At 42.5% G+C, this 72089-nt stretch overlaps 2 protein-coding genes and 1 long non-coding RNA gene across 33 annotated transcripts; 1 reads left to right on the top strand and 2 right to left on the bottom strand.

Moving 5' to 3' along the window:
• Positions 1-9957: 9957 nt before the first annotated feature.
• On the bottom strand, positions 9958-29133 carry Mgat1 (alpha-1,3-mannosyl-glycoprotein 2-beta-N-acetylglucosaminyltransferase). 13 transcript variants are annotated; one of them, XM_087574609.1, is made up of 5 exons: positions 28560-28666; positions 27604-27666; positions 27239-27411; positions 18725-18831; positions 9958-12474 (listed from the first exon to the last, which is right to left on the bottom strand). In XM_087574609.1, the coding sequence occupies exon 5, from the start codon at positions 12348-12350 to the stop codon at positions 11007-11009; it is 1344 nt and encodes a 447-aa protein (XP_087430735.1). In that variant the 5' UTR covers positions 12351-12474; positions 18725-18831; positions 27239-27411; positions 27604-27666; positions 28560-28666; the 3' UTR covers positions 9958-11006.
• A 20135-nt stretch (positions 29134-49268) lies between these two features.
• Positions 49269-54777, top strand: LOC148002841 (uncharacterized). Its single transcript, XR_015631554.1, has 2 exons — positions 49269-50125; positions 52249-54777. It is a non-coding gene; the product is annotated as an uncharacterized LOC148002841 (long non-coding RNA).
• Zfp62 (zinc finger protein 62) lies at positions 53088-69710 on the bottom strand. Of its 19 annotated transcripts, none has more exons than XM_087573578.1 (4): positions 69016-69710; positions 64625-64651; positions 58327-58379; positions 53088-56918 (listed from the first exon to the last, which is right to left on the bottom strand). In XM_087573578.1, coding segments are annotated over exons 3-4 (2775 nt in total). In that variant the 5' UTR covers positions 58328-58379; positions 64625-64651; positions 69016-69710; the 3' UTR covers positions 53088-54144.
• Positions 69711-72089: the final 2379 nt, after the last annotated feature.

Below are 72089 nucleotides of genomic sequence, written 5' to 3'. Positions count from 1 at the left end.
GCCGGTCCCCATCAACTCGTTTAGAAGTGGCACATTCCGCTGACCCAGCATGTGCTAGGTCAAAATATTGTTTTTCTCTGTCTGACAGCTTGACATGGATTTGCTTCTGCAAAGGCGAAGTTTGCTAAGGACTTAGTGAGCAGTCTGAATGTGCTTATAGACACTGGCACTTTTGTGCCTGATGTGGGAATTACATAAGCCATGATTTGGGGGATGGGGGTTGGTTTTGAGACTCTCACTATGTAGCCCTGGCTGGCCTGAACCTTTCTACACAGATCAGGCTGGCTTCAAACTCACAGATATCTTCCTGCTTCCTTCTCCCTCCTGCCTTCTGCTTCCTGCTTCCTCCTACTTCCTCCTGCTTCCTCCTGTTTCCCCTGCCTCCTGCCTCCTGCTTCCCCATTCCTGATGACTCCTGATGACTCCTGACTCCTGACTGCTGACTCCTCCTGCCTCCTCCTGCCTCTGCAGTTCTGGGATTGAAGGCACACACCTCCATATTCCAGCACTGAGCTGTTTCCTATCTCTTCTTACTAGTTATGCCTGTGTCCCTAAGAATTCCCATTCTAATTCATCAACACTGAATCAGCCTCCTTGAATCCAAGCCAAAATAAGACCGTTCTCAAAAACCCAGAGTAAATAGAGTGACTCTTAGAAAATAACTTTTCTTTTGTCTGATTTATTCCTTGTGGAGAAAAGGGAAATGAATTGAGAAAAAAATATATGTATATGTATATATATATATATATATATGAATATTTACCAAATATATATATACACCATTTTTACCATATACTATATTACTTATACACTATTTACCATATATATACTAGTTTGATTTCTCTATGGAATCTTGGTTGTCCTGGAACGCATTCTGTAGGCCAGGCTGGCCTTGAACTCTAAGATCCACCAGCCTCTCAAGCTCTGGGATTAAAGACCTGTGCCACCACCACCCATTGATGTATTTTTTAAATTTCATGTGGCTTCTCCCCATCTCGCATCTGTATCAGTTTCTGACTTACATTTGTAAAAATGTTTTAGTGTTCATTGCAGCTTCTTTTCTCACAAGGAGAAGAACCATATAATTAACTCCGCAACAATAACTGTATTCATTTAAGATTTCAATTTTGATTATGTGCTTCTGTGTCTGTGCACGGCATGGGCGTGTAGCTGACTACAGGGTTCATGGAGTCCAGAAAAGAACATTGGATCCCCTGGAGCTGGAGTTGCCAGCAGTTGTGAGCCAATCAATGAGATGCTGAGAAGGGAACTTGGTCCTCTGCAAGGTCAGGACATGCTCTGAACCACTGAGCCAACTTTCCAGTCCCCAAGACATCTTAAAATTCTTCAGAGAAGTGGTGAAAGACAAAAAATGTTACCGATGGTTAAAGTGGGTGACCTTTTACAAATCTTTACCACGTTGTCTCTAATGTGCAAACCTTTTGTTATGATTGAGATGCAGGGGAGAAAGCAGGTTGTTCCTCTCTAGACTTTGAAGGTACTAAAAACCTCCTGATACCATGGTTAAAAATCAAAGCTGCTGGGTACCTGAACCTCAAGGATCCGGCATAAGCCTGCTGGTAATAAACCTTTGAGGGCAGTCAAGAGTCGGTGGTTAAATTAATGTTACCTTACCTTGAATTGTGTGCATTTCTTGCCCCCAAGGGGAACCCACATTCCACTTGAATGATAGGATTCCATCAATACGGTTCTCAACCTCCGCTCTGATCGATTTTTACACTATGTGTTGATAAAGGGTGGGAGGCAGAAATTGTTTCCAGGCAAACTCAGCAGGGACATTGACCTCCCAGCCCCACAGTGGGGTAGCCTGTGCTTCCAACAAGAGACATGCTTTCCCTCTCTGTTCTGAGCTGACGACAGGATTTGGGGGAGAGAGAGTACAAAGAAAAGCATAAACCAGTGAAGGGAACCGGGTGGACGCTGGTGTTCTCCCCTGTGTGAATGGAGACTAGACACGTAGGTGGCCCTCTTACCACCAGATCGCAGACTATTCTTCCTGCTGGCTCACTGTGTCAGCACGGCGACAAACAATTCCCTCTTACTTCCTCCTGACAGGTTTGTCACAATAACTACAATAACTTTATTCATTTATCCCCAGAGAAAGAATTGCTCCTATTCTTGTATACCAACAAATGGAGGGGCATGACAGAACAACTCAGCGTCTGTGAAGTACGGTTGCTGTTTGAACTGCCTGGGAAGGCATTGAGCATCCTGCCTGCAGAAAGTGTGTAGCATCCTGCCTGCGTCTTCCCAATCAATAGCTTCTAAGTGATGTGGCCAGGGTCTTTTTTTATCTCTCTTTGTGAGAAAAAGAAAATATTTTTTTAAGTATTTTAGAATATCAGTCGTAGAGACCTATAAATAAACGGGGATGCTTGACTGTGCTAATTTGCAATAGGGCCAAAGTTGATAGGTTGAAAAATATCAAGAGTGACTTGTATCAGAAGTCCTAGAAGGTATGACGTGTATATAAGACAAGATGTAATGGAGGGAGGGGCAAGAAGGACTAACTGAAGGAGGAGGGAAAAGTAGGTACCTGTGCTAGGGAAGAAAGGTACTGCCTTCAATGTGTGGCCCATCTGACTGAGTTGTAGAGCTGCCAGACCAGGAGGGGAGACAGGCAGCCATTATAATGAATAGAAGTCCTGGGGCGTGGGTCATCAGTATCTTCAGCATTTTCAGAAATTCTTGAGTCTGCTCAATTCAACTAAACCTCAGGAGAGACTTGGCAAAGAATTCCCGTCTGGTGTAATTCTACAAATCACCACTAGAGGGCACTCCTGCCTAATGAAGACCAAAGTCGGACTACGTACTTGTATACTTAGGTTAAAACTTAATCTAGTAAGTGAAATCATGAATGAGTTCCATTTACTTCTAATTTTCTACACTTTACAATGGTATCGAAGTTAACACATTACTTATATGATTACTAAAATATTTATAAGTAAAGAACTATAGCGCCCCAGCATCATCTAATCAATAAATGGGGTGTTGATCTGGATAGACACTACCCCAAGGAAGACTCAAATGACCAGCAGATACTCCAAAATGTTTGAAATGTCAACATCCTTAGACAGCAGGAAATGCAAAGTAGAATTCAGCTGTGCCACTCCTGCATAGAGACCTGAAGGATTCTGGGTCTACATACCTCAGAGACACCAGTACATCCATATCTACAGTAGCTGAGAAATGAGGCAGCCTGGAAGCCCGTCAGAAAGACGGGAGATGTGGTGTGCGCATACAATGGAATTTCATTTAGCTGTAAGAAAAACAATTTAAAGCATAACACTCAAGGTGAAGTAAACAGAGCTGGAGAGTGTTGTGATACACAAAATGAGCCAGGCTCAGAAAGACAAATACTGTCTTTCCTCTTGTGTGGAACATTGACTTAAGTGCGCGCATGCGTGTGTTGAAAGTAAAGAAGACCATGACCTGAGAAAGGAGGAGGAGACCTTAAGGGGAGGGATAGTGAGGGTAATGGAATAGGGCAGCCTTCCTAACGCTGCGACGACCCTTTAACACCGTTTCTCATGTTGTGGAGACCCCCAACCATTAAATTATTTTTCGTTGCTACTTTATAGCTGTAACTTTGCTACTGCTATGAATCGTGATGTAAATATCTGATCTGTGGGATATCGGATATGTGACCCCTGTGAAAAGACCGTTTTCCCCTTCCCTGGGGGTCATGACCCAGAGGTTGAGAATCGCTGAGCTCAGGGCCCATGAAAGCTGAAAAGAGGGCGATTTGAAAGGGGGCAGAGGGGTGGGTGAGTGAAGCAGAGAAGGGGGAAGAGTAAGACCAACAAATGTCATGCACGACGTGTGAGAATGCCACAGAGAAAACCAGGGCCCCATGTGTGAATTAATTTTAAAAGTTATTTTTAAAAGGCTTGTCCTGTAACCTCCTATTTGATGGGACAGATAGAGGAGCGCGGGTATAAAGTGCACGTAGCTGGCATATGACAAAGTATTGATTCTTATATTATCTCAGTGGAAGAAATGTGGGTCACTAATCTTTCCATTTCCCTATGAGTTTAAAGTCTCATAACAAAAGCTTGAAAAAATAGTTCAAATATAAAATTGGAAAAAGTTGGGGGTGAATGAAATCATATCCATATCCATTAATCTAAAGATAACTTCTACCTTCGTAAGAGAGTGAACATCACTGAGAACACCCTTGGGATTCTAATGGGTAAATGTCTGGAAATTCTTATCCTCGAAATATTTATTTAAGCATTCCATTCTGGTTGCAGAGACTTCTCCATTTCAAGGACAGAACACAAAAGCCAAGGACTCCAACCAGCTACTATCTCAACTTATCAAATACTTTCAAACATTAGCAGCTAAAAATAGCCATGACTTTTGCTAGTCGTGGGTTAAGAATCGAGGAAGGGCTGGCCGGCTAACTGTTGCTTCACACCAAGTTGTAGTAGATATTGGACCGGGCTTGGAGTTTCAAAAGGCTTCACAGGACTAAATATGGAAGATGGTTCATTTACACAGCAGCAGATGGCTCCTGCCCACCAGTCATCCCATCTGGCCTCTCTAGTGAGGTGGTCTCAGAGCAATGAGATTTCTTACAAGCATAGCTTTCAGCCCAAGGTTCTAAGCCAACGGTTCTCAACCAGTGGTCACAACCCTTTGGGGCTTGCATACCAGATATCCTGTGTATCAGATATTTACATTACGATTCCTAACAATAGCAAAACTAGTTATGAAGTAGCATTGAAATAATTTTATGGTTGGGGGTCAGCACCACACGAAGAATGGCATTAAAGGGTCGCAGCTTTACGAAGGTTAAGAACCACTGTTCGGAGCAAACCAGGCAGAAATCACATGAGCCTCTTCGCTTTTGTTGCTGGACATCGGGCACCCTCCAGAAGTCATAGGTAAAAGGCTTGGTCCCCAGAGTGGTGTGCTGGGCAGTGAGGGAGCCTGTGGAGATCTACGGTCACAAGGAGTTGTGCTCCCCAAAGGGAGCTATAGGACCCTGGACCGTCTCATCCATCTGCCTCCTGGCTGGAGATGCGAGCCCTCACACTGACCTGCATCCTACCTCCAGGCAACAGAATGGGCCAGCTGAGACTTGAACCTTCCAAATCACGAGCCAAAATAGACCTCTACTTCCTAGATGGTCTGTGTCTACTGTTTCGCTATGGCGGCCTAAAGGGACTAACGCACCGTCAATAGCCTACGTGTATACACAACTTAACTTCTGTTGCAGCCTTGGGTAGGAGGGAAGCAGCTACCCCCAGTGTGTGCTTCTTTTCTTCTGGGAAGGAATGGAGGGTTATGGTGAGGTCTTGCCACTCACCCCAAGGCCTGCGTGCTTCCTTTTTCCTAAGTGGCAACTTTGAAATATAATTATATTCCCAAGAGGTATCTGGCCGTCTCTCCATACTCACAAATACTGCCTGCCTGCTATCCTCCCCCTCTTCCGCATTAACCGAACACACCAGGGTCATGCTGAGACTCTGTTCCCCACTTTGCCTGCAACTATGAGACTCGAGCTAAATTCTAGTGAATGGAATGTGTGCATGTGCGCATGCGTGCGCATACATGCGCATGTGGCAGGGGTCATATGGGCACTGGTGTCAGTCTGTGAAGAGCTGCTTGGCCTCCATTCCCCTTTTCTCCTTCGTGATGCCTAGCTCCATCTTGGAAGGCGAGCCTAGAGCCGTATGTTGAAGATGATTCCTTGGTCCATCTGTCTGCCTGTCAGCCAACATTTCTGTAGATGTTGGCCTTTAAGAATACTACTCTTGTGTGAAACTGAGAAAGGCTCGCCACCATGACAGACAGAAGCACAGAAGCCAGTACTGGCTGCAGGAAGTTTAATTTTGCCTTTTCCAGGTCCGGCAGGATTCTTAATGTATAACCTTCACTCCCTTTCTCCCTAATGGTAAAGTTTAACTAAAAATCAATTTAGCTGGCAATTTCTTCTGCAATCTCTCCCGCTGATAGCATGCCCGTGTGATGTTAGTGCCCATGAACCTTTGATCGGGCACTGACTGCAGGCCCTCCTCTGGCCTGCCTTCCTTTCTCTTAGCCTAATGTGTGCGGCAGCTGGAACTCTTGCAGCCAAGGAATGGAGGCCTCGAGCTAAGGAGGGTGAGACAGACATAGAAGGTACCCGAGGCCCTCACGACAGAAGCCCTACGCCAGGCCTACATCACCCCCTTCTCCTTTGTTTTTTAAGATTTATTTTAGTTGTATGTGTGTGTGTCTAAGTGTTGTGTATGTGTGTACCACACGCATGTAGGTCTCCTGGGGAAGCGTGAGAGGTCAAATCCCTTGAAACTGGACTCACAGGTAAGTTTCCTGCTTTTTAGGTGCTAGGAACTGAACTGGCTTGGGCAGTAATTTCTCTTAACTGATCAATCAGCCATCTTTCCAGCCCCTAACTTTCATTTCTTTAGATCTGTATTTCTTGCCGTGGGCAGCTCAAGCCAGTTCTTAGTCACTTCCAGTTTTAGTAGAAAGAGCCTCACTTCAAATGAGCAAAGGGTGGCGGTGGGGCAAACCAGACCTACCTCAGTGCCATGTGGTCCCTCGCACAGCCTCAAGGCTACCGCTCACTTCCTTTAGCCTTATGTGAAGGCGTGAGGCCTACAAGTGGGGGAACCAAGATGACCACTGGGAAAAGGAAGGAACAGATTTCCACAGGACTCTCTTCGTGTCACTTCCACATATTAGATCACCTTCATAAGCTTCCAGAAGATACTCCTGACCTCGTAGACAAAGTGTTGGCAGGACCACTGTGTAATCCACAGTGAGACACCCAGTGCGCCTGATGCAAACTCCATCACATCTGTCTGATCTGTGCCACCGGGCTTGGTCTCTGAGCCTCAGGAAGGAGAACTTGATCCCTCAGCTGAAAAGGCCTCTAACCTCTGCTTCCAAATACAAATTCCCTGCAGTTTGTCCAGGCTTGGCAAATGTGCTGGGTGGAAAACAGGGCCAAGGACTCCTGGGCAGCAAACCACTTGCCCCTGCTATACAATTCCCACCTGGAAGACTGAAACCCGTATTTCTTTAAAATGAGGCTAATACTATGTTGCATAAATTAGTTATATAAACTTATATAAGCTAAGCATTTGCAGGACTTTATGGATTTGTTGATAAATAAGTGCCCTATTTGTGGGAGAAGGAAGTCTGGAAGGATTCCGCACCACAGTGTAAATCTGGTAAAGAACTGGGCTGCCTTGCCTGGCCTCAGTGGGAGGATGTACTTAGTCTTGTAGTGATTTGTCAGAGGGGATGGGGAGGGAGAAACGGGGGGAGGCTCTATATGAGGGCATACTGGGAGGAGAGGGGTCATTGATATCTGGATGTAAAGTGAGTGAATAAATTTTTTAAAGTCCAGTAAAAAAATAAGAGTATAGCTGTTATTACAATCTGTCTTATCTTCATAAAACAAGTATGTAATACGGGGAGAAGACATTCTTGGTAAGAGTTTTCAACCGAACATGGAAGTTACTCTCTTAACTCCTTCCTCTCAGCCTTCCCTAAGAGCATCAGCTCTCCTGGCAACTCACCCAGCAGGGATCAGATGGGGAAGTCTATCAGAAGCCTTGCCAGAGGCCTGTAGACAGACCACCTTGTGTCTATATGGATGTGGCACCAGTCAATAATAAATCTGATGGCCTATAGCTTAGGCAGGAAATAGGAGGTGGGACATCCAGGAGGCAGAAAGGGTTCTGGGATAGCGCCAGGCTCGCTTGAGATTCGCCCAGGAATGAGTGATGAGTCAGATGTGTGATGCCTACGCTCAGGTAATCAGCCATGTGGCAGAATGTAGATCAGAATAAATGGCTTAAGTTATGAGCTAATCAGAGAAGCGCCTAGGCATATGGCCAAGTTATCTGTAAATGTATATTGAGCCTAAGCCTTACTTCTGGAAGCATTGAGCTGGGAGAAAGAACACCTAACTTCTACAAAGGCCACAGCCAATACATCTGTCTATGCTGAGGCGAGTCAGTCCACAAAGACGACGTCAATGGGACCTAGATAAGAGGCAAGGGCATACGGAAGGCAGATTTAGCAGTTCTGAAGCCCCCGGGGTCACGAATGGGCATAAGAACCTCAGAGTGACCGTAGAATCTCTAATGTGAAAGGCAGCAGAACTCGATGGTATTTATCAGCTTGCACGGTCTTTTGCAGCGGGCATGCCCACTTGATTTCCACAGAGCATTGGGGTTCCTAGTCAACTATGCACACATGAACTTCAAGAGCATCTTAACAAGCAGCTAGCAGACCCTTTGGGGGCATACTTCAAAAGCAGACAGAATATGAAGAGACCTCCAATTTCAAGGAAAAAAATGAGAAGCCCAGGCTGTTTTTAAGTATCTATGCAGCCTCAAGTTATCCCCTGCCTCCTTGTCTATTTCCTGGGCTCACTCTAACCCAACCAGCATCCAGGGCAGACCACCGCTGCAGAGTCTGGAGTCTGGTATCCCCTGCTGCCTTAGGGTCAGATGAGGCTGGGAGGGGTGTTGAGGAAGGCACTAAAGGACAGAATAGTATCTATCCCTTATAGAACCAGTATCTTGGCTGTTTACAGAATGCATCCCATTCTAATCCTGGGTCTGCCCAACCGTCCCTATGTGCCTGATCAAGCTCACCTCCACTGTACCTGCCTCTCCTTCGGTGAGACCGCAGCAGCACGCTACCGGCAGTGCTCAGAACAAAGCATTTGGCCAGTGACTGCTAAATACATTAAGTGCTGAGACCATGAAGTCCGGACAAACTACTTCCCACCCCATGGTCAGGGATGATGCGCCTTCTCCAATCGGTGTGTTTGTAGCTACAAACAATGGGCCATCTCTTTTTAAAATCAAAATACATGTTAAATAATCCACCTTAGAGCAACAAGGGGAGACAAAACCAAGGCCTCAAAGTGGGAAATGAATTCCACTCTACACTCTGTATCCCTAAGCTCCCAAACAAGGCCACTAGCTCCCACTTCTTCCCTTCTGGATAGAGCTACCACCAGTGGCAAGATCCAAATTTGATTTCATGTCGGTGCCTTGGTTTTCAAGAATCAATGTGTTTAAAATAAGGGGGTCAGGGGAGGGAGGTAGCCCAGATAACAGAGTTCTTTCAATGCAAGCAGGAGAACCTAAGTTCAACTCAGAACCTATGTAAAGACGCCAGTTGTGGCAACACCAGGAAGATGGGAGACTGGTGGGTCGGTCCCTGGGTGGATCATTGGCCAGGCAGCCTAGTAATAACGGGTAAGCTCTCTGCCAGCGGGCGACGTCTCAATAAGGAACATGACGGTATTCTGAGGAATGTTCTAACTCCCATAAAAAGGCATACATTTGTACACACAGACTCACACACACACACACACACACAGAATAAAACTTCCCAGAGAGATTTCTGCCTATGATATGAGTGAAGCTGCAGTAAACGCCAAGAGTGGGACAGACATGCTCCAGTTGTCAGTATAAATGGTCTTCTCACTATCACAACCGGGAGCCTTAAGAGCCGCCACACAGCCTGGCGCGAATCTACTGCAAACCCTGGATTCACGGGCAGCCTGTGGACTTGCCTGTGCCAGCGAAGGGTGTGTGGCATAACTTGGAGGGTTAAGATGCTGGAGTTTTGTTACTTTGGTTTTGCAGACCACGTCCCAGACCTACTTGCCAACTGAGGACTCTGTGGGCAGGTTGAGATTAACAGCAGGCCTGCAACCTAGGACCCTCCGCACAAGCTAGCCTTGCTACCTCATCTGCCCCTGCCCCCTCGGCCCAACCCCATCCTATTTTTCTTGTCATTCTCTTTCCTTGAGGTCTCCACTTGCTTTCCCACCTGTCTAGCTCTTTCCTGTAGACTTTACTCTCTCTCTTCTCCTCTCCCACCCCACCCCCTTTTACCTCCTTTCCTAGGACACACACACACACACACACACACACACACACACACACACACTTTTCAGACAATTCAGCCTTTACTTTATTTTTGAAAATAATTCTGTAGATTCCATTTTCTTCCATGAAACTAAGATCAGGCAACAAACAAAACACACAAATTTCTTTCTCTCTAGCCTGCCACCTGCCCCTCGGCCTGGGAAGATGTGGGAATGCTTAGGAAGGGCCACAGGTGTCCTGGTCTCAGCTGCTGGTGACTTTGCTGAGATGGCCACCAGGAACAAGCCCTGTGGGAGGAGGCTGTACCAACCCCAGGGGAAAGAGGCGTGGAGCCCACTGTCCCCCACTAGGCTGCCACTGAATCCCCCTAAAGAATGCAAAGGGAACTAACTTTCAGAAGTGGGGGGCCATGGGCAAGAAGAGGGGTGCCCAAGTGTAGGCTTTCCGCCTGTCATTGTTCCTGACAACTGCTCCACCACGGGAGAGGTCTTGCTTTAGCTCCTACTTTCCATCTCACAACACACTGCTCCACTGCAGGACAAGAAGAGCACTGGCAAAGTCGGCAGGAAGAGAAGCCAGGAGGCAGTGACCCCGGCAACCCGGCCATGCAATCTAACTCTGACAGTGAATCCCTTTGGTTAGTCTCAGTTGGCCACAAATCTATTCCTTCTTCCATAATCCGGCCCCACCCTGGGGAAGGTGGAGAAAGTGGGGAAGGTACATAAAGTGGGCTCATGTACTAACAGGAGCCAGATCAGGGTGGAGAGGCCTGGTCAGGAGAGCTGGAGTGGCCAAGCTCTCCGCAGATGCCCTTGGAGAGAACTCAGGACACTACAAGCCTGGTCCAACAGGTCCAACCCTCCCCACACCACACAGTGGTTTCTTGTTCAATATGCCCCGAACATACCACACAGTACTCCCTTGACAAGAGGAGTATAACCCTCATCTTATGATTTGTGCACTAGAATGCCACTTGGGGGAAGGCCAGGACAAAAAGGGAAGATCTATAGATCCAAGAGGAAACACTGGCAGAATGGTATAGCCCAGGGCCTGCAGGCTGCCTCGGCTCATCATACGGCAAGGAGACCCAGGAGGGAAAGGCAGGTGCCACTAATTCCAGCTAGGATCATAGCCATTCCATGTCTCTGGGGGTGCCAGGTGGACACGCCGACCCCGGAACTGGAAAGTGACAATGCCACGGTAGCCAGCTCTGGGGACACCAGACTTGAGGTCGTCCATGACACCCAGGGCCTTAGCAAAGGCCTTAAAGCTGTCTCTGCTAGTGTACTGTACCCGCACCTCCCCCAGTTCCTTCCGATCATTGGTCCTCACTTTCTCCACCTGCAGCTGGGGGGCACCATAGACCTGGGCAAGGAAGTCCCGGTCATAGGCCTCCCGCTGCAGGTACGACAGGTCCAACTGGGTGAAGGGCACGAACTGCTGGTTCAGCTTGATGAATTTAAGATGCTGGTCAAAGAACTGCCCATGGCTCACACCCTTGCGACCAAATGTCATAGTTCTTGAAATTTCTGGACGAATACAAGCCCGCCCCTTCCGCTGCTCAGGTCTGCGCATCCAGTCGTCCCAGAAGGCCTTGGGCCACTTGGGCTCTAGTTCTGCCCAGAGATCAGCCAACAGCAGCCATCCAAGGCCAGGAAAAAAGTCTGTTCGATAGAGCAGCTCAGGTTTGCTGGAGTCCACCATCTGCTCCTTACCATTATCATTCCAAGCCGACACACACCAAAGGGAGGGGTCTGCTTTCAGCAGCGGGTAGGTGGCCTGGAAGTACTCGAAGAAGTCCGGCGCCACTTCCAGATCATCCTCCACTACCACAGCAGCCGGGAACTTGAACTTGTTGAAGATCTGGCCTAGCGCCCAGCGGTAGTGCCTGGCAATCTTGTAGTAACCCTGGAACTTACGGTGGTCTGGCTGCACGGCAATGTTACTCAGGTCTGGCTGCCGGATGTGTGTGACAGCGGTGCCATAAGAAGCAATGACCTGTGCTGTCTCTTCATGCCCACAGTCTTGACTGACAATAATGGGGAAATGCTCAGCAGAGGGCCGATAGTGCAACAACTTATCCAGGCAGCGCCGGACAGTGCTGCGGTCACAGGCAATGACCAGAATGGGGATCACAGCTGGTGAGGGGGTCCCAGGCACACGGGGCCAGGCTGGAGGGGCCACGGTGGGAACTCTCCACCTCTGCCTCCACAGAGAATAATGCTCCTTGATCTGCTGCAGTAGTCCCCGCTGCCGCTCCAACTCCGCCTCGGCGTCCTCGGCCAGGTGGATGACCTCACGGGTGAGGCTGGCAGGGTCATCACCAAGGGCACTGTCTGAGGGCAGCCTGCCAGGTGCTGGGCGTGTCCAGAAGAAGAGGAGCAGCAGGGCATTCCAGCCCACAAAGATGATAGCACCCCAAAGCACAAGCCCTGCAGACTGCTTCTTCAGCATCCTGGCCCCCGCAGGGGAGGGCAGGCAAGGGGGCGCTCAAGGCTGCCTGTGGCTTGCCTGGCTCAGTTCCCCCGCAATCTAAGGGTTTATTCTTCTAGGCTGAGAGTGGGAAGTAGCCATGTACCTAAGGAGGAGAGAGAGAAAAACAGTTGTTACCACAAGTTTGTATAACTAACACAGCACTGGGGAGAGGCTGGGCATAGGTGAGAGACTGAGGAAGGAGAGGGTGGCTGACTGCAGGATCAAGTTGACATGCTCCCTCCACCACTTCTAAATGAGCTAATGGGTCCTCAGAAAATGGTGTAACTTTGACAAGGGGGCAGAGAATGATGCTCGTGGACTAGAGCCGAAAAATAATGTAACAAAATGAAAAACTCCAACTCCTGGTTCCCTTGCACATAGGTCTCATTTCCTGTCTCTCATCCAGTCTAGTTCAGAAGGAGAGAGAAGACCATTTAACCCCCATTCCTCAAGCAAATTGCACTAAAATTACTGATTTTTTTAAAAATTAAATGTTAGAATTGACTTAGTAAAGAAACACAGTGGGAGAAAACATTTGTCTCTCTGTGTCTAGGTCATTTTGTTTGATACAATGATGTCAGAAGTAAAGCTAGGCTGCCTACAGCACTCATGTTTACAGAGGCACTTCCCACAATATCCAAGTTATATAATCAGCCTTGGTGTCAGTGACAGATTAACAGATACACAAATGTGGTTTAGCTACACAATGGAACAGTGTCAGCCAGAAAGAACACAATCCTGTCAAAAGAACCAACGATGACAAGTCATTGTGTTCATCAAGTTAAGCAAAAGTCAAACATGAAAAAACAAGTAACGCATTTTGGTAACACTGTGTTAACTGTAGTAACACTGTGGTAACAGTGGTAACACTGTGGTAACTGTGGTAACACTGTGGTAACTGTGGTAACACTGTGGTAACTGTGGTAACACTGTGGTAACTGTGGTAACACTGTGGTAACTGTGGTAACACTGTGGTAACAGTGGTAACACTGTGGTAACTATGGTAACACTGTGGTAACTGTGGTAACACTGTGGTAACTGTGGTAACACTGTGGTAACTGTGGTAACACTGTGGTAACTGTGGTAACACTGTGGTAACTGTGGTAACACTGTGGTAACTGTGGTAACACTGTGGTAACTGTGGTAACACTGTGGTAACTGTGGTAACACTGTGGTAACTGTGGTAACACTGTGGTAACTGTGGTAACACTGTGGTAACTGTGGTAACACTGTGGTAACTGTGGTAACACTGTGGTAACTGTGGTAACACTTCAAAGTAGAGAGGACAAGGTGATGCCACACTTTAATTCCAGTACTTGGGAGGAGGCAAGCAGGTCTCTGAGTCTGAGGTGGGTCTGGTCTATAGACAAGTTCAGACACCCAGGGCTACATAGAGAAACCAACAAGGGGTTGGGGGTGGGGGGGAGAAACAAAGTAGAAAAGATCTAGATTATTAGAGAAAGGAATGGAGCCTGAGGTCCAGGAAGAAATGCAAAGGGGAAATAGAGAGGGTGGGTACAACCAAAGCAAAATACACACATCTGTCTGACAGTAATATATTAATTTTAAAAGCCAGGGTATACACAATTTCAATGGTTATTAATCAGCCAATACAAGTAGACTAAATGAAACAAGTGGAAGCTGAAATAAAACTGTTTGATGAGATTGTAAGGGTTTCTAGAAACAGTTACACTATAATCAGTGGTAAAAACAACTAACATACAAATATACTCACATCCACTCTAATAACCAGGAGTAATGGACAGTTAAAATCCCATGAAAACAAGAATACTTAAACTTCAGCATTCAGAAACTTGTATAAAGCAGAATTACGATTTCTGAAAAACAATTCAACAGCTTTTTCCTGGGTTAAGCCATACTGGACCATCAAAAACCTCAATAAAAACGCGTCTGCAGAGGCAGGCAGATCTCTGTGAGTTTGAGGCCAGCTTTATCTACAGAGTGAGTTTCAGGTCAGCCAGGGGGCTATGAAGTCAGAGAAACCCTGCCTTAAAAACAAAAAAACAAAAAAGCTTTTGTATAGAGCTACAAAAAAAAAAAAAAAAAAAAAAAGAGCTCTCACCAGAGCTCTCAAAAAGAAGCAAACACATTAGAATATCTAGGGAAGTAGTGACAATGAGTGTTGAGGAGGGGCCTGCTCAATAAGATATCAAAACAGTACCCACTGAAGGTCGGCGGTTAGATGGTTATAAACAAGAAGACTGTCTAATGGACTACAACAGGGCTGGAATTACTACACAGGCATTTGGGAAAATGCAAAATTATATCAATATTCAAGAATAATTACCAAGTTGCACCACAATTTTAAAAAAAAAATTAAAAGCAAAATAAAACAAAACAAAGACACAAAGTAAAGGACAGGAGGAAACATGCTGCACAGAAAGGCTTTCTAATTATGACTCAAAATCTTGGTGTAACAAAAGAACGCTGCTATTCCTTACTTGAAGGACTGTTACATGGGTAGAAATAGAACAGGAAAGTCAAAGAGCAAACTGAGTGCTTCTGCAGCACCAATCACAGATACACAATATCACACTAGGGGGAAATTTTAAAAAAACTATGGAAAATGAACCAGTAACGGTAACTCATAAGATCTACAGTCCTTAAACTTATCAAAAATGTTCAACTTCAAGCATAAGCAAAATGCAAATTAAAATTATATTGAGATGATGTTACTCATGAGACTGACAAAAAAACTTAAAAAATTAAAAAATTAAAATCTGATTTAAGTCTCTTAGCAACTCCTGAAGTTCTCAATTTGGGGCTTGAGGAAACCAGTGAGGTTTAGGTGAGTGGATATACGCATTGTCTTGATTATGGTGATAGTTTAATGGGTGTATATGCATCAAAACAAACGCTACCTTTTAAATACATGTGTTTACTGTGTGTCACTTTCACTCCAACAAAATGCTTACATACAAGGAGGCAAAACAGACACCTAATATAGAAAAAATAAATTAAAAAAATTTAAGTCACTAATCATAAAGTAAAATTGGATGCAGACCATATGTTAAAGGGTAGATAGAAGCTGATAGCCATTGGGGTATGTAAGAGAGAATATTCCAATTCTCAGGGAATACACACTGAAATAGTTAGAGGTAAAGGCCTATGAAAGATGCCCTCAAGTAGTTCAGAAAAGAAATTACCATAGCTACACAGACTGAATTGAGCAAAACATTACCAACAGGTGAACTTGAATAGTATCTATATGTCACTCTGAAGGACCATTTTTATTCCTGAAACTTCTTTTTTTCCAAGTAAGTTTCTTAAAAAAATAAAATAAGGCAACATGGAGTCCATCTCTGAGTAACTTCACACACTAGCATTGCCCCGGCTGGGCACGTGCAGTAAGGGAAGTAGAGATGAGCATGTTTACCTGGAACCCTCAATCACATACCTGTTCCTGCTAGACTCTTGGAAGGGCCAGGACTCCAGAAGCCTTGCTCTGCACCTACCCGCATGCTCTACTCTAGCTAGGACCTCGGATCCCACATCTATTCTCTACAGCCCTGTCTCTCCAAGCCCCTGCCTGCCCCCACCATTGGTCTTCCTCCTAAAAGCAAACACCTCCCCCCCACCCCCACTGCATACACACACACATTCCAGAATGCCATATAGCGGAAACCTTGGGCCATTTCCACTCAGCTATGTCATTACACTACTTTCATGGGTGTCAGTCCACTTCAGAATGTGGTCAATGTTAAACTTTCCCTGAATTCCCATGGCCAGGATTTCAGGTACCCCCAACTTCCTGCTTTCTAAATAGGTGATCAAGTAGGAAAAAGTCTTTAAAACAAAAGGTTGGGAGAAAGACAAAGAAACAGAGCGAAAGGAATTACCTGTCTGTCTTCTGGGATAGGGGCGTGTCCTTGACTTGTCACTTCAGGTCTCCCTGCAAGTTCTCAGAATGGTGGCAAATCCTCATGCCTACTTACCCATCATGTGACTTTACTGTCAAATGATATCGTTTTCACTGGATGTTGAAATAGGTGCAATGCACCCAACTAGCGTGCAGATCAAAGCAAGCCTGGATTGCCTGTCAGCAGGATTTTTAGCAAGTCTACAACCACTTAGAGTGGCTGGACGGCCCACAGAAAAACCTCTCTTGGGCTCTTCGTATCTTCCTACCCTCCTCCTCAGCCCTTCTCCATGAACTCCCCAACAATACTTGATTCTTTTGCCACGAGAATGCACAATCCCCTGCTGAAGGCCTAGCTGCCTCTCCACACAGACCCATCAAGAGTCCCTGTGTCATGTTCCTACATGCTCTTCAGGGCAGGGCGTTCATCCATGTCCGGATGTCAGTAGTGTATGAACGCAGTGACCGTAAGCGGTGCTCTCTACAGCAGACGCCATGTCTAGAGGTGTGATTCTTGGCTGGCGGGGTGGACAAGCTCCTCCAGGGAAACCTGCTCAGAGTCCCCTCAGGCATCATATGAAGTTGGTATAGACTTATAAGTAATAATAACAATAGTAATAATAAGCAAAGCCAGACACCCAAGAAGCAAGGTTGGCATCCGCCTGTGCCTTTCTCCATCTGTAAGCCTCCATCTCCTCACCTCTCAGATGGAAAGAGAAACTGAATACCTCAGGAAGTTGCTTCAAGGACTGGATGAGATGATCCACAGCGTATTTAAACAGTACAGCTATATAACAAAATAAATGCCAAGATATTCTTTCTTGATGCCTTCAGATCATAATAATGCACCTGCCCGTCACCATCCACACCAGTGAAACCGGCCAAAGACAACACAAGTGGGACCAGGGCCATGAACTGCCAAGCTACTTCAGCATCTGATGCACCTGCGACCTAAGCAGCGTCTCCAGTGTGGGTGCCACAGGTGCAGAACCCCACCACTGACACTTCCAATCCACAATGCACTGAAAAAAAGTTTCCAAAACCCATTTGATAATAAAATCTCATCGCCCCTCATTTGGTAGCATCTGATCTAATTTGATGTGAGGCTATTGATCCTCTCCATTCCACTCGGTGTCTATTCACATTTCGCTACAGACAGAAACATGGTAGAGCATGGTGCACTGTTCTGATTTTATAACAGAGTACACACACCAGATTGATTTTTTCTTTAAGAATTTCATGTAATGTATAAATTTTGATCGTATTCACACATACAGAGAGAGAGAGAGAGAGAGAGAGAGAGAACCCACCCACCCTGTCCTCTTGTTTTGCACTCCAATGTATGCTGCCCATACACTCATGGGTGTGGAGCCATTCCCTGGAACGGGGTGGACCTACCAGGAGCGACATGTGTTTTCATTACTTTTTCATTCATTTAGATGACTTTCACAGCTCCCCTCTCTCCTCTCCTGCCATTCCCACCCTACCATCCCCTTTCCCTATTCCTTCCTCCTCTTCTCCTCAGAGAAGGTGCACCCCTCTCCTCCCCTCCCCGCCCCCGGGAAACAACCTGCTCTGGCACATGAAGTCACATCAGGACTAAGCGCATCCTTCCCCACTGAGGCCAGACAAGGCAGCCCGGCTAGGGAAAGGGATCCAAAGGTGGGCAAGAGAGTCTGTACCAGAGAAGTACCCACTCCAATTGTTATGGGACCCACATAAAGGCCAAGCTGCACATCTGCTACCAATGTGTAGGGGGCCTAGGTGTAGTCCACGCATGCTCTTTGCTTGTTGGCTCAGTCTCTGTGGGTCTTTTTGTGCTGCAGGAACCACATCTTTGAAGAAAACTCAATTTTCTCTCCCGCTGAAGCCAGCAGCTGTCCACAGCTCCTGTCAGGGGTTGGGGCTCACAAACCCCTTCCCACTCCGTTCAACCTTCTAACTTCAAAATGTAAGCAGCCCCAGAAGCCTCAGTTACGCCTGGGTTGAAAGTTACCCATTCACTGCTGACAGTTAACCTGAATTATTTATTATGAACACTGTTTCAAGATGGACCCTCGGATGTAGCTCCCCAGCTAACCTGACCTACCTGTGGCTTTTCTCTAAATAACCTTCTGATAGCAACAGAATCTTGAACACATTAGTATCAAAAGCCATCAGAAGCTGTCACTGCCCACAGGGGGGGGGAATTAAAACATCTTAGTTGGACAGAAATGGGCTTCACAACAACATATTTTCATCCCCATACAATCTCATTTCCAACCATGGAACATGGATGAAATACAGTATGTTATTTACTTCCCCAGTAACTACTGTTGTAGACTGTTGTCTTTGCTCCTGAAATGTTACCCCACCTAAGAACATTCACATTTAGGCCGGTGACATGCCAGATACAACCACGCCCCTCATGACTGCTCTTCACTGCACTCTCTATATCGTAACGTATCCGAGACCATGCTTCCTTAGCTCTTACCTCACTCTTTAAGAAAAGCGGCTCTGTGTCCTCTACGCCTGCTCTGGGGCTTGGTCCATGTGCACAGTGTGATGAGAGATTGCATGAAGGACCATTTGTAGCATTAACTAAAGCAGGGAGAATGAAGATAGACACAGCAACAAAAGTGAAGAACTGTGCTTTCCAGAGATGACTGCCACACCTCCCCTCCTGTAAGCTCCTAATTCAAAATGATAGATATTCTTTCCTTGGGAGGGCGGTTCCACATTCCCTCTTTGATTCTGAGACCTAGGACTCCGGAAGTGAAGCCCTGTGACTGCAGTAAGTCATCCTAAAGGACAAGACAGCTGCGTATGACGGAGCACACCTACAATCTCAGCGCTCAGGAGGCAGAGGCAGGAGAATCCAGGCTACAGATCAGGGCAGGACATTGAAGGCATTCCAACTGATAGAGTCAACCACAAAGTATGAAAGGGAGCCAGCCCCACCAGCCTGCAACACGAAAGCCCACAAAGTTTGAGATGACTCATAATAGCAGTCAGTACTGAAATCAGAGAAAATGGAACGGATACCTGAGAAGCAGGCGAGCTCTTCTGACCTGCTATTCAGGTCCTCAGCCCCAGTTTAAGACTGCCGTACTTACACCCACTTCTTACCAGTATTTTTTTTGGCAAATAAATTATTTCAAACCTGATTGAGGTAAAACTGCAACAATTATCTGCTTCCTTATCCAATGTCAACAGCTGACGAATTTAGAAAGTGAGGCAGTACAGAGAGAAGGACCTGGCTGTTTTATATTGGGACCTCTGGTTGGAAGACTCAAAAGCTGAGGCTAGCCTCCTGTAGATGCGTGTTCCATAACACATCTGTAATCTGATATTGATGTTAACTGGGACACTGGCTAGAACACCATCGTGTGTTCCTTCCATGTGGCCCAGTCTTCCTATGAACTCAGTGGCTGGGTCCCAAAGAGAAGGAAGTGCTCCAAGATTCAACAACAAGGTCAGTGAAGCCTGTTCTTTAGGAAGCCTTGGCTCACTTTTGCTTTAATCAGACCCTATGGAAACTACTAGTCCCTACCATTCCTAGGAGACAGAATGAGGCTGCAGAGCTGGCTTAGCTGTTAAAAGCACTAGCTGCTCCTCTATAGGACCCAGGCTCAACTCCCAGAACGTAAATGACAGCTCGTAACCCTCAATGACTCCAATTCAAAGGTCTCTTTAGGCCTTTGAGATCCCCAGGCATGTAAGGCTGTACAGACAGACATGAAAGTAAAACATGAATGCACACATTTTTTTTTTAAAAGAGAGAAATGAAAATGGAAAATCCTACCAGTGAGTGGGAAGAGGACAAAGTTAAACTACAACGATATGTGGAATGGGAGATTTATAAACAAGGCTATCGGAAAAAAATATTTTGCCATATTTTCCTTTTAAAAATAGAATATCCTAGACTGGGCATGGTGGACATGTTTGATCACAGCACTCCAGAGACAGAGAGGCAGGTGGATCTCTGTGAGTTCAAGGCCAGCCTAATCTACACAGCAAGCTCCAGGACAGCCAAGGTGACATAGAAAAACCCTGTCTCAAATAAGTAAATAACCAAACCCAAACAAACAAACAAAAAAAGCAAGCAAACAACAGCATACAATATTTATCATCCCTGACCTGAGTTTTTAATAACTCGTTTCTAAGATTTGCCTGTAATGTACACACTCAAAACTTGCTTTCATTTCGAGGAGATTAGCGGGTGGACCCACATCCCAAATTTGCACCACGCTGGGGTGAGAACTGAGTCTCAGCATCCTGGGGCCTACTCCCATTCTAATCTGAAGTACTTCCTAAGAGCAGATTCCTTTCTACATAGTGCAAGCTTGCCCACAGCTGATGATTCTCCTGCCTCAGCCTGCAGAGTTCTGATACAACAAGCTGCCAAGACCAGATCCAGCTCCTAACACTCTGGACTCCATACTTGCCTCTCTCTGTCAAAAGTGACAGGTAAACAGCAATGGTCAACTCCAACCAGGAGCGGGAAAGCAACTGTTATCTCTAGCCTTAAAGCTGCATCCCGAGGCGAGGCGGAAGAAACGTTAAGGAACTGTCCCCTCCTGTCTCTGCTTTACCCGTAAGATAAAAAGCACAGCTCAGAAGTGCAGAGCACACAGTACCCATTACAGATAACAGCTATCTCAGCGAATTACTTTCTGTTGTTATACTCTGTGTGATAGACCAGGCTCCATAATTTCAGAGGGACAGAGGAACTGAGAAGAAGACCGAGCAGATGTGCTAAATAATTCAAGGATAAAGAAGGTAAGACCTAGGAGGGATGCAGGCTCTTCACCTGGGGAACTGGTCAAAGAGATGCAGTACAATGCTACACAATGCCTGGCAGGCGCGCCAGGCAGGAAAGCCCTGAGTCAGTTACTTAAAGAACCACTGCTTCAGTTCCTCCTCTGGAAACAGACAAACTGACTTTAGGATGAGAATGTCAATACCCTGATGTCCTACGTAGAAAGTTAGTTTAACCTGTTGCAATGACACGGAGTTTGAACACACTGTAATAGAGCCTTCTAAGAAACAGAAGCAGGGATGTAATATTGCCATTACTGGTGATTTCCATACTAAAAAGCCAAGGACTGGTGACTGGAAACAGGAAGACCCTAGAATCTAGAACACTCTAGTCTAAATAGTATTAGAAATGAAGACAATAAAGCTGGCCAACAATATTCTCAAGCACAAGAGCCATTACAGTAGTAAAGGTTAAGGAAAATGAAGCTTCACCAGAAAGCCACTCTTCCATGGAGACACGACTGGGTGGGCCACAGTCCCACTGAACCACATTTTGTAAAATGGGGGACTCTATACCTCTTGGGAGCCCCCTGTTCCAACTATATTAGCAAGGAGGCTAGGAAAAAAGTTTTCTTGCCAAATTACATATTTTAACATTGAGTCAAATTTTCCTTGTGTCTGAGCAAAAAAAAAAAAAAAAAAAAACCAGCCTTGGTAACTAACTACTCTGGGGTGAGGTTTGCACAAAGTCCACTTTCTACTCCAGCCCCCCACTTCTTCAGGGCGACCCCATCTCTCCCTTGCCCGCACCCACGGTGCCCTCCAACCGAGTTTCACAACAGACTCCTCCGGGAGAAGCCACCCTCCCTCCAGCAGCTAAAGGCCGGGAATCCTGTGGCTGTGCGTTAAGTTACCACTTCCCCACGCGGGGGAGACTGCGCGCTGCGCGGCCCCGGGCGGGCCGCCACTCTCACCGCCCCGGCTTTAGAGCACACTCGGGACTCAGACCTGACTCCCCTAGCTGTGCGGCCTCCCTCCTCCAAGCTCCTTGCCCTCCTGGGACAATCCCCAGGACTGAAGACGCTGGCGTCCCCGGCCCAGCTCACCCGATCGTCTCAACTCACCCTGCCCGGATCCAGGCTAGCCCCGGACCGGCAACACCCAACGCTGGAGCGGCCTCCTCCGGTCTGGCTGGCCTTCCTGCTAGCAAGCAATGTGGTCCTTCCCCGGGAGGGCGGGGCGGCGCTCCCCTAGCCCCGAGGCCCCTCTGTTGGTCCCCGCCCTGCCGCGGGCGAGTCCGCGCTGGCCCCTCCTTCCGGGGCCTTCCTCTACTGCTGACTTCCTGATCACCGGTCAAGATCTAAACAACGGGATTTCCCAAGTCCCCAAACTTAAGAAGGCAGTGGTAGCAAAGATGTTTGGGGGCCCTTTCCCTCTCAGTCGCAGCTCCTGTGTAGATGAGCCAACCCCACTCACACCCTCAGGCTTGTCCTGTTCAGATTTTTCCCAAGTGTCCCTTGTACAGCCCAGTGAATCTAGAGCTTCACCAACTTTGAGGGGTACAGCACTTGGTGGTGTTAGAAGCATTTCCTCAGCAAAAAGAGCGTTCACTAATCCCAGTAAGAACCTGGGAACCATTCTCTATATGCAAGGGAAGTTGCAGGCTATTAATTTGAAAAAGGCAGCAAGAGAGGGGTGAGGGTGTGCAAGCAACAAGTATGAGATGCAAAAGGGAAGCTAGGGAGGAAACACCTGCTGCCCAAAGTGGGTAAGAGCCAGCTGGCCGTTTCATTTCTTTCTTTTTCTTTTTTCTTTTTCTTGGGGTGGGGTGGGGCGGGGGTGGGGGTGGGTGCCCCATTATGGGTGGGGAAACCAAAGTTAGGCCTGTGTGCGGGGGTAGAAGCTCAGTCCTAAGGAGGGAAAGAATCACAAGCTTTTGTGGTAACCCTAAAAGTGAATAGGGGAGTGCCATGTAACCCCTGCAACTGTATTCCTTTGTACTTCAAAGCAAAAGAAACATGGAGAGAACTGGGAGGAACAGGGAGACTCATCAGGAACCGGCTGAACAGAGTTCTAAACAAGGAATACCTCAATCAGCTTCAAGCAGCCTGAGAGGGAAAGGAAAGATGAAGACCAAGAGCTTCTGGGCCTGACTTGGATGTCAGCAGTGGCCCCAGAGCACAGACTGTTTTTGAGATCTAAGCCCTGCATAATTAGCAACTCAGAGCAAGCCACATCTCACTGGTTGGACCGTTTTGTTTTTTGGTTTTTTGTTTTGTTTTGGTTTTTGGTTTTTTTTTTTTTTTTTTTTTTGCTTTTTTTTTAATCCGAAAGTCTTCGAATCCATACCTTCCACTCACCTCTACTATAGTCTCACTCCCTCCCACACCCTGCTGTGCCTGAGCCTTTGCCTAAGCCTTGGCTCCCACCACCCTAGGATCTCTCACCCAAGAGGGGAGCAGGAAACCACAGGCCACTCCCCAGAGGGTACTGCCAGTTGATTACTTGATACACTCAACCTCAGCCAGACCCTCCTACCCACAGACTTCACCGGGTGTTCCAGAGCCCAAGGTAAGGAGGACCTGTAGGTATGTGTTTACAGAGTGATCATTCACTAACTTGTTCCTACAAGACACCAGGAATGATGCAGAAAGTAGGGAGTGTCTTAAGGGCTCTGTGGGCAGAAGAGGACGTAAAACAAAATTGTAAGGAGACACTAGGTAGAGTTGCCCTTCTTTCTAAGCCTGCTTTCTTGACCTTTTTATACACTCTCCCAGCATCTCTGCAGAGCACAGAATCAACCCGTTCTTCAGAGGAGTCTGAGGCTCTGCGTCTATGTAAGCTGTATATGTATATATGTCTATGTATATGTAAGTTGTCACAAGTCATGGCCAGATTTTAGATGTAGGCATTCCAGCTTCCAAACCTGGCACCCACGTCCTTGAGAAGGACTGCTGAGATGGCTTTGTGCCCATGTGACAGGGACACAGTGAGGCAGTGGAGAAACCTTTACCTGAAGTAGAGGAAAGGGCTGGCTGACACTCAGTGAGGAGGACACACCACACTCGGGTGTGTGGGTGTGGTTTGGTGTGTGGGTGTGGTTTGGTGTGTGGGTGTGGTTTGGTGTGTGGGTGTGGTTTGGTGTGTGGGTGTGGTTTGGTGTGTGGGTGTGGTTTGGTGTGTGGGTGTGGCGTGTGTATGCCCACCACTTCCAGTTTAGCTGACTGCACAGACTGTGACAGGAAACTCAAGCCCATTATGTACTTCAGGCCTCTTTAAGGGACTTACAACCTTCACACTCAGTGCCCAAAGTGTGAGAAAAATGACCAAGTTCCCCGGCAGTGTGAAAAGTTGGGAAACTGGTCTGTAGATACCCAAAACATAAGGAGCACAGATCGCTATCCTGAATAAACACATACATAGTGGGTGCTGAAGATCGTAAAGACTAACCAGGCCAGGCCATGCCAGATTGATTTTCCTGCCAAAGCAGTTAGACAGGAAGCCGGTCAGAACACAGTAACTCCCCACCACATCTATCTCTACAGACCTTTGTTTAAATTCCAAGGCTCACAAGATGATCCCCAAATGCAAAAAGGCTACCCCCCCCCCCGACAAAAAGGGTACAGCATAGAATTGGGATTGGGTAAGTTTTTACACAGGAGTAATAGAAAGCATTTGGTCTAAGTAACAAGAACATGTCAGGACTGAGACCTCAGGTTCTACAGAGGTTACACTGGGGAAGAAAGTAAGAAATGGGAGCTGGGTGTCTGGACGCTGGGGATGAGCCTGGGATCAGATTATGTGCAAATGGAAAAACAGGAAGATCAAGTCACAGGATAACAGAGAATTAAGACGTCATATACTTGCCTGCCTACTGTTCCACCACCAAAAAGTAAAAACTTCCAGGAAATCGCCCCTCACAAACTACAACTTAGATACCTGAAAGTGTTTACAGTTTGGAAAGGATTCATGCTCTGAATGTCTGAAGAGATCTTGGCTTAAAGGCATAAGAGGAAGCAAGACCAAAGTGTTAAACTAGCATTTTAGTATCCTTTGTCATTCCTCCTAACATGTCTGTCCCAAACCAGTGATACAGAAAGGAACTCAAACTTATTAACAGTAGACCACTGAGCAATGCCTCTGAAACCCTTCATTAGCTACCTGCGCTTCCTTTTAGAATAAAGTAAGGTCTAAATAAATCCAGTTAAAAATCCCCATACAATGTGTGATTAAATTTATCACCAGTCCTGGCTAACAGCCTGACCTACTTGAGTGTGGTACCCTAGCACTCTGGTGACCTCATGAGAAGGTTTGAAAGAAATGTCTGACAGAAGAGTCACCAGGCTCTGGCAGGTGAGAGACTCTAGCTCAAGTTAAAGAGGAGAGGACTTACCAGAGAGGCTGTCAGGGCACCTAGTTTCTCTCTCCCTGGCAGGCTGATGGTGAAGTCAACTCAGCCCTCAACTGCACAAATGCTATCAACATATGCCATACCCCTTAGGTGAGCTCTTCCAGCTCAGGGCTTCCACGGCTCCTCCCCAAAGTAGAAAAACATGCTCTTCCTTAAAGGCAGAAAGCAGATAACAGACCTGACACTTTGGATAGCATACTCACAATCAATGTAACACACCTCGGTGGGCCAGGAGGGTCTCCTCAGTAGGATGAAGAAAGTCTTCTAGAACATATCACACCCTACAGGTGGCTAAGGAGGCATTGCCATAAGAAATCACGATTCCCCTACATAAGCAAAGATTGGCAACTGTGCATTTATTGAGGGAGAAGGGAGGGTGACACATCCAACTACGATTCATGCGTAGAAGCCTGGTCTGTCCAGACAAGAGAAAGCTCGGAGCCAGAAGACCTACTCAGGGCAGACAGCCCAGCCTTCAGGCCACTGAGAAAAGACAGGGACTCCTATGACAAGAAGAACAGTCATTGTCATCGGTGACTTCGACGTCTCTCTGTAATTGACTTGAAGGCTCAACGAGTCTAGCTAGCCTTGGCCAACACACGCTGCCTCAAATTCCTACTCAGTCCCTTGCCTTTCGCTGTTGACTTTACCACTAGGAAAAGCAGGCACCTTAGTATAAGTAAACTTTAAAAGAAAAAAAAAAACATTCAAGGAAGGAGCAGGTGGGTACTTAGATGACTAAGGACAAACTTGCTTGGGTTATGAACAACCTAAAGAGAAATAAAAGCCCAAGAGATATCAGTTTGGAGGCAGTTGTCACTGCCTGACAGCAGACTGGGATATGACAGGGGAGAAAAGGTCCAGCACCCACTCCAAGAAATACTTAAAACGTCTATCTCCAAAGCTCACAGGATCCCTCAATTTGTTTCCCTAAACCTGTCCACCTTTATATAGCATGATGAAACAATCGCCAGGCGGTCTCCTTTCATCAGTTATGTCTGCTATGGCTCCAGCCAACATGTTCAGTCAATACAAGAACGAACTTTCATCCAGGGCTTTTCTATGTGTTACAATAAACAAGAAACCAGGAAAAGTCAATGTTGCCGTTTTATATGTACAAGGCCCAGGGTACTTTCAAAATGCAAAATTATTCCGTTTGTTCCTAGTAGCAACCTGACTGAAATATCTTCTTGTGTGAAAAGAACAGGACAGAGATAATTATCATATCTCAAGTTGCACATTGACCAGGAACATCTGGGCTAGACCACGGATTTTACTGTTCCCCAAACTCAAGCTCTGTTTTTTTGTTCTTTCCATGAGATTTCGTGACTTAAGCTTTCTTACTGGGGAGGAAGGAAGCGAGATCATTTAGTAAGTTATCTAACCATTTCCTATCCTCCAGCTCCCCTCTCCACCTCCCTTGAAAGTCTTATTCTGTTAACAGATTCCCAAAACAGAGCAGTCAGCACCGGCCAGAGTCATCCACTTCAGCCTTAGTCCAGACGGATTTGAAATCCTATTATCTCACTGGAGGAAAGGCTTTTAAAGGTAACTAATCCAACAGTCCTCCAGAAGCCTGATTTCCTTGCAGGCTCTCCTTGACCTAACCTCACAATCCTTTACCAGCTATTCTCTGGAGCCTCAGTAAGGAACGGGAAAGAACGACTCTGCCACCCCCTGAAAGAGTGAAGTAGGGTGCCGCTTCCTGTGCACCATCAGGATAAGGGTTTGTTCTCATCAGGACACAGGAGGTGCCATGACTTCCGACATGGCTGCGTTCCCATTCACATTTCCTGCACAGCAACAAGGCGCTAAGTGAGACAGTAACAAACTTACCTTTCTTTTCTTCTCTCTGTTGCTTCCCTGGAGATCAACGCGCAACCCCCCCTCCCACCCCCCTGCCTAATACTTCATTTCCAAAACTGAGAATCAGATCCACCAAAGTACAGCTTCTCTCCACTTATCCAAGTCCAAGGTCCATGGCCGCGTGGACCGTGATGGGGAGGAGTCTGGGGGGGAAGGGGTGTGTCCGGGCCCCTCCCCCCCCACGGCTGACTTCAGTGTCCCTCCCAGGTGCGCGTTACATCCCTTCATCCAGCTGGCTTTTAAAGCTCAGAGGCTAGTGGTTGACAGATTCCAGGGACTGTGGCATCCCTTGCTGAGGCAAGAGAAAATCATCCACTGGTCCACTTGTGTTCTGCTGGGGATCAGAAGAAACAGGCTTTAACACCGACACGGCCCAGGCGGCTGATTTCTGTGTGAACCTGCGGAACATTTAAACAGTATGACACTCTAATCTAATACATGCACAAATGGACTTCTAAGACTTCCATATTTACTACACTCCTTTACCATGTTCAGTCAACAAACTCTAACTACTCCACACAATTTGTATATAGAGTATATACTGTATCCCCAGCATTTCGAGCATGTGTGTTTATGTGTTTGTGATATGCCTATTCTCAGTACAGAAATGTTAACCAAAAATACTGTCAGTATGGGAAGACTGTCTTCTAAAAAAAAAAAATACAGAAAATAGGGTCTACTGTTCTCTAAAACACCACTTACTAATCCTATCTCTCAAGCTCCTCTGGGAGTTCAGTGTTTTAATCTCCTACCTCCTGTCAACTGGACTAAATCCTACCCAGACCTAGCCTCAGGCATTCTCTGCAACCCTCACCTCCCCCACTGTTTCCAAAACTATGCCAAGGATGTAATTCCCAGTTTCTTTCAAACTCCTTCACAGGGCCACTCCTGAGAGCACTCTCCTGGAATATTGGAGGCCTGTGTCCTGCTTGTAGTAGCCCTAATTTCTCAGTTTGAGAGCCCTCCCTGTTGCCCCATCCCCTATGAGTGTGTACACACACACACACAAACACACACACATAAACACACACACACATAAACACACACACACACACAAACACACACACACATAAACACACACACCCCTCTTCCTGTAGGGGCGTGGCAGACACATGACACCCCCCCCCCGAACTTAACTCCTCCCACCCTTCCCTCCCGAACCCCGCGCTCACTGCTCAGCTCTCAGCGTTCTTACAGCACGGTGACACTGAGACCCTCCCTATACTCAGAAACCTCCCTTCCGCTGCGGCTAGGACTCAGTCCCTTACTGCAGACTGCAGGGGCTCCTTACCTGGGCCCCGCCCATCGGTCCCGGCTGGGAGCCTCGGCCCTCCCGGCTCCAGATCCAGGCCGGGGCCGGGTCCCAGCCGCCCGCAAGCCCCACCCCCTCGACCCCCTGCGGCCCGGCCCTCCCCCTCTCGCTCCTTTTCCCCTCCCACCAGGCACCGCAGCCACTTCCGCCTGTCCTCCGGAAGTAGGTCCTGGGTAACCGCTGGTTCCCCACTTCCCCGCCCCATTCGCCAGGTTCTTGCCCGCCCATCACCAACGCCGCCAGGGCAGCACCAGTTCTACAGGGTTCTCAAGGTGAAGGGCCGGCGTGGCTGAAGGGCCCGGTGAATATGTAGCGGAGGCTCAGGGCCGGAGCGGTACTCCGGGGGGCGGGGCGGAGGCTGAGGCCTAGAGGGGGAGTGTGCGTCACTCAGTGCGGCGCGGGAAGTAGCGCGCTTGCGCCGCCGGTTCTCCGACCAGTCGCTCACTTTGATGCTCCTGCGGCCGGAGGCGGCAGGAACTAGGGCTGGAAGTGGAGGCGGAACCTGTGCGGGCTGCCCTGCCTCTTACCTCAATGCAGGAAGGTCGCCTAGCAACTGTCTAGTTGAAGTAGCTTCTGAGGTCACGGACCCTTTTTAGGCCTTCTAGGCACTCTTTATGCTAACAGCCAGTAATCGACAGCCTGTTATGACAAACCAGTTACTGAGCTGAGCTTCCTGAGTAACAGTGCCAGAAAAAGTTTTAATCATCACAATTGCCCACTGTCTCACTGGATGAGGTAGGACATCTCTAAAAGGAAGGAGAGCGCCCGGTTACTGTTTACAGAGCATGAACTGTGCTGAGCTCTTTATAACTAGTAACTGAATATCCACAGGTCAGACTTCCAGATATGGTGTACAGGAGCCACAGAGTTTTAACAGAGGTTACAGAGATGTTAGAGCTGACCCAAATCTTACCGGATAACTGACCAGATCTGTGACACTTGGTCACGTGGTCATGCCTCTAACAAGTGCCACCTGACTTAAAAAAGAAAACCTACTCTTAAGGCTGGAGAGAGGGATTAGCAACTAAGAATTCTTGCTACTCTTACAGAAGACCTGAATTTGGTTATCTGCACCTACATGGTTATTTAAAACCATCTGTGACTCCAGTTTGGGGGAATCTCATACCCTCTTCTGCCTTGGGCCACAAGGTATGCATACAATTCACTTTTATGCATTCAGACAAAAATTCACTCACATAAAATGAAAATCTATTAACTGTACTCAGAACCACTGGACTTAAAAGACCAAATTACACAGTTGATTTTTCTGGAAACATAATACCCTTTACATGTAAGGATTCTGGTTTTATTTTATTCCAGTTCTGCTAGCCACCAGGTATGATACGTGGAAAAGTTGCTAGACCTTCTGTACACCAATTTTCTCATAACTACACTTGGAATAATGAAAGTCCCTCACCTTGCTTAGTGTGATCATTAAATGAATTAATGCATGACAAGTGCTTAGAACTTCCCAGTTCTGTGTCCTAAGGGCTCAAAATGTCTGTAACCATTCTTATGATTTGTGCACAAACATTTCCATGTAGTAATTTTGTTTTGTTTTGTTCTTTTTTAAAATAAGGTTTCTCTGTGTAGTTTTGCTGTCCTGGAGCTCACTGTGTAAACCAGGATGTCCTCAAACTCAAGAAGATCATTCTGCCTTTTGGCCTTCCTGTAATAATCTGACTGTTTTTAAGAATATCTTTTATTTATTAGATAATTTCACACATGTATACAGTGTGTCTTGATCATGTCTACTCCCAACTCTTATGCTTTCTGGGCCCTCTGCAGCCTGTCACCTTCCTACCTCCATTGTCTTTCTGTGTGTTTCTTTGTAACTCACTGAGTCCAATTAGTGCTGGAATGTTTGCTGATCTTGTTGGCTTGATCTTGAGCAGGTGACTCAGAATACTCAAATCCAGTCAGAAAGTGCTAGATTACCCCCATAAGCTCCATGTCACTATTGAACCAGTGAGCCTAATTATCAGACTCTGTTTCAGAAACAGTCTTATGAAGGGCATGATTTGATTTCTTATTTAGTCTCCTTTTTCCTGATCATCCTGTCTTCCCAAGACTCCCTTATTCATAATCTCTCTCTGAAAGTTTAATTTATTAGTCATCACACCATTTTCTACAGTCATTCCCTTCAGTAATTACAGGTGGTGAGGGTAGAATTTTCTAGAAGACTAAATTTCCCTCTATTCTTTTTTTTCATGTTCTTTGTAGCTTTTAAAAAAACGTTGATTTAGCTGGCATTTTCACTTCAAATGTAAAACAACAGAGGACAACAAACCTAGACACATCACAAGAGCTGAGGTGTAAAGCTAGAGACCACATAAATGCTATGAAAAATCTGAGTAAAATCAGAATATTAAGGAGCATCTTGGGAATTTCACCCTTTGGATAGGATTGAGGCTTAGAAAGTGAAACCTCTTGACTCATTTCACATGAAAGGTCTATTTACTCTTTTGTGTCTTTTCCTGACTTATTTAATCCTTAAATTATGATTTTTAACTTAGTCTACTTTGGACCCTTCTCCTAGCTAAGTCACATACTTCTTAAGAGTAGACATCCTATGTACCTTAAAACCCTCACCCTATATTTGTTTAATTTAATAAATATTTTACTGGCCCGCTCAGATGCTGTCATCTTTGTTTGTGGGCTTAAGAGATTTGGTTTCCCCATCACCAAGGTAGGATATGGAAACCTAACCTTTACCTTGCCAGAAGGTCTCATACAGAACTGATGGAACATGAGTGTGGAAGAGAGTCTTTTAAAACTAGAGCTTATAAATATCTATCATAGTTGGGAGTTCACAGACAGTAATCAGAAGTGCCAAGGTGCTGTGTACACTGAGGTTTGCCGGGAAACACTTGCAGTGCTTTTCCTATTTGCAAAAAGAGAGAGACTTGAGCATCTGCTCTCTGTTGTCTATGACCTGCCTTCTATTCTTGAGTTCTTAAAATGTAAGTGATAGAATAGAGAAAGCCAAGTATTTCTTAAACACATTTCTTTACTCATATAATATCTAGCTATTCCATACCTGTTTAAGTATGAATTTGCTCATTTCTGTGTTTCCTTAGACTGGCCCAAATAGGAGCTGCTCTAATGATACACAGTGAATAATTGACGTCTCGGCTAAGGACACTGACTTTTCTAATACTAACTTTATACTTGTGTAGAAGTTTACAGAAGGGAGAAGTTAGGAGAGGGGATAGACCAATCAAGCAACACCATCAGAAACAGGCACACATTTTGCCTTCAGAACACTTTAGTTCATGTGAAGAGGGGGAGGGGAACTCATTCTCAGAAACTGACAAAAATGTAAAAAGAGGTAATGTGAAGAAGTGTGTAGAGGACTGGACAGAGTTCATCACCAGCATTGCCTTGAAGGATAATACCTCAGGTTTGAGAGAAAGAAATACACCCTTTATTTCAAATACAACAAACTCGAGTGAAAATAGTTGTGTTTCTTAAGTTGCAAGCTGGTTCTGATTCTTAAATTCAAGAGCTTGGTTCTGTTCCTGAGTCCAGTGAACAGGGTATCATTTGCCCTGATCGAATCACTTCTCTGCTTCTCTAAAACATCTGCAATTTGAAGAAAATAATGGCAACTCATAACCTTGTCATTCATCTGTTTTGAAGTATCTTTTTTAAAAGCCAAAATAACCATTTTTAATTGTTGAAATATTTATGTGATTACTGTCTTAAGCAATAGTCTTTATTAAGCATATAGAGAAATACGTTTGCTAATCTTCCCCAGGACAATTTCTGTTCTTTGCTAGGTGTATGATACATTCTTTTCTGTCTTTACTCTGAGACAAAAATGTTAACCATATCAGCCCTCTCAGAGCAAACACTAAACTCCTTCAGAACAATGTGAAAACATAAGTTAAAAGTGGGTCAGCAGTCCAGATTGTGAGGTGGAAAAGCCACAGGCTACATAACAGTTCAGTGTACCATAGTGCCTGCCACCTTATAGTGGTCTCACTGATATGTGACTCTGTGTGTGTGTGTGTGTGTGTGTGTGTGTGTGTTGACCGATTTATTCCTAGGAATTATTAAATAGCTTGCTTTTTCAGATGATTGGCCTTCTCAAGCTTCCTTGCTTACATTCTGACATGCTTTTTGAGTGGTTGAAAAACACCTGCAACTTTGGTAGAGAATGGGCCAGAGCTCTTCAGCTATAACTGGAGGAGAATATCCCTGGAGGTTGGGGTGTTGCTTTCCTTTCCTTGGGTTAATATTGGAAACAGCCTAGCTTCATCTCACGGAAGAGATTGTTGGCCTGAGGCACCCAAAGACTTTAGACCCAGCTCCTTTCAGCCTTAGATACTGCCTCTCCATTTCCTGAAGTTACCAGATTTTATTACCGATTTAAATGCGATCCTCCTCGAAACTTCATTGTGTTTTTTTCTTGCTTGTATTAAAATTCACTCTGGACTAGTTCCTTTCTACATTCCTTAGATCCATAATAACCACAGTAATAACCAGAAAAGACTTGGAAAACTGAGCAGCATTTGAACTCAAGGCTACAGGGACTAGGGTGCTCTTATCCTCTGTGCCATAGCTCTTCCAATACAGGCTAGACTCCTCCTCTCCCACATTTCCTTTTTCCACACATATAAGACTGGAGCAGTCATGGAAGACACTTGGGTTCTAGTGATTCACTGTGTAGAAATCTTCCCAGGACGAGACTATGGAATGGAATCAAAGCTAAAAAACAGGAGTAGAAAGAGAAAAGAATCTAGATACCAGGGAAGAAGCAGAACTTGAAGCTAAAATATGAGTGAGTTTTACTGCCTTCAGGAAAAAAAATTACTAGAAAATAGAATGCAGCCAAGAAAACTTTTTAAAATTGATTGCACATTGCAGAAATCTCAACCAAGAGAGCCAAATTTGTGAAATAATGGAAAATAGAAAATAGGTAATCCAAGAACAAAATATACATTGTCCTCCCATTAAAAAGTAAGGAGACGTGGGAGAGCAGGGGTCTCCTGTACAGGGAGAGCTATGGCAAAGATGAGAGCACACTAGTCCCTGCGGCCTTGAGTTCAAGTGCTGCCACATCACAAAGCTTTGTATCGATGGACAGACTCTTGCCCCCTCAGTGCCCACGTTTCCCCACTTGCCAAATAGGAAAGTGGCCAGTGAGGGCTGGAGAGATGGCTCAGACGTTAAAGGCTAGGCTCACAACCAAATATATAAGGAAAGTGGCCAGTGAGAAGTGCTATGAAAATGAAGAGTGGCCAGGAATGATGCTGTGTTATACAAAATTCTAGCTTCAGTTACTTGAAAGAAGGAACTTTTAGAATAACTGTACTTGCTAGTTTCCTGTGTCAACTTGACACAAGCTGGAGTATTCACAGAGAAAGGAGCCCCAGTTGTGGAAATGCCTCCATGAGACCCAGCTGTAAGGCATGTTCTCAACTAGTGATCAAGCGGGGAGGACCCAGCCCATTGTAGGTGGTACCATCCCTGGGCTAGTGATCTTGGGTTCTATAAGAAAGCAAGCCAGTAAGTAACGTCCCTCCATGGCCTCTGCATCAGCTCCTGCTTCCTGGCCTGCTTGAGTTCCAGTCCTGACTTCCTTTGGTTTGATGAACAGCCATGTGGAAGTGTAAGCTAAATAAACCCTTTCCTCCCCAATTTGGTTTTTGGTTACGATGTTTGTGCAGGAATAGACTTAAGACAATAACCTTATTAAATTCTAGGATCCCATAGATGAGCACATTGTCATTGTAGAATCTATTAGTTGTTTTAAACTGAACTTACTGTCTACTTTGTTTTCTGGATCATTCTTAGGTAGCTTTCATGTATTTAATTAAATCTTGTCTTTCAGTATGATTTGTGGATGTAGGAACTTGGGTCTTGGTCTTGTATGTCTCTTAAAAAGCTAAGTACAGAGAACATAATCATAATAGTTATTGGATTTTTAAAAAAAAAATAATTTGGGATGTGTCTGGTTTTTGTGCTTTAATTTTAATGCCACTTTGAAAGAACCAAGTGAACCTGGTTGAAGGTTCCAGTAAGTTAACAGAAGGAACAATTTAGGAAAGGGATATTTTAAGCCACCTTCGATTACCTTCTTCAGCTGGGGTAAAGAGAAGGGCGAAAGAGCATGCCCAGTGCCTCATGGTGGGGTCTTGCATCAAGCCAGAAACTGGAAGATAAGAGTATAATCTTGACCTCTACGCAAACCTCAGTTTCTTTTCTACAAAATGAAGATACTAAGAAAGGAACTACCACGCACTGCTGTTCAGAACATCATATAAAATTCATGTACAAAGTAGTCCGTATATGAGTTTTGGCTGTAATCACTTTTTTTTTTTGCAAGAGATAAATCACACTGTCTCAATATGAAAGTCTGTACATTTGGAGAACAGCCTTTAGGATGGCAGAACCTTCATAAGGCCTGAAAGTGTTTCCAGGTCCCCTTTGACATTTATGTTGCACCATATTATATATATTGCTTGTTGAAGCTATATTTCTAGGACCCAGATCCATCTCATAATGCTAATCTAAGCAAAAAGGTGCTAATTTCAGGGTACTCATAACTCCTAAGCTTCCTGTGGCAACCCAGGATGAGATCTAATTTTAGTAAGAGAGCAATATTATTGATCATTCCGTCTTCCAAAGTCTGCTGCATTGGGCACTGAGGGTGGCTACCTTCTAAAACTCTACTAGCTTGGTTTCATGCTCATAAATAGCTCCCCACCACTTCAAAGGTTGCCAGGAGCCACCTAGGAGAAGCTAAAAAGTAATTTTCCTAAAATTGTTCCACCATGGACTGCAAAGTTATGATGTATTCCCCTTTTTTTTTAGGCAAGACCTAGGAGATTACATTTAGAAAAGATTCCTGCTATTAATATGCTTTTCCTGTTTTCATTAAATATATATAATAATCACCAAGTATTAGCCCTCCCTTTTGAGCAGATTTCTACAGAACAATGCAGTCTGTCTTGTAGTGTTGCTATATAGACAAAAAATGATTTTTTAATTTTTAATGATTCTATAAAATTTCCTAAAATTATTAGTAATCATAAGCTCTTTTATAATAGACCTGCTATTAAGTTGTTTCTGATGTCAAAACTGCAAAGAGAACTCTGCCAGTCTTCAAGTGTCATCAGTTAATTGCTTCTGAGATAGAAAGCAGACATCTACATCTTAGAGAACATTCCAAGAGGTTGTAAAATGATTAACCAAAGGTCATAAAAAGGGAACTAATAATTTATTGTATGTGTAAGGACAGGGTTTATCTATACAGAACTTCATTGATAACTTATAGTCAGTTGTTCACTCTCCATGAATCTGTAGAGCTAGTGACAGATAATGTTTAGCCAGATAATTACTCTTAATAGATATGCATGTAAACATTCTCTGTTATAAACTTCTTATTCAATTTATGATTTGAATTTATGTTTGAACTTCTAGTGAACTTTTGTTAAAAAGGAATGCTTGGAATAACCATGTGACCTGCTCTTCTAAAAAAGGTACAAAAAAAAAAAAAAAAAAAAAAACTAGGAAAGATCACATTGCATAGCATTGGGAGCAAGGGCCTTATTGTTAGAGAGCAGGAGAGAGCAAGGTTAGGAGAAGAGATCAGAGAAGAGCATCTTTGGAGAACTTTTAAGAAAACTTTTTAAGAGAACTTTTAGAGAGAGAACTTTGTGAAGAAGAAGAACTTAGAAATAAAGATTAAAATCGCTTTTTAAGGTGTCCCTTTTTCTTCCTGCGATTTTCATTAGCAGGCTGAGAATCAGAGCCAAGAAGTTCCTGCAGAGAAGGGACAAAGGCTACTTTTTCTTACCCTCCTCTGCTTTACTATGAGTGCTAAACATCAGACATTGCAGCTCTGGCCTTAGAGGAACTCAGACAGGCAGGTCAGCTACAGTAGCAAAATGACTTAGACTTAAGATAGGTAAATGTTTTATTAAACAGCAATTCTAAATATCTCCCAAGACCAAGTCTTGCCCCATCAGACACTCTTCCTCCCTCAACTACCTTCAAGAGAGAACCAGAAAGAAGAACTTCTGGGGCTAACCACTGGCAAAAAGCACTTTTATCTTGGTAAATACTACATTTTAACATCTTAGCCAAAAAAATACAATTAAATAGTACCAAGTACATTCATACTTGTGTGTAACGAATCTCCAGAATTGCTTTCATCCTCTAAAACTAAAACTCTCTGATGGTAGGCCCAAGCAAAGAGCCACTATTTACTTTATATCCGTTGATATGGCTGCTCTGTGCACTTCTAAATTTTAGTGAGATTATGAGTTCATACCTTCAATTATCATATGTATGTTGAATGCCTCACATATCTACCTCCAGTCCAGATGTCTTTACTGAAATCCAGACTCACTGGAAGGTCTTCTAGCTAATGTCATTTCACCATTTCTTCCTTAGGGGCTCTATTCCTAGTCCTTTAAGTGGCCTTCTAACTTAGACTTATGTGACATAAGTAATCTATAATTCTCAGCCTTTCAGAAAATACTAATAGCTTTATACTCATTAATTCCTAATTCACTGGATTCCCACAACTCTTAGGTTTGCCCTTCTAGCCCATTCATAGTTTTATAACACCTGATGACCTGCAGAACCACTCTACCAGGGATACCCAGTGCCACTGGGACTTGGGAAAGTGACCTTTTTTGGACTCTGTTTCAGTGTTTCAGCCCTTCCCACCTACCTCCATTCTCTGCAGACTCTCTTGGTGCAAAACCATGGTTCTCCTAGTTCTTTCCTGCAGCCCCTTTAATTCTTCTTTTCTAGCTTAGTTCCATTCATTTGTGACACCTGCTGACCCACAGAAAAGCTCTCTACTAGGGAACTCCCCCCAGCCATCACTTAGCTAGAATCCAGAATGGGCAGCAGCCAGAACAGAACATCAGCCCAACAAAGATGAGACCCTATATCAAAACCAAGAAACACTTCAAACTCCAGATGCCTAGATTACAGCACATAATAGTAATTAATAATAATAAAACTATGAATGACCAAGACATATGCTTTCTAGCAACTCTATTGCAGTTAGGCCCTAAGAAAAGCAGTTCAGCTGAAGCATGGGACTTCAAAAATAGTTACTATAAATATGTTAAGGGCCATAAAGAATATATTTAAATGTTTTAATGAAGGTTGTGAGAATATACATAAAGAATTGAATGAAATGATGGGGGAAAAACTCAAGACAGGAAAGTAGAATTTTAGCAAAAAAGAGAATCATTAAAGAAAACCCAAACTAAAGTAAAACTGAAAATGCAGAACTCAAGATGTCAAGCAAAAACCTCAGAAGTAAGCTTCAACAACAAATTAAAAGACATGGAAGAGAGAATTTCAGGTCTTGGCAAGTAGAAGAAATGGAAGCTTAGTTAAAGAAAATGTTAATTCTAAAAGAAACAGTCAGAGAAAATACTAAATCTAAAAATAATTCCAGGCTAAAAATAACCAAGTTACAGATAATTTCTGCAGCTTATCAGAGCTCCATAGTTAGGACTTGTTCAGACTCTACTCCAAGATTCTGTATGTGACTGTAAACCAGTCTGCTGCCTCATAATTATATAGAGAGTTGTAGATTGGTAGATGTTTCCTGAAAGACCACACTACCCATAGCCTGCATGAATCATAAATCTTCCCTGGAAGCAAACAAAAATATCTGATCATTTCTTGCCTTAGTTTTCCCAAAATTGCCACATGGTAACTCTGTTAGGTTTGTGTCAATTTGACACAACCTAGGATCATCATCTGAGAAGAAGAAACCTGGATTGAGACAATGTCCCTATCAAGTTGACCTGTGAAAAAGCTTGTTGGCATTTTCTTGGTTAGTGATGGATATAGGAAAACCCAGCCCACTAGGGTGTTCCCACCCCTGAGCAGTTGGTTCTGGGTTGTATTAGAAGGCAAACTGAACAAGTTAGTAGGTGGTGTTTGTCCTTGCCTTCTGTTTCCATTCCTGCCTAGAGTTCCCTTTCATGATAGATTACCACTGTAAGCTGAAACAAACCCTTCCCAAGTTTCTTTTGGTTATGGTGTTTATCACATAGCAAACTAGAACAGTTATAGTAACCAGAGGAGAATTAAGACACAAAGTTCAGGAAAACGTGATAGCAGGGAGGGCTGGGAGAAAAGAATGGTCCTGCTTCCTGGATAAACATGACCATCATTACCAGCCTTCATCTTCTTCCTTGGTAAGAAGCCATTACACCTCCAAGAGAAGATCAGTGTCACAGAAAGCACAGTTTATTTACTATCCCAGTGGTTTGGCTGAAATGGTAAGACAGTTTAGAAGTCTCAGTGCATTAACATGTAACCTTTGTTTCATGCAAAGACTCCATGGTGAGACTTTGCTACATAGGACCTCAGAAGATTTCTGTTCTTACACCATGCTGTCTATGAAGCCAAGGAGAGCCTGGCAGGGGACTTCATTGTAGTTTACCCCCTTTTTATTTCCTGCCTCAATGTTTTTTCCCTTCAGTTGCTTTCATAAGACTGTACAACTCACAATGTATTAGCATATAAACTATTGTTCACATTTCTGTTTCTAGGCAAAGGCACTTTTCCATAGAAACATAGCAGTTCCTTTCCCAACCAAATTATTATTACACATCCCTTGTGGAAGATTCCAAATTATTGGCTTCCTGACATGGTGCCTATGAAATGTTCTTGGAAAACCGTTAAACCCAGACCTAATCAAATCTTTAGACTTCATTTGAAGGGTGATAGTACTTAAACATAACACTGGAAAGCAACAGATAAGTCAAGAATATGCAGCCTTCTCCCCAGATTCTTCGAGGGGATTCCATACCATATGTTAAAACCATAAAGTAGGAATTGTGGGGGAGATTGATCTCCAAATGGAATCCTCAGAACTTGGCTGCATCATAGATGAAAGTTCCATTAAAATCTTTAGAAGACAATTATAAAAATTTAAAAATGACTTAGAGAGAATGGTAAGATAGTTCAGAAGGTAGGGGAGCTTGCCACCATACCTGAGAACCTAAGTTGGATTTCTGGAACCTACATAGTGGGAAAAGTGACTTCCTCAAGTTGTCCTTTAGCATCCCCACATGCAGTATGGCACAAGTACCATGCACATACACAGCTTTAGTGACTTGTATATTAGTGGTGGTTACTAATAGAATAATTGTTACGTTCCTTTGATATGATAGTAGTATATAACTCTACAAAATATTGTCTTTATTAGGTGATTCATACTGAAGCAATCATTGTGCTGTATCTACTTTATATTCTCAAAAAGTATTTATATCCTTGTGTTTGTGGAAGGAAAAAGGGAATTTACATTTTGTAAAATATTGGCATTACTGAATGTAAGTTGAAGTCTTTTATAGTTCCAGTCTATTGACACCTAACTGCTTAAAACTTTTCATAGCCAAAAGTAAGAAGACAAATACCCTGGGGAAAGTGGGTCAACGTTAGGATATGCCCTTGTGGGAAGAAATGTGTTAATCATTTTCCTCAGCCAGTTTCATGTTAGCAGCCAATATGAGATCAGAGGCTATTATGTACCTCAAAGTGGATAGTCACACCCAAATTGCTATCCTCTCAAGAGTCTTTTACCTTTCCTGTCCGGCAGTTAACCAGGTAGGGGGAAAAATCAGTGTCATTTCTGCATATACAAGTTCTTTGTTGGCAGAATAATTAGCAAGGAGTTCAGAGAGTTCCTTCTCATAAAAAGCTGCATTCCGTTTGAAGGAGTTGAAAGCAATGAAGCTCTTCAGAGAAATTGTTTTTTACAGATAAATTTCAAGTGATGATACATACAGCCTCTTAGTGACACACGTGGATTAAGTAATATTCTTAAATGCACTTCAGGCTTCTGATATTAGCACTACATTTTTGCTCAAGGTGGAAACTTTCCCAACCTAGTTTGTTTTGACCTAGTTTTCCATCATTTACCTGGCCTCAATCCCCAAGATTCTTCCAGGCAAATAGACTTCTGCTTTGTCCCTGAACATCTGACTGACCAATCTGTACTCTTTCCCATTACAGATGGAAAGCATGCGTGTGTTACACTTATGCAGCCAATCTGGCCACCTATGCTCTGAACTCCAAAAGGATATTCTTCAAGTAGAGTTCTTTTCTGTTTTGTCTTGGGAGCAGCTTCTCTCATGGCTGTGAAGTGCTTACAGTTCACAAATGTTCGTTCTTCCTGTGTATATTAAAAGTAACCTTGTAATCAAAGGCTGAGCTCATGGCAAGCAGCCCCCAAATTTTAGTGGCTTATAAAAACATAGACACTCAGTAGTCCCGTGTCAGCAGCAGCAGCACTGCTTAAGGGTATGGACAAATTTAGAGTTGTCTTACTTACCTCTGATTCTCTTCACCAATGGTTACCCAACTGAGATTCAACTCATGAAGGTGGCAGGAGTGTCAGTGGCAAACAGAAACAAAAATCCTTGGATCACATCAAGATCTTAGATCAAAACTGACACGCTATCACTTCTGCTCACATTCCGTGGGTCAGAGCCCAACATCGATGAGGTAATTGGTGAACCTTGCAAAGGGCTAGGAGAGAGAGAACTGTAGGCAAATTTACCTTAGCTTCCCTTGAGCTTGGTTTGTACTTGCAATTAAGTTCTGGCTAAGAGAATGTAGAAAGATGTGATACACTGCCTCTTGCCCTTGCTGGTCTAAGACCTGTCTTCTCCTGCATGCCAGCTAGGGACATGTAGAACTACAGATACTGATGTCATGGCTATTCTGCCAACCCTACCTCTATCCTGTTACAAGTATCTTATTCATAGTCCTGGGGTTGTGCATTTCAGTTACAGTGCCTTAGAACCATCATTAATTTATAGTTCATTCAGGAACTATTCACTAGGGGTCTTTGTGCCATAAATCATGCTTGGCCTTGGAGAAGTGACAATGGGCAAAACCTACTTGGCTATTTTGTATCTTGAATGACAAATCTTGACATGAATGAGTTGTATTGAACTTATAAAGTTGTATAGAATTAAGTCTCTAGTAATGCAAGGAAAACTCGACACACAATGTACAAGATCTTTGGGCTGTAACAATTTTGACTTACTATGTGTGACAGTATACTATGATTTCACAAGATGTTGCTGCAGAGAACTTGGTGAAAGGTTCACAGGATCTCTGTAGTCTCACATCTACCTTAATATGTATAAGCTCAAGCCAAAAAAAAAAAAAAAAACCAAAAAACAAAAAACCCAAATACCCTCAAGCCCTTGGTTTCATGCCTATGCCCTAGAATTAAGTTATAAGACTAAAATATCAAAAAGGTCATTGATGATAACTTGAACTGGTAACAACTCAACTTCACCCATGCAAAAGACAGCAATGCCCTGACATAGTAGAGTGGTTATTTAAATGAATTAAGCAGAGAAATGCCAGGCAAGAATACTTAGCCTAAACCATGAAGCAAGGGCAATACAAAGTACCTTTCTCTTTAAATAAACATCCATATAATTTATCACCCAGCCAGAGGCCCTTGAAAATAGTCACATTGAAACAACTTGTGCAATGAACTATGTTGGCCACTCTACCTTTAATACATTGTATTGTTCTTTGTTAGAGCAACCTAGCTTCTTCGACTAGTATGGACATCAGTGACTGTTTTGTAAGCTGAGGTAAGATATACAAGTGTGGGTAACAAATAATTCCCAAACTTAAGCAGCTTAAATGTACCCAAATGTTTATTTCTTGCCCATACAAAAGATAATAAGGTGTTTGTAGTCTTGTGTCTATTTAACTAATTTGGATTATAACCTTCCTGGGTTGTTAGAAACTGGAAACAAAAACCAAAAGGGGGCATGATTTTAGGGGCCAATCCACTGGCTTCAACAAGACAAGTGTTCATCTTGTTCTCCTTCAGATAACAGTTCACAGGTGAGCAGGTGGGTGGTCCAGAGCATTGGTTGAAGTGCCTCATAAGGTTATCTCGGCACCAGTGTCACTTTTCCTCAGCAGTCTATAGCATCCACAGTTCAGTGAGACTCGTTGGCAATTTAGGATGTCCATAATTTAGATCTAGATACTAAATTATGATATTCTAAGTTACAATTTGTTGCAACCACTAACTAGAATTAGTACTTAAGCTCTATGTGGACAGATCTGTTTCTTTCCATGAGAATATAAACTGTGCTAAAGGCTAGGCTGCCTTGGGAAGACTTCAGTGTTGTGACAAACCCTCTGGGACAGGATAGTAAAGATGAGATGTAAACATGCAGACTGTTATTTCCAGAAGCAGTGAGTAGGGGCTAGTGTAACTATTGGTTTCCTACACAGTACTGAAGGCCTCAGTGAGAAGGCTGGATAAATCAACCACACTGTGACTGTAACTAACAGCTGAGTAACTAGGAAGCCCTTAGAAAGAATGCAACAAGATATGTGTATTTTCACAAGAAAGTGAGTCACTATATAAATGCAAATGTGGTAATGTCATATATGCTAAGATTCCTTTTGTTAGAAAATCAAAACCATATGTTTGGAGAGGAAAGTGCCCATTTGGAGGCATGGTGCTGAGCAGCAGTTAAGAGCAGTGCCACGCTGCTGCTTTAACTTCCCCCACATGTAGTCCTAGTGATGCTATGGCTGTTTCAGGAACTAAGAGAGGTTCTTGTTTGAACAAATTCCTAGAAATATAAATGGGCAGATTATTAATTTAGCTCCTTCCAAAAATTACGTAATACTTGAGTTTAAAGTGATTGTATTCTAACAAGAAGGGAAGGAAATGTTGTAGCTCTGGCTGGCTCCTACCTTCCTAGGCATCTCAGGCAGCAGAGCAGAGTTCACTGTTGGGAATTTGTTTCTTTTCTGCCACAGCTGCCATCTTACTTTCCTGAAACCTTTCAGTCCTTGCCTAATCAATGAAGAGCTTGGTCTAAGCATTGTAAAATCAGCATATGGTCTCTCCATCTCCAGTCTACCTACGACGTTGTAGTTATGGAACTGGCTGAAAGAATACGGTCAGGAAGGTGAGAAGTGAGCTAAGGGTGCCCATGTAGGCCCCATAGGGGATGGCATGAAGCTGCTTAGTCACTGAGACCTTGCTCTGTGAAAAAGTCGAGAGTTGATATTTGTCCACTGTCCTGTGCTCCTGGCTGACTGCTGAGACATAACAGAGACTGGAATGAACTTCAGGGCACATCCTAATTTCTCCTAACTGCCTCAGCCATGATGGGACAATCAACTTCAAGGTAAGCTGAAGATTTGTGAGGACAAAAAAGACTCAGAACATGCCCTTTCAAAAGTTCACCAGGGTTAGCTAGTGTACTAGTCTATTTTCTGTTGCTACAACAAGGTAATTGATGCTGTATACATTATAATGCAGTCTATTTAGCCCATAATTTTAGCAGCTGAGTCATTCTAAACAGCATTGTGCCAGGGTCCTACCGAGGATTACTTGGCTGCATCACAGCATGGCAGAGAACCTGAAAGGGAGTCAGCCATGTATAGAAGGAATAAAATGCTTTAGGAATGTGTGGTTAGCACTGGCTTCCTAACAGCCTGATATTTTAAGAGCTTTAGTAGCTTCAGGAGACCAGTATTAGGTCTCCTAGGGCCCTTTCTAGGGGTGATGGCCATTACAACTTAACCACTTGCTACTAGATTGTCTCTTCTGTTTCCACTATCTTAACACCCCTACACTGGGAATGAGGGTTCTGGAACACACACATACACACATACACACACACACACACACACACACACACACACACACACACACACGTTGTGGTGGGGTGGGAGGGTCTTTAAGTTATTTCCAAGCTGTAACAGCTAGTTCCCAGAAAAAATCCAAAGGAGATAGTTTCCAGAGTTCTAGATATGGGAAGAGGTGAATGGAGAGCTCAGTAATGACGCAACTTTCCCCATAAAAGTAGTTTTTAGAGTTCTTGTTAGCAGGAGCGAAATGGCGAAATTACAGGAAGAATAAAGATTAGTCAGTGTTGCGGTTATAGAATTTCTGTTATAATAACAGGCTTGGCTTCATCTTTGATTTAAAAGAAGCATCCTGATAAGAAAACAGGAACATTGGACATTCCTTGCCTTAGGGTTGTTTGTTTGTTTGGGTTTTTGTTTACTTATTTTAATGGTATAATCAGAGAACAGAGCCTAGGAACAAACTGCTCAGTAAGTTATTTGAGTAATTTAGAAAATAGAAATTAAAGACACCAATCTTTTTCTTTTCTTGATATAGGTTCTCACTATGAAGCCTTATCTTGGGACTGATAATGTAGACCAGGCTGGCCTTAAACTCATAAAGATCCACCTGCTTCTTCCTGAGTGCTAAAATTAAAGGCATGTGCCACCATACCTGACTAAAATACTGAATTTAAATGACCTTAAGATGCCATAACTATTAATACATAGTAAATTTCCTCTATCTCATATATTGTTTGAAAAATGGTAATTTTTGTGTTAGAGACAAACAGAAACAAAATGGGGAGAATGACAGTGACACCCACCCACCCCACCCCAGCCAACCCAACTTTACTGAGGCCAACAGACTTTAAGAAGGATAGATTTTGTCCAGTTGAATTTACTTTAGAATCTTGATTTTAGAACAAAACATAGTTAGTTCTTGAGCTAAATTCCTTATTTCTCAAAAGTAATAAACTATCAAGAAGGTCTGTGAGCTGTGAAAGAATTCTGTAGGAAGTAAGGCTAAAGGTCACAATCTTCCAGAGTGTAACCAGATTCCAAGAAGGAGAGGAAAAGTCACTCGTAAGTACTTGGGCAGAGAAAATCTAATGTCATATATATCAGCGAGTACCCAGAAATCAGCTTCAGAGAAAGGAAAGTAACAAATACTATGACTGGGAAGAGGGCTCAAGTCAGTAAATTGCTTGTCTTAAAAGCAGGAGAACCTGAGTTTGATCCCCAGGAGCCACATTAAAAACAAAAAGGCTAGGAATGGTAGTATGTGCTTGTAGTCCCAGGGCTGCACAGGCTGTCAGGCAGATCCCTGGTACTTGCTGACCAACTAGTCTATCTTACTTGGCGTGTTTCAAGCTAGCGAAAAACCTTGGCTCAATAGAAGATGGACATTTAAGAATAATACCCAAGATTGCCATCTTCCCAAAACAACAACAAAATGAAAAAAGACATACAAATTTCAAGGAAACTAAAGCTAAGTTTATGAGACTTCTGTTTACTATAAAAGGGAAGCAAATTAAAAGCCTGCAACAGCAGGGTTGGGGATTTAGCTCAGTGGTAGAGCGCTTGCCTAGCAAGTGCAAGGCCCTGGGTTTGGTCCCCAGCTCTGAAAAAAAGAAAAGAAAAAAAAAAGCCTGCAACAGAAACATAAAATTTCTAACTGAACGCTCAATATGTATATTTAGTGGCAGATTAAATGGCTCAGAGAAACCAATGGACTGGAAGACAAATTTGATCCAGAATGAAACTTGGAACAAGGTGGAAGTCTGATAGATGGGAATAAAAGGCCAAGAGACACAGGAGATCAGCGAAAAGGTGATATATATATTAATCCTGGAAGGAAGAAAGAAAAGAGATTAATATCTCAGCACTAGTTTACTGAGACTTAAAGCCACAACTGCAGGAGCACAAAGAAACCAAAATAAGATAACATTTGTCCACACTAAAATATGTTGTAATTAAAGTCAGGTAAAGACAGAGAAACAAACCTTAAGCCTTTAAAAATATGCTAAACAAATACATGGCCAGATGGTTTGATGTGACAAAAAAAATATGAGACCTATCCAAGAAATGTATAATAACAATATTCTAAGTTAGGTGTGGTAGCAAATACCTGTAATCCCAGAAGCTAAAAGGCTGAGGCAGGAAGGCAACAAGTTATAGGCTAATCTATGGAGCAAGCTCTAAAAACACATTTTAATTTAGACTAAGACAATATGATTTTCAAACTAGAGGGGAAATAGAATAATTATAAAAGAATTGTAATAGAATAATTCTGATATAATCTAAAGACAGGAAATAACTGAAACCAAGTGAAATTAAAAATAGTAAGATTTAAATCTAAAACAATAAGCAATTATGCATTAAAAACATTCCTGTTAAAATGAATTTTTAGACTGAATTAAACAGTACTGTAGGCCATTTCCAAGTAGCACATCCAACATATGAAAAAGCACAGAAACACTGAAAGTAAAAGGATGGAAAGAGATACACCATGCATCACTAATTGGAAAGAAATGAGTCTACTAATGTCAGAGAAGAGACTAAGCAAAAGGCATCACTAGAATCAGGTTTTCCTCCATAAAGTTTCAATGAGCCTGTTCTGTATGGCATCGGTAAAGTGAAATCCTCAGTAAAGGACTAACTCAACAAACTACCACTCATTAGTAACAGTGATGTGTGATACATTACAAAGTTAACCTAATGACTTCATGTCGGCGACTATACCCAGCATCCGCAGAACCTTTTCCAATGATGTAAGCATCATTAAAGCAGTGCAGGCTGGGCCTAAAGCAAGTCTCAGCATAATTTTAAGGACGGCAAATACAGACTGTTTTCTGAACACAATGAAATAATAAAATGGTACCTGGGACACCCATATGTTAGCATGTCTAAAAATAAACTCCTAGCCCCTTATCGGATATATGCTATAATTTCCTCCTTTTCATCTCTCACTTAGATTATTTATATTGGGGGCTCTTGTTTAGTCACCCCAAAAGTTCATCAATTTTCCTACACTTGCGAGCCAGCCTGGACTTTGCTGATCTCTGTTGTACTGTTTTGTCATTAATGTTTACTCTCCTCTTCATAGCTTTCAGCTTTTAAAAATAAGAACATTCGTCAATTTAACAGTAATGTTTATATAGTAATTTTTTTTAAGTTCCAAGGCAGTATTACTAGAGTTTGAAATAAAAACAACAGGAAAGGTGAGTTGAAAGTCTTGGCAGCTGACAAGGAATGGAAGAGAGGAAGAGAGCGAGCCGTGCCTATAGAATTAGTGCCCAAGAAAGCAGGCAAGTTTAGCAATGGATGGCCCAAGGCAGCTAGCTGTATGGCAGAAGTGGGGGCACTCTGGGGAAAGAATAAGAAAGACCACAATGTCAGGGCAGTATGCTTGGCCTTTTGACAAATATGCAAAAAGAAAGATGGAAAAGGGAAGATTACACTTTCTGAGTTAGAGCTCAGGGGGTGGGAGGTGGGGCGAGCATGCAGTGCCATGTAACGGACTCTGGAAGCAGCTGTTTGTATGGTATTTTTAACAGAAAATGCAGGCTTCATTGGGAATGGTAGTAGTACATACTTCCAGCACCTAGGAACCAGAGGCAGGATTGCAAGTTAAAGGCCAGTCTCATTTATAGAGCAAGTTCTAAATCAGCTAAGCAAACATAGTGAGAGCTATTTCAAAACAAGGATGGAGATGGCTCAGTGTGTAAAAAGTGCTTGCTGCCAAGCCTAATGGCCTGAGTCCAGTTCCCAGTGTTAGCATTCTGTCTAAGCTCTGCCCCACAGTTACCTGGCAACAGCCAGGTATGCCTGACACTATCAAAGGGGCTGCTTGCCCCACCCTCTCTCTTGTTCTCTTGCTCCTCTCTTGCTCTTGCCTTTCTGCCCCCACTCTCCCCATTCCCTTCCCCTCTCTCTCTCCACGTGCTCATGACCAGCCTCTACTCCCTCTCTTTCTCTGCCTTTCTCTGCCTCTACTACCCTCTTGCCTCCCCTCCCCATGCCATGAATAAACTCTATTCTACACTATACTGTTATCTGGCTGGTCCCTCTGGGGGAAGGGATACCTCAGCATGGGCTGGCAGAGACACCCCCTCCCTCAACACCTCACCACACCTCCACAGAACATATCCCCCCTCTATCTTTTTAAATACATCACACAGGACATCCACATATGTGTGTGGTGGGTGGGGCGAATGTGAAAGCCAAAAGACAGTTGGTCAGGTTGTTAGGCTTGGCAACAAGTGCCTGTGCTCACTGAGCACTTTGGCTGCCCCTTTTCACTATTCCTTAAAGAACTGTGTTAGTGGGTTCCCCATCCATTTTACAGGTAAGAAAATTGCAGGCAAGATAGGAAACAAACTCATAACTGTTGCATTGACTGAAACACTGGTCCTAAGTGTGTATCTGAGACCACAGGAACTGTGCCCTCCTCAGAGTCCCTGAGAACCCCAGGATCTCCCCTTATCTTTTCAGATTTTAATGGGCACTTACTAAAAACAGCCATAGTTAAGATGGTGAAGACTTTGGCGCTCACTGATTCTTCTTGTATAATCTCTAGCAGATCTGTGAATAACCGAGTTTAAAAAAAATCACAACTACAATAAAAGCCAAAAAGGAGGAAGGGTGAGGCATGGGAAGCAAAATGTACATAGCATGGGTGTCTAGGTTGCTTAAAGCTGCCTCAGGCTGGAGGCTCTTCTTGCTAAACCCCTCTCTCAAAGACAAAGCATGCTTGCTCAGAACAATAGGCTGGTTATTTAAAGCAAGATTAACACTGAGAAAAAGCTTGGTTTCCTTACCTCTTTTCTCATTTTATCTGAATATGGCATGGACCATGGGAATTTCCTTGAGTTTCAGTTAAGAATTGTCTACTATCTTCTATCTTGAAGATCCAAAATGCCTGGATAAGAACCACTACTTGGCCAGCCTTTCTTGATACATCCTCATTTACATTACTTTCACTTCAGGTACTCACTCTTTCTCCATCTACAATTACACTGACTTTTCTTTTTTTTTTTTTTTTTCTTTTGGTTCTTTTTTTTTCCCGGAGCTGGGGACCGAACCCAGGGCCTTGTGCTTCCTAGGTAAGCGCTCTACCACTGAGCTAAATCCCCAGCCCCTACACTGACTTTTCTTATCTCACCTCCAGGAAGACGGGTTCACTTTCAGACTAAGGTGCTTCTCCTTTCCAGAATTCGTACCCCACAGTGTAGTCCCAGGAAAGCAATGATGAGATTCAGTTGTGTCTGCCTGCCTTTTCTGAGGCCTTGTCTTCTTTTCTGAGGAGGGACTCAGATCCACCTGCTTCTACCTCCTGAGTGCGGGCTAGATGAGATTTTTAGAATTTACCTTTTTACATTCTTTGGGATTTTCTATTTGTAAACTTCACAAATTCTAGAAAATTCCCAGCTCAGTTCCCCTTATTCCTTCTTTCATCGTTCTCCTTCTGAACTATGATTAAACGTTAAAAATAACTCCATTCACTGAAAAACAAATCCCAATAGAGCTTCCCAGACACCTACATTCCCATTTTGAAGCTACATTTTAGGCAACTTCTTCACATATCGTTGAGTAATTGTTTTCTCATGTGTTCTATTGCCAAGAGTTTCTTTAAGTATTATAATCATCTTTAAGAATTTTTATAAATATATTGCATTCACTATGGCAAAACTATTGGGTATGTTTCTTTTTGCTGGATTTCACTTATATTGTCTTTTCCCAATATATCTGTTTATCTTTGCTTGCAAATTATTTATGGGAGCTGGACAAAGAGGCACATACCTTTAACCTCAGAACTCTGAAAGATAGAAGCAGGATTGTGATTTTTTTTTTTTTTTTGAGGCTAACCTGGGATAGTGACTTTGCTACAAAAGGAAAAAAAAAAAAGGGAGGGTGTGTGTGTGTGTGTGTGTGTGTAGTGTTAAAGAGATTAAATTGAGCTAGTTCTCTTCTGTTTGTCTACCATGTCTCAGGCTGTTACTTAGATCTGAGTAAAACCAGGGATATTTTCACTTTTTCTTCTACCACTCTACCTATTATTAACAAGGTCATTGTCTCTCTACACTCAGAGGGAAAGGGTTAGCTCTGACTTATTTTGCTGTAAGCAACTTAGGAACCCAACTTTAACTTTTCAAAGGTCTCCTATTCATCACCATGGTGGGACTGATTCTGAATTTCTCTGACCCAGAGAGCATCAGTATTCCACAGAATATGGTGGGACTGGCTCTGAAGTTCTTAGCCAGAGTCCACAGAACAAGTTGCATTTTACCTTATCATAGATCCCATTTTTAAAAGGTTTATATTATTTTTTCAGAGAGAGAGAGAGAGAGAGAGAGAGAGAGAGAGAGAGAGAGAGAGAGAGAGAGAGAGAACGATAGATAGAACTCATTAAAGCCAGAGGCATTGAAAACCCTTGAAGCTGGAGTTATGGAAGGTTGTAAACTTCCCTAGTGGGTGCTGAGATTAAAGTAAGGTGGAGTACTCATGTATGGTATTGGTGCTCCTTATTATAAAGGAGGCTCAAGAAAGACCCCTTGATCTACACATAGTGCAGTAAGGTCCCTTCTATGACCCAAGAAATGGATTCTAAACAGATTTACAAACCAAAGGTGCCCCATTATTACACTTGTCACCCTCCAGGATTGAGAAATAGTTATTTTTGAAATTATTCCCTTTACAGTTATTTATAGCAGCCAAATGAACTAAAGACAGTATACTATGTGCCTTTAAAAAACAGATTTTCATTTTCAGTGGGAAATACCTAAATATTGTAGCCCATCTTTACCAAAACCGAAATGTTAGTTTACATTGGTTTTTCATCTCAGATTTTAAACTTTATCTTTAGCCTATTAACACTTGTCTATGACACCTCCTATGCATATGTGACTTTATAAACATCTTGACCATATTCCTAGAGAAAAGCATTTTAGGCCACAGGTCTTCCATATTCCAGTTTACTTTTCACCATGCCAATTCTCTCTTACCTTGCTAACTTTAAAAATGTATTTTGATTCACTTACAAGTTAAGGTTTTTGCTTTTTGTCTTCTTGTGTATCATTTACTAGAAAAAAGCAAAGATGATCACTAATCTCTTCATATCCATAGACTGGTCCAAGCAGGCTAAGTCACATAAACTCATTGAATCTGCAGCATGGTGTCCATTATGGGACAACCAGGAGACCCATACACATCTGAGTTAAGCTGAATTTATCTCACCCTAGATATAATATTCAAGGCCAAGCCAAAAAGCCACTAGCCTATTTATGTCTTGTCTCTGACTCTATGGAGGTTGTAGTAGTTGTCCCCAGCATGCAGTACACTGGGGTAATCAAGATACCAATCTAAAAGGAGGCTAAAGAGAGGTCTTAGCAGTTAAGAGTACTGCTCTCAAATGCAAATTCGGCTCCCTGCATCCATTATCAGGTCAGATTACAACTACCTAGAACTCTAGCTCCAGCTGATTCTTCCAGCTTCCTCAGACGCAAATTCACAAGCACATAGCCCCACACATAATTAAATATATATTATATATAATTTTTAAAGTGACCACAGAGCCAGAGATGTACCTCACTGGTAGAATTTGCAGAATATGCAAAAATTCATTTTGTCTGATCCACAGTATCACAGGGCTCACAATCTTTTCTATAAGGTGGCCAGCTTCAACATTTTTACTTTTGTCATCCCTGAAACTAAGCAGTGCCATAGATCCAGTTGGAGCTTACATGGGGAGACACGAGTGTGAAGGGAATAGGATTCAAGCCACTAGCTGCTTTGGGTATAGGCACATGGAAACCTCAGGATTGTCTAATAAGCTAGAAGTAGTCTTTAGCAAATGCAACCCCTTTCCTCAATGGCTACTGGAATGGATAGTCTGTGGTCTTTCTGCTCACCACAAAACAGCCACTCAGGACGATTACTGAACTGTTCTGATGTCTTTATTCAGGATAGTCTAATTCCTACTCCTCAGAATAGCCCAATATCCACATCTCTTTTCCGGGTTGGCTGATTTTCTCTTAACACTTAGGTGTGTGTGTATTAGTGTGACTTTGCTCATAGTCTTAACTAATTCTTGCTCCCATCTTTCAATACCTAGGGCCCAGGACAGTAGTTTGTACCTAGCAGATTCTCCACAAATATTTGCTGAGTAAACTACATGTACAGATAGGATCAAATTAACCAGTGTCTCATGCAGTATAACAGTCCAAGTATGGACATTCTACTGCAGAATTGAGTGGCAAAATTGTATTCTCCCTTTTTTCACCTCATGTGTCAAAACCTACTGGTGGGAATTTGGAAACAGAAACAAAGTACTCTGTAGTGTTCCCAGAGGGAGACATGGGAATTATTTAATTAGAGACTGGAATCCCCAAAGTGATGGATATGGCTAGAGATTGTCTTTTGTAATGATTGTAGGTCCTGAAGTCAGAACAAACTGAGAGTTCACCTGGTACTGATAACTTCTCCAATTACTATGGGTGGAGCTCAACTCAGAAGAATCTGCTTTTACTATTGAAATGCCTAGTCTTTACTGCTATAGTTACTAATATTTTATATTAAGTTCTGTTCCTAATGAATTGTATGGTGACTGATCACTCATATAGCCTACCCACTCTAACAAATTATAATCCGGACTAATATCACAATCAGATTGCTTACCCAGAAGATTTGCATTATCTTCAAAAATGTATCTATTTTCCCCTGAGATAAGTATGATCTAACTTCTGGTGAATTCTAAGATACTAGTTTAGTAGATGAATATTCACAGATAAGACAGAAGCTTCTCTGGCTTAGATTCTGTACTACTTACAAGGGAACACACAAATGGCTCTCTATATTTGTCCATCTAAAATAAGTCACAGCCTATTTACATTTGAGGCATTTATTATACCCCCCCTTACCTTGCCATAACTATTCAGCCTTTATGGCAAAGTGAGTTTTGAACATATTCATATTTTACAACAGACAATATACACATGTATGTAGTACATAAAATTTTTACACTTTCTGAAACAATATTGGTTTTTTTGTTTTTTGTTTTTGTTTTTTTTTTTTTTGGTTCTTTTTTTCGGAGCTGGGGACCGAACCCAGAACAATATTGTTTTTAAGACATGAATTTCTTAATTACTGGTACTTATTTAGCTCTTGTAATAAAATGCCTTCCTTTGAGACTTTTTTTTAATTCATAGGAGTCCCTGAATTTTTCCTGTAAGGTGCAAATTCATGTTGAAGATGTGTTCCCTTACTTAACTGAAGATACTGAAATCCTTCCGCTCTCTCAGTATATGTGAATGCCACCTCCCAGGTCATCATTTATTATCTCTATTACATATTAAGGGAATTGATTTGAAACTCTAGTCTTACCAGTTCAGTTAGTATAATAGTATACTCCAACTAATATGCATTTTAAAGTGATTATGTCACAGATTTGACTATGCCTTTTCCTAAGACATCTAAATTGTTTCAGAAGTTGTGATCTTCCTACCACAAACCATTATTGTTAAGTCTATAATTTCATGACTACTAATAAACTGATATTCCCTGAAACCATCCTCTCCCTGAATTTGCCTATTAGAGGCCCTTCTTGGATCTTTTTTCCACTGACCAAAGTATAGAGGTCAAAATTATACCAACTTTCTACATTCTTATTCACTTATTTATCCAAATAGGATCTTTGTAGTGGTGAATAAGATTTCTAACTAAAGACCTTTATCTTTATGTTCTATGTCCAGACTACATTTTTTAAGAGTTCCATCACTTTGAAAGGTTTTATATCCAGTGGTATTTTATATTCCTAAAGGGCTCAACTATTGTGACACTAGAACTGTTCCTGCTATGACTGAATCACGTGGAAGGAATTGCTCATGATCACTCAGAATTCTTTCACTCACACTATGATTATTATAAGCCATGACTAAAGACCTCAGAAATTCTTACATTCATAAAGTTTTTCTTCTATTTGATTCCTTTGAGACTTGGCAGGCTCTGCCTCCCACATAGGCATCTGCATCCTGGTCCCATCCAGAGCATTCCCTCCCTCATAGTAGATCCTCTTCTGGAATGTGCCACTGTGACTTTCCATATTTGCCATATTTAAAGATTCCTCCCCTGTATGGATTCTTTTGTGCTTGGTAAGGTTTGATCTGATATTAAATGCCTTCCCACAATCATTACATCGATATGGCTTCTTTCCAGTGTGGATCCTTTTGTGCTGGTCAAGGACGGATCTGTAATTGAAAGATTTCCCACACTCACAATTATAGGGCTGCTTTCCACGGTGGACACTTTTATGATTGATAAGACTTGAGTGTGAAATGTATGCCTTTTCACATTCATCACATCCATAGGGTTTTTCCCCTGTGTGGATCCTTTTATGTACCGTGAGGCCTGAGCTGTTCCTGAAGGCCTTCCCACACCAGTCACATATATAAGGTTTCTCCCCTGTGTGGATCCTCTTGTGTTGGGAAAGAAGTGAGCTGTAGCTAAATGATTTCCCACACTCAACACACTTGAAGGGTTTTTCCCCAAGATGGACTCTCTTATGGCTTATGAGAGTTCTGCTTGAGAAAAATGCTTTTCCGCATTCATCACATGTATAGGGCGTCTTGCCAGGGTGTGTACTTTTATGGTTAATAAGGCTTGAGTGTGAGATGTAGGCTTTTCCACATATGTCACACTCATACGGCTTCTCCCCAGTGTGTATTCTTTTATGCACTTTAAGGCTTGAGTTGTTTCTGAAGACCTTCTCACACCTGTCACATTCAAAGGGCTTCTCTCTAGTATGAACTCTTTTGTGTTGAGAAAGGAGTGAGGTGTAGTTAAATGATTTCTCACACACATCGCATTTATAGGGCTTTTCTCCAAGATGAATTTTTTTGTGGTTTAGAAGGGTTCGGTATGTGATGAAGGCTTTCTCACACTCATCACACTTAAAGGGCTTCTCCCCAGGGTGTACACTTTTATGATTTATAAGGCTTGAGAGTGAGATGTAGGCTTTTCCACATTCTTCACATTTGTAAGGTCTCTCCCCTGTGTGAATTCGTTTATGTACTTTAAGGCCTGAATTGTTTCTGAAGGCTTTTCCACACTCATCACACCCAAAGGGTTTCTCCCTTGTATGAATCCTTTTATGCTGTTCAAGGGCAGAACTGTAGTTGAAAGATTTCTCACAATAGCTGCATTTGTAGGGCTTCTCCCCCAGGTGGATTCCTTTGTGATTTTTAAGGCTTGAGCGTGAGATATAGGCTTTCCCGCACACATCACACTTATATGGTTTTTCCCCAGTATGGAGCCTCCGATGGACTTTGAGACCTGAATTGTTCCTGAACGTTTTGCCACACACATCACATACATAAGGTCTCTCTCCAGTATGAATGGTCTTATGCTGAAGAAGAAGTGAGTTATAACTAAAGGACTTGCCACAGTCTTTACATTCATGGGCTTTCTTGCCAGGATGAATGCTTTTATGGACTGCAAGGCCTGAACTATAGCTGAATGCTTTGCCACAGATATCACACTTGTAAGGTTTTTCTCCTGTGTGGATCCTTTTATGCACTATAAGGCCTGAGCTGTTCCTGAAGGCCTTCCCACATTCATCACATTCATAAGGTTTCTCACCAGTGTGGATGACTTTATGCTGAATGAGGAGAGAGCTATAATTAAAAGATTTCTCACACTCATCACATTTATAAGGTTTATCACCAAAGTGGATGCTTTTATGATTTAGGAGTGTTCTGCAAGTAATGAATGCCTTCCCACATTCATCACATTCATAGGGCTTTTCACCTGTGTGGATCCTTTTGTGGACCCTCAGGCCTGAACTATTACTGAAGGTTTTCCCACAGATATCACATTCATAGGGCTTCTCCCCTGTGTGGATTCTTTTGTGGACTCTCAAACCAGAACTGTTCCTGAAGGCCTTTCCACACTCACCACATTCATAGGGCTTCTCTCCGGTGTGGATCCTTTTATGCTGGTCCAGAACAGAACTATAATTGAAGGATTTTCCACATTCATCACATTTGCAGTTCTTCTCCCCAGAATGGGTGCTTTTGTGGTTTATGAGGCTAGAGTAGGACATGTAGGCCTTGCCACACTCATCACACTTATAGGGCTTCTCCCCAGTATGAATGCGCTTATGGACTCGAAGGCTGGAGCTGCTCCGAAAAGTTCCCCTACAGTCGTCACACTCATAGCGCTTTTCTCCAGTGTGCATGATTTTATGTTGTACAAGACGAGAATTGTACTTGAAGGATTTTCCACACTCATCACACTTATGTGATTTCTTATCAGCAGCAGAATTCTGCTGTGGAGTAGGGTGTAAGCTTCCATTAACATTCTCTGTGTGTTCACCTTGTTCAGTACATTTTGGTTCCGTGGGGACAGTCTGGTGCATGGTATCTGTACTTGAGTAGAAACTTTTCTCAGATGTCTCGTCATCCTGTTCTATTTTTACATTTGCTGTGTTCTTAGGTTTGTCAATCTTTTCTCTGATGCTACTTTTGTCTTCCTTCATTATTTTCCATTTAGGTCTTTCCAACTGCTTCTCTACCCAACCAAAAGTGTCATCAATATTAGAATTCTGCATATGATCCTTGTGAAAAATTTCCACATTTGGGCACTGAGAGTCTGCACTTGAATTGTTTTCATTCTTTTTAGCTGAGTCCTCATCCTCCATGCTTGTCTTCAGATGTGACACTAGACCAAGAAAATGAAAATGACATGTTTATTTAGAAAAAAACCCTGAACAATAACAATAGCAAATAACAAAACTAACTTATCTATTTGACAGGTATTTGCTTATTAATATGTACCAGGTTCCATTTAAAAAATAATCTTTAAATATTTTTGAGTGTTTTGCTGGCATGAAGGAAATGTGTTCCATGTTCATGTCTGGTGCTCAATGACTTCGGAGGAGGTAGTCAGATTCCCCTGGACCTGGAGTTAGGCATGGTTGGAGGCAATCATAGAGTGTTGGGAACTGAACCTGGGTCCTCTGCAAGAGCATCAAGTGCTCTTTAACTGATATGTAATCTCTCCAGCCCCACAGACACCATTAATTATTGGGGCTATGATGGGGGACATTAAAACTAGAGTCAAGATTGTTAATGATCCAAAGAGCTTTTTCATTTCTGTGTTAACCTAGCATGAATATATGATAAAAATGGGTTCAACTGATGCATTAAAACCACAGCCAAAACCAATCAGTTTCAATGTGACCTCATAGAAAAATAAGAAAAAAAGAAGTCTCTGAAAAGCAGATGAAACACAAAAAGAAAAAAATGTTGGAACAACAAAGACATTACTTTTTCTTTGAAAAGTTAATCAGGAGAGAGTAGGAAAAACTGAAGAGAAAGATAAATCAGTACCCTAGAAGAGGGATAAGGCAGGTAGTTGTAGTTATAAGATTATGTGGACAGTGACTAAGAAATGAGAAAGAAATCTAAAGCTACTATACATCAATCTGGCCTTCTTGACTTTTCTGTGTAAGGAAACACTCTTTGGAAAGTGGCTAATCATAGAAGAACTTATATGCTCCAGCCTGCCAAGGAATACAGTTTTCATTCCTATTTATGAATAAATTAGTCATATAGAAGATTACAAACAGCAAAGCATAAAGGCTCAATCTTGTTATTCTTGCACTTTGGAGGTTGAGTCAGGAAAGTTACTGCATGTTCCAGGACAGCCCGAACTATGGTGTAAGATCTTTGTCTCAAGGATGGTGAAACAAAGATGGCAATACCTCAAGCCACTAAGCAAAGTAATTGGCCCTCCACAGCTGCAGGTTTTGCATCTACAGATTCAGCCAACCACAGACCAAAAAAAATTCAGAAAAACAAAGTTACATTTGTGCTGAACATATACAGCTTTTAATTTTTATCATTATTCTCTAAATAATATAAAGATTCACACTGCTTTTAGGCACAGTAATTTGAAAATGCTTTAAAGTACACAGGATGATATGTAAAGGTCATATGTAAATACTGTTGTTTTAAATAAGAAACTTGAACATCTGTAGTAGACTTTGCTATCTGTGAAATATTGAAACCAACCTCTCACACAGATCAGAAAATGACTAGAATAACAACTAGGTTCAAATACCTACTTACATGACCTTTGAGATAGCTATTTAACTTCTTTGTATAGCAGTTTCTTCACCTGTAAAATGAAAGTTATAGTGTCACTGTGAATATTGGATGATAGCCATCTAAAACCAGTAAGAACAAACTTGTTCCTTGGTCAGGGCAAATGTTATTACTATTTATTTTATCATTATTAAAAGTTAAGCTACTGATCACAGTTAAAATGTAAGGGTTTTGGAAAAAGCACATGATTCTAAATAAATTAATGAATTGAATGAATGAATGAATGATAAACTTCCCAAAGCAGACTTTAATACTCAAGCAGGGATTCTGTTCTCCTAAAGGCACTTTACATGACTGGTACCCAATCAATATCATTTTCTGACATACTGACTGCTAAAAAGATACTGTTCAACCTATTTCAAGAAAATGAAGCATTATAGTCAGATAAAATGTGATCTTTCCCTCTTGCCTTGCATAACATTTCAGGACATTATCGTGGAATTCTGTGAATCTTACTTAGAAAGCTATGTATGTAACTGTGTGAGAAAAAAAATGGTCAATAAAAGAAAAATACATGCTTTAGAGTGAACAGATATAAAGAATCATACTACCAACTTTTTTTATAGGAATAATGACCACTTATAAGAACAGAAAATGCTAGAAATTTAGGAGACTATTTAAAAGATGAAGAATCACCCAGCAGACATTAGAGCAAAAGTTGGTTCATCTGAGGAAATAGTATATAAAATTAAGTCCCAAATATGAGGTAACTGAAGAATGGTAGACCAGACTAGTTCCCTGACTCCCTGTATTACTCTGGGTAGAGCGGCCCACAACACAAAACACAGAACTGGTAAGTGGGCTACAGCAGTTCTAGAAACTTTAGCTGCAGCATACCTTATCTATATTCTGCCATTCCCACATACAACAGATTTTCCATCCATTTACTTCTCAATTTTAGCCCTTCCATCTCAACTTCCTCAGAAAAAAAAATGTTAAGGTTCCTACAGCCATAAAAAACAATTTCCCAAAATAAAAAGTTGCTAGGGAAGAAAAAGAGCTGTGAGCAACTACTAGCTGTAGTGACTATTAACATATGCTATAATTTAAAATGTGCTTTTATAATTTAAATGTGTTACTAGTATATAAATAGACATCCAGAAATTATTCCAACTACACACAGAAATTGATGATGAGGATGGTATTTCTGGGGGAAAGACAGTTTTTAAAAATAGTGCAGCAAATATAAAGCCATCTGGGGAATAAAAAAGATAAAATTAGATCTTTTATATCACACAAAGGGATAAACACCAAATGGAACAGGGCTCTAAATATAAAGAAGCTCAAAATAATATAACAGACACAAGAATAACAAATACTAGAAGAAAATATGAATTAATGACCTGGGTAGAGAACGCTTCCTAACCTTAACCAAGATGCAATACAAGACTGATGTTTAACTACATGCAAGTACTTTAATAATAAAAACAGTACAAATTTCTACCTCCACTCCCAAAAGAAAATGGCAGAAACACTGTCAAAACCGTGGTGAGAGGTGAGGGAGAAAGTTACTCTCCCAAGCAACTTTCCATCTTCCAGCTTTTCAACCACAGTAGAGAAAGGGTTGGCAACATAACAGCTATTACATGTTGGAGACACTAGTTTTCCAGGAACATCTTGTTTCTGACTCTTAGAAGTCACTTTCCTAGGCCCTTTCCCCAGATATTACTATGGAATCTGCAAAGTCTGGTAGAAAGTAGAAAGAAACTTGAGCATTCTCCACAGTCTGTTTTGGGGTGAACCAGTCCTGGGGCAGGGGTGCTGGGTAGAGAATGAACATGCTGACCAAAGCCACGGGTCACCTGCCTTCAGGCCCTAAGGTTGTATGACAAGGTGTCTGGGTCTGTCCAAAGCTTGTTTGGCTCACCAAGAGCTATTGATTTTCCAAGCCTAGCAGTGAGTGGCACAAAATCTCCCTGGAACAGAGCTCTCAGCTTAAAGAGACACCGAAGTAGCAGGATCAGCAGCTCTAATGGTTATTGGGACAAAACATTTGTCATTAACTGGAATACACCCAAAACAGAAATCTAGCAAGTCAAGTTTCTGTGTGCCTGGAAAGACCAGGCAGTTTAACCCTTAAGCCAAAGAACTTAATATCCTGATCTTTAAAGCTCACATCACTGTTCTGTACAAGACCATTCTGATTCCCAAGTACCTGATAACACTTGGTAGTTTATCAAAGATCAGCCCTTAGAGAAAAATAAATGATATTCCAGAGGCAAGAGTAAATCAAACTCTAGCACTATAGCTGTTCTTTTTAGTGAATGGCTTCTTGGAAGCAAAGCTGGCTCTGGTCATCATGTTCATTCTATACCCAGCACCTCTATCCAGGACTGGCTTATAGACTTCGGAGAATGGTCAAATTTCTTTCTGCCAGACTTTGCAAATTCCATAGTAATATCTGGGGAAAGGGCCTAGGAAAGTGACTTCTAAGAGTCAGCAACAAGATGTTCTTGGAAAACCAGTGTCTTAAACATGTAATAGCTGTTATGTCATCAGCCCTTTCTCTACTGAGGTTGAAAAGCTGGAAGTTGGAGATGTTTGATCAAAATGACATGGACCGGTCTTGATTGGGTTTGGTGGTACTCAAGGAACCACATGAATTAAAAGAAAATAGTGAATGGCAGTTGTGAAATCATTGAGAATTTAAACTCATTCCAGTTGTTTGAGGAGTCTTACAGTGTCAAGGCCAATTATTGTACTAACTCTAGGGTAACCCCTAGTCAAACAATGTAGATATTAGAAACCTAGAAAATCTGAGGTGCTTGAATTACAGTCTTGGAGGCCATGAAAGTACTGTCCATTCTCAGAAACATCAGGACCCATACACAATAAAATGTGCCTTGGTTGAACTTTCAGAAAGAAGGGAAGAGGAAGAAAGAGAGGGCGAGAAAAGAGAGAGAGGAAGAGAGGGACAAGGAAAGAGAGAAGTGGTGGTGGTGGTGGTGGTGCTGAAAGTAAGCTCTATATGGATTGGCTTCTAAAGAAAGAACAGAATAAGATTTGATTCCTTCCAAGTCATAAGGATTCAGAGTACTAGGTTCTCTGCAAAGAAAGAAGTCCTAAAGAAATGCCTACTACTGGAAATAAAGCTGGCAAAAGTTTAAGAGCCCATTGCCACTTTCTGTTGTCCCTTTTAACACTGTTCATATGGGGATTACCAGAAAAGGAGGAAAGAAACCTCAGTTAACAGTAACTATTTTGAAAGAAAGTAGAAACATTTCTTAATTCACTCTCTTAAAAAAGATAACCAATCTAGATTGGTTAGTCCCCCATCATTTCATCTCTTTGCCTGTAGGCAGCCTGAAGTTGGTAGAGATTGCTGATCATAGCAAACTCCTCTCAGATGTGAAGGAATAGAGTCAAGCAGCTTTTCTGCAGACCATCACACATCCTCAAGTTCAGTGACTGTGACTTGACAACACAATCATGGTATACTCTGAGGACTTAGTTCCTTTCCTTTCTAATTTTAAAATAAGGAAGAAAAAGCATCAAGTGATATTTTGTAACAGAAATAAGTTGTCGATATGGTTCAGTTTTTTCCTCTAAAAAATAAAATTTAATTTACGTCTACTAGAAACAGCTTCCTGGTGCACAGACTTCTATGACAAACACTGTTATTTGAAAAGTAGAATATTTCTGTGGTCAAAATATACAATGTTTTCAAGCTAGTCAGTTTCTGTCAGCTTCCTTAACCTTTTGATTGCCCTTTAGATGTTCTCTCTCCTTTTTTTTAAAAAAAGATTTATTTACTTATTATATGAGAATACTATAGCTGTTTTCAGACACACCAGAAAAGGGCACCAGATCTCATTACAGATGGTTGTGAGCCACCGTGTGGTGGCTGGGATTTGAACTCAGGACCTCTGGGAGAGCAGCTAGTGCTCTTAACCAATGAGCTATCTCTCCAGCCCTAGATGTTCTCTTAATCTGGGCTTTTTTATAGTAGTCTACAATAATTATTTTGTTCAGTGAATATATAGGGTGTTTCACACAATAACTAACCATGCCAATAGTGTTTTTCCTTTAAAAATAAAAATCAAGACAGTCATTAAACATGTAAAAAATAAGTATATCACTAATAAGAAAAATATTCATCAGAACTTCAATAGTGTTTTTCACATGTTACACTGACCAATGTTCAAAGCATGACCATATACCTCTGTTGATAAGACACTGAAGAAAACAAATATTCTTGTAATAGATTGCTCGGAATCTATTATAAACTTACATAGTGCTTGTGGTGGGAAAACTGTGCTAACACACACATTTCCCCTTCAATTCACAAGTAACAATTCTAAACATACACTTCTAATACCACAAGTGTGTGTATACTCATAAGAACATGTGTATTGATTACAGAATTATTACTACACAAATTTTAACTGAAAGTCTGGGAAATTACCTAAATCTCCAACACAAAAGACTAGTTACATAAGCTCTGTAAGTATTACATAGGAGTATTAGAAAAGTAGACTATCTAATTGACGAGGTAGTAATTCCCAGGATGTACAGTATTATATTATCAGAAAGTGAAAAAGTGAAGATGTCAAGAAAGGAAGAAAGAAGAGTAGTGTATGTGCTTATCCTTATGGTGATACCACGAAACAATTGATATTTGCAAAGGGTGGAGAACAGGGAATAAGAGAGTGGGGAGGTGTAGTGACACTGATTATAGCACTGTATAGTTTTATGGAACTTATGGAAGTCTAATAGTGTTCTGCATAATCAAAGAATAACATGAAATCAGTTAAGATGAGGGAAAATTGCTAAACAGGAAGTAAACAAAATAGTGAACGCATCTGTGTTTCACAGGGACACTAAAACCATAGGAAGAAAATAAGCAAACAAAAAAGCCTAATCTATATAACTTAGGAACACAGCATTTGATTTCATACTTGTCTGCATTCAGTCTTCTGTAGGCTGGTGGGGAGATACAGGGGAGAATTCCAAACAAGTTGAATTATTGTTAGTAGTAGGCGCAAAACAATTCTGAAACAACTTGGAACTCAACTGTGACTTTTGTTAGGAGCCAGGATTCTTATGGGAAGGAAGACATACAAATATGGGATAGGAAAAAAAAAATCAACAAAGAACTTTATATAGATAAATTAGAAGCACTGTGTAAACTCATCATTTCTAGACAATTTATATGTGTATATAAGTATGGACATACATACATTTTTACTTCTTCATAGATATATCCCTTAGCTCTGGTTGCCAGCGAGCCAAAAAGGAAAATATCACCACAGTGATATAAGCACTTTAAGTTTTGGTTTCTTCTATTCAAAAGAAAGTCTACAAAAAAGTGGCTAGGAACAGAATTGTAAGAGGAACTGTGTCACCAGTATGGTGTTTACCAGTAAGGAAAGTACAGAAAGGTGAGGCGCTCTCTAAGACCACAAAAGACAGCTTGAACATCCAGCTTAGGAACAGTAAGTTAGCATAGTACTTACAAGCCACAGAAAACAGGCCTGCACCAATCCCCACAGATAAAAAAGCCAGGAAAAAAGGGAGACCTCTTGATTACAATAGAATAAATTAGCATTCTATAACTATCAGAGTAAAAAATTGATAAAAAAAATTCACCAATGAATTCTAAGTCTGGGGAGAAATTCTGAAAAAGAGCGGGCTATTTTCTGAATTTAAATACTTCTTCTCAGAATGCTTATTAGAGAGAAAACAGTAATGATGCATGAAATCAGGCAAGCTTTGACAGATGTTCTACATTAATATTTCTAGTGAGAGCAGAAAAATATCATATGCTTCCTGAGAAGGACAGAACCTATGAGAATTTATTATATGAACTGAACCACAGGAAAATAGGTTAATTCAAAATGAAGACTATTCTATTAAAAGTGTTGTGGAGTGGGGGTTGGGGGAGACGTATTCTTCAAACCTATGTAAGACAAAGAGAAGTTCTAAAAATGTTACAAGCTAAAAAAGGCCGAACATTTCTTTTTAAGTGGCAGAGCTGGGTATGGTAGCAAACCTTTTATCCCAGCACTTGGGAGTCAGAGGCAGGCAGATCTCTGTGAGGGCAAGGCCAGCTCTACATAGTGAGATCTAGGACAGCCAGAGCTACACAGTAAGAACCCTTCTCAAAAAGCAAACAAACCCAAAGAACAACAACAACAGAAGTGTCAGCTGACAAAGTTGGAAAATAAAATATTAACTTTTTTACTGAAACTGACAACTGTACTGTAGTTAGGTAAAAGAATATACCCATCCTTCAAGAAATATATTGAGGTGGCTCACCAGGCCTTTCGATATGACAGGAGTAACCTGGAGAAACAAACAAATTTCCACAATTTGTCTACTGATCTCCATGGATGCTGTGCACACATGTATACATACATACAAACACATAACTGAAATTTAATTTTTAAATAAAAAACCATATGCAACAAGGTATCTACAGTTAATGGACTATGATATATTAATTATCCTCAACTTAAAATATTTATGAGAGCAAGAGGAAAACATTAAATAAAATACTAACTATGGGTGAATATGAATAAAAGTTTCTTTCACTATTTTTTAATTTACTTTTATGTGTATGAATGTTTGCTTATATATATGTGTGGCTAGTGACTGAAGAAGCCAGGAATTTGATACCCTGGAAAGGAAGATAAAGACTATTGTGAGCACTTTTAGGTGCTGGAAACTGAAGGACCAGTGCTCTTAACAGCTGAGCCATCTTCCATCACCCTTTTTTTGCTATTGCTATTCTTAGAATTTTTCTGTATATTAATATTCTCAAATAAAGTTTTAAAATATCTACACTTAGAAATCTGTCCGTTCTACTTCTATGTGTTACTCTCACCATCTTTGTTTAGTGACAATCTCCAAGCCTCATCTCCTCAAGTGAGTTTCTCTAACTCAGACCACACTGTACCAGATTTTTCTAGATAAGGTTCTTCCTTCGCAGAGTTGCTGATCCAGATGCTCCCAATTCTTTCATTTTATCTTTCCTCTTGACTCTTACCACTGGACAGACAGCTCCATCTATATATGACCTCCATCACTCTTAAAAGCTGTTAGAGGGGTTGGGGATTTAGCTCAGCGGCAGAACGCTTGCCTAGCGAGCGCAAGGCCCTGGGTTCGGTCCCCAGCTCCGAAAAAAAAAAAAAAAAGAAAAAAAAAAAAGCTGTTAGAAATTTATCTTTGGCCCAAATCCTTTTATCCAAATACAGATAGTTCCTATTATCCACCCCACTGTCCTCTTTCCCTAAATCAGAATCCTACTCTTCTACTTCTCTCGTCTACATGCAAAAAAATCCTGTAAGACTGATTTGATCGTATGAACATCAACTTCTAGGCCTTCCTTCAGTCCTCCACAATTCTCATCTAGACTACTACTCTCTAGAATCTCTCTGCCTTCATTCTTATCCTCATCCAATTCTTCTCTAACAGCAGTTAAGAATTTTATAAAATGCATATTTGATCATTTTCTGCTATAGTTTAACACCTATTAAAACAAAATTCATGCTTAATTGCCAATATAATATTAAGCAGGTGTTTTCTTAAAATATTTTGTTTTGTTTTTGAGACAAGTCTCACCATGTTACCAGGCCTAGCCTTGAACTTGAAGGTTTAGCTGGTCAATTATCTGGGATTACAAAAGTGTGATGCTGTTCCTGGCAGAAGGATACAATAAGACCGTGGAGACACTGTCTTTATGTTACAGTGTATTAATGCCATTATTGTGGGGATGGGCTCCTCATAAAGAACTCTTATTAAGGCTCTCTCTGCTCTTCTGTTGTATGGTGCCTTCCACCATGTCAAAACAAAGCAAGAAGTTCTGAGGAGATGCCATTTCTTTCCTCCCCACTGCTGGGATTTCAGATATATGGTGTTACAGGCTGATTCTTTTTTTTTTTTTTTTTTCCTGGAGCTGGGGACTGAACCCAGGGCCTTGTGCTTGCTGGGCAAGCACTCTACCACTGAGCTAAATCCCCAACCCCGATATATGGTGTTACAATGCTAGACTTTTCACATGGGAATCAATCTGAGCTCTGGTCCTTATAATTATGACAAAAAGCCATCTCTTCAACCCCATCATTAATTGCTTGACAGACTGAATTATTTTCATAATCCTTAGTCACTTTATTTCCTCAGGGACTGTATGATTGGCTAGTAACTGGTCTCAACTGCATGAACCACAAATACTTTATTTGCCTCTCCAATCTTGTCAGAAGCCAAAGTTTCCTTAACTCCCTGTTTGGGTACCGACTATTTGGCATATCCAATAGTTCACTCAATATAGGCAAAAGTACATCTAGACAGCAGTGGCATGAATGCTGTTAGCATGTAATGCAACTGTGAACATGTAGTAAGATACACTGCCATCCTTACCAACACACTGGGGTACATTTGAGGACCATGGTTATCTAAGTGAATGGTACACAAGGAACTTAGACAATGACCCATAATGATTGGTTCTTTCCCTACCCACAGGCTCTGAGATAGTCCAGAATGAAGGGATCTATCCTACAAAGCATGAGCACAGATAGGGCGCAAAGTGGGAGGCTAACCTCTGCCATGAAGGACTAAAAACTTTAGGAAAGTACACTTTAGACATCCGGAATATAGAGCAGCAAGTGAAACCAGACAGGTAAGTAACAAGGGTGCACCAAAGGTCTGACTCAAACACAAGAGTACTTACTCAGGAGTTTCAAGTAAAGGAGTAGCACAGGCATTATAAAATCTGGGACTGGGGAAACTTTTCTATAAAGGGCCAGATAAGTATTAGTTATTTTAAGCCCTTTGGACCATATTGTTGATTACGAACATTCCATTTGAAGGGTATAAGCCCTTCTTGGCTTATTGTAGACAAATGACCCAGTAGTCTGCCTACTGCTACTAGATAATATAAAAAAAAAAAATCAAAGCTAAAATAGGCTGTTATGTAATGATATTATAGATGTTAGGAGTACATATACACTTTTAATGACAACTAAAATAGAGTAAAACAAAATCCAGTGTCAGAAATTTGCTTTAAAATGCTTCAACCAAGAAAAATAAATAAATGGATCAGAATCCTCAAACTATGGGCATACAATTTATTGTAATACCTTTACTTGGCTTTTTTTCTTGAGACAGCACTGTCTGGCCTTGACTCACAGAGCTCCACCTGCCTCTGCCTTCTGGCACTGCTGCCACCACCACCACTAATCAGTGGGAGAACAGAGAACCAAGAACTAGAGTTCCAAGAGGAAGTTGTTATAGGTAATACAATCAATAGGAGGGATGTGGTGGCCATCATGTGTATAACACAGAACCAAAAGATCTCACTTTCTCAAAACTAGATGGGCAATCTCTTGAGCCAGTTTTTCATAGCATGACCTTAGCTGTCTAGTAACATCAGTGAAAAAGCCAACCACAATAAAGTCTCTATCCCTCATAAGTTACTTAAGACTTACAACCTCTGGCTATTTCTGTGCTTGTTTGAATACTACTACTAGATTCTACAAAAGTGCATGCATATATGAAGAACCTTCACTTTACTACCTGTTCTGGACTGTGAGGAGTTATTTCTCAAAAGTTGAGACAACTCACAAGAGGGCACTCTTGGTTTAGTGGAAAATGATTCCTACAGTGTGGCTGTAAGAAGAAATGGGTGCAATACACCTGCAGCCACTCTACATTTCTGGATTCCGACTGTATCCCACAAGGTAATACCCTATGTATCTCATGTGTGGTCCAGGGCTTCTGTACTGTAAGCTCTGAGGTACTGTATTTGATGACTAGAGAACGTGGGAGAACGTGCAAACGGAGGCTAGAGCTATAAGCAATACACTGGAAAGAATAGGATTTGTGCTGCAGTCATTTTTGCATTTAACTTATGAAAAGCATATGCAAATGGTTAACAAGATTTGTTTCTATTATTTAAACATTAGGAATAAGGACTGCAGGGATTTTTATAATAGAATATTCTCATAGTAGCGGAGGAGATACTTTTAGCTACTCCAGAAATAAGGGAAGTCAAAGAGGACAGTGGAGAGATTTTTCTGAAGCTAAGGGCTCACTCAGAGACTAGCTTGAAGCAAGTAATATAGTACATTGAAAGACTGATTGTAAAACAAAACAAAAAATACTTTATTAACCTCAGTCCCTCTTAATTTCATAATCCTTATCCTAAAATAGATTCATTCCACATAATACTATTTGACATAAAAACACTAGAAACAACTCAAAGATTATCAACTGCAGTCTAAAGATTTATCTAAAATATCCTTTAAAATGGCCAATCTACTACAGGTCTGTAACATAAACAACACACTCATTTGTTTCCTTATAGAATTCTGTAAAACAGATTCAATAAAAGAAACAAGGAAGCAGGATTTATTATGCTACCACCTGTCTGAATAAAAGAGGAACGACATATATTTGCTAGTATTTGAATGAAGTCCTTGAAGTCTACTCAAGAGCTTAACAAAAGTGTTTACCTTTTAAGGTAGAGCCTAGGACAACCTTTGAGAACAGTAAAAGAAAATCTTGTTCTCATATTTTGCATTAAATTTTTGTTCTTAAAAATCGTATTTTAATGTGGTCACATGAACATTACATAGTCAAAAATTCATACACACACACACACAGACAAGAGCTTCAGACGTACACAAATGGTTCTGGCCATCTAGACTGACCATCATTAGCCCAGGGACGTCTCCACCTGACCTCTTTATCTTTCTTTTACATCACTGCCCCAGGATTTTCCAAAGGATCACTTGAGTTCTGGTGCCTTCACCTGCTTTTCCCTAAGCCAACACTTTCTCAGTTTGCTGTGGTGGTGGGTGGTCGGGGGGGATGGCCTTCTCTGGTCGCACCCACTATTGATGACTTTCTCCTGGGAGAGGCCCCGGAAGTGGACAGTCTGCTTCCACAGCCGCAGGTGTTTCTCGATACCTCTCCACCACCAAAAGAAAGGGGAAGGGTGACCGAGTCAGGTCACCTCCAAGTCTCAGAAACAAACTTAACCGCAAGCAGGGCAAATTTTTAGGCGCTAATAATCGGGGTTCTCCTCCCTCTAAACCCGAAATGGCCATGACAGTCAAGGAACCCCGGAACGGACTCTGGCCCTTCCTTGGCCCAGGGCCTGCTCAGATGGCAGCCTGCCCGCGGGGCTCGGGCCTGGGCTCTTCCTTCCCCTTCACTCCAAGAGGACGCTTCCCAATGCGTGTGGAGAGTCACGCTCTTCCCCAGGACCCGCCCGGGACCGGAGGGCAAAGAAGGGAAGGGCGGGGCGGGCCGGGTAGAGGCGGGAACGCCGGCAGCGGGACTCACGTACTGGCTGTGGCGGCGCCGCGGGAGCCCGGCCGCCGGCGGGACAAAAGCGCGGACTGCCCGGCCGGAAAGACCCGCGCCGCAGGGGCACTTCCGAGGCCGCTCTGGGAGGCTGGAGGACTGACTCGATGGTCGGGCTCTGTTAGCACACGTGACACGCAGTTTGCGGGTGCTCTGTTGGCCGCCTAATCAGGGTCTTTCAGCACGGATGTCCGGAGAGGAAGGGGTGCTCTAGTTGTCTTGGACTTTTATTCCAATTCCGGGGTGGATTGGGGGCGGGTAATGAAATAATCAAGTGGTATGGCAAAATAGATACTTCACTTCCTGCTTGTGAAGCTGAGCTCATAGTTAAGTGAGGCTGGGGAGATTCTTGGAGGGAGTGCTGGTTCCTGAGAGAAAGCGGAATATGAGGGTCCCATACCCCCTATTTCTAAAAGACCTCCCCCCTCCCCCCCCCAGCCAAGGCCCTTAGCTGAGCTTAAATTTCCAGGAACCCTGCCATTTAGAGACTGCAGAAGAAAAGTAACCCTCCCTCTCCTAGATAGCCAGCAGCTTCGTGTTCGGTTTCAGACCCAGGACTAGGGACAGAGATGTGTATCTGCATATCAAAGCAGACCTGGCCTCCAGGTTTTCCCAGCATCTCTCAGTCCCTACCTAGCATACCCTGCCCCCAACCCTGAACTTCCCAGCCCGGGGCTGGACTGCCCTAACCACTAGAGGCTCCTCCTTAAAAAGTCTACACGTTTTGGCCTCTCTCGCTCTTTTTCCTCTTCCTTATTTATCTGAGTGCACAACTTTTCTCTCCCCCAACCCCTTCCTCGTGGCGACTTTCCTGGCCTCGGTCCTTGGGGCCAGTAAACTCATCCCCCACCCCCCAGAACATCTTCCTGCCTTTAATATAATCTAATCTGGTTTGAATTGGCTCATTTCACCAGGGGCGGAGAAATAACTTATCATTTCGAAAACGGCTACCTTTCCCATTCTGGTTCTAAGAAAATCCCCTTCGCCCTCCCCCATCCTTAACTACAAAACTCCAGTTTAAAGCCTGTAATCTGTACCAGTCTATGCCTGTTTTTCGTATCTTTGTGGGCAAGCCCAAACTCACCTCATTGACTTGGAAATGGAGAGGGAATGGAAGTTTTAATGCTCTATCCATCTCCAAGGAGGCCAAGGCAAGTGGAAAGAATGCTATGAAGTCCAGCAGAGTAGGACAGTTGCGGAGCCTAGGAAGGAGCAGAGTCCTAGGTTCTTGTCGGGCCAGGAAGCAGCAAGTTTTGGAGAAGAATGTGGGCAAACTGAGGATTGTGTGAGGATTCTCCTATAACCCAAACAATAGCAGAGACACAGTTACAGAGTGCTTGAACTGTGACCAGTGCCACTGAAGATCCAAGTGTTGAATTACATTTCATTGAAATAGCCACATAAGTGCTAGGACCCCACTTATGGGATAGTCCAACTCTGGGAAAAGTTTTGGGCGGTTCTTTCAGTTGTCCAGAAGAATCCATAGTCTAAATTAAAGGCTATCACATTAGGCTGGCCTCCTCACATTCCAAGATTTTGGAATTTTTTGTTGTTGTTTTTAGACAACTACGTATAACCTTAATTATATCCGGGCGCCTGGATCAACAGTTCTCTGCACCCAAATCCCATGGGAGGGAGAGCTAAACCTTCAGAGGGGCAGACACGCCTGGGAAGCCAGAAGAGACTGAAAGAACCTCGCTCAAGTCTCGGGGTGGCGCGCCCCGGGAAACATGAGAGACCGATCTTGATATAAAAGCAAGAGGCTGTTTAATAATAATAGAGCTCTGGGCCAACGCGTATCTCAAGCAGGAGACAGAGGAGTCGACCCTGAAGCTCAAAAGTCAGGGGTTTATGTAGGGAAGGCTAGGGAGTTTGGCGAGGTTACACACAATTGGGTAATTTCTGGCGCGGCTATAAGTGATTGGCTCATTTAAACATGGCAGTGAGATTACAGCACAGCAGGAGAGTACGTATTGACTGGAGCGTACAGGATTTTAGGAGCTAGGCGCGTATCAGGGTTTGAAGGACATCTGGTTAAGGTGTGACTCTGAGTAAGCTGCGGGAGGTGCCTTTCTGCCAGATGGTTTGGGCCAGTCCTGGTTCCTGCATTCCTTTTCTTTATCTTTATGGTCTGTTAGTCCTAGCAGCAGGGCGGGGCTGCCGGGACTTGCTTTTCACAGTATTTAGCCCTGGGTTCGTGGATTTTGAAACTTATTATTTTAATTTTATTTTTTTAAACCTTAAATCTGTATAATTTTCCTTTCAAGACTACACTCTGCCCACATTTCTGACTCCAGAGGAAAACACCCAACACCATCTGGGACCCCAGTGGACTGTGGCCCTGAAAAGGCAGCACAAGCCCTCCTGGTTGCCGCCATCACAGAGAGCTCAAAAGCAGTCCCCCACGAGCAGCTTG

Source organism: Rattus norvegicus, chromosome 10, assembly GCF_021556685.1.
Source record: "Rattus norvegicus strain SHRSP/BbbUtx chromosome 10, alternate assembly SHRSP_T2T, whole genome shotgun sequence".
Taxonomy (NCBI): Eukaryota; Metazoa; Chordata; class Mammalia; order Rodentia; family Muridae; genus Rattus; species Rattus norvegicus.
This window is presented reverse-complemented; position numbering and strand designations above follow the sequence as displayed.

Coding starts and splice junctions, on each gene's coding strand:
- Mgat1 (XM_087574606.1), bottom strand. CDS start 12,350: ATGCTGAAGAAGCAGTCTGCAGGGCTTGTGCTTTGGGGTGCTATCATC.